Genomic DNA, 72,089 nt, shown 5'->3' with positions numbered 1-72,089 from the left:
GAAGAGAATAAATAATGAGCTGGCAGAGAGAGCAACATTCTATACGTCTCCGAATTAAAAAAAATCTAAAATTGTTCTTTCCAAATATCCGCTCAGAAGTGCAATAGACTGGACTCTATTGTACCAACAAAACAACGCCCATCCATGGTGAGGTTCCTCTTTAAGAATGTACTGCCTGAGAATATTTGGTCAGAAAGGTCTTTTCACTCTCTGATACATCTCTCATGAGTGACAGGAAATCTATTTTCTTCAACGTTACTGTATTTCCAAACGCTTTTGTCGAGCACCTAGAATATCTGCTTCAGTCTGAATCAGAACGGCCCGATGACACAGCGGTACCTTGACACAGTGGCGAGCCTCATCACCGGCGTCTGTACAGCCTACAGGGGGAATTGAAGTTTCTCCTCCCACTTGATCTTCATTGGTGAGAGCAGCTCAAAGGAATGTGTGAAGGGTGTGTTAGTCTTTGTTGTCCAGCTGGGACAGGTGGAAGCGGCGAGGGACAGGACCTGTCACTGGATCCATTAGCAGGCTAACATTACGCAGAGGACTTTAGGCCTGGAAGGCCATTATGGCCCTCTTCCCCTGTCAGCTCTGCTTTTCGACCAACTTCCTGACAGTCCACACTCATTCACAACAAATAAACCCTGACACCAGGGCAGGCTCTCCTCCTCTGTCCTGTGTGCCCACACACACACACACACACACACACGCACACACACGCTATCCCCAGCCCACAGTTTCTATCCATCCCACTGATGGACTGTGAATTTGTTCTTAGTTGGACACATATTAGGACAGATGGATGACCTTGGCCCTATACACAACAACAACTGCCTCTTGGACAGTGTGTGGGCATGTGTGTGTGTGTGTGTGTGTGTGTTGTCAGAGGCAATCACAACACATTGTAATGACACTCCAGCTGTGTGGACACAAGATTGGATGCCAAACACAAACATGTACACACACTGTACGGTCGGTAATAACCCTTAAAACCACCTCTTCAACTGTTACAGGAGAGTTTTGGCAGCACGTGGAACATTTGCATCAGTGCTGCGTAATGATGGGATTGTGATTTACGATTAAACACATTTAGAAAAGAGAGAGATGTGGATACAAAACAATGCTCTGATCGTCTCACTCTGTGTTCCAATGCCCCCATTATGAGGACAACACGACAAGTGGACAAAAAGGACGAGCACTGCATTTTATTGAATGATTGAAATGAATTGAAATTCACAGTTTGCAGATTCATCCAGATTCACCCTGGTTCTGGCCCTTGGGTCACGTGTTTCTAACGCCCTGATCTAGTGTGTGCACACTGAGAATGGATGCAGTTCACAGGTGTGTAGTTGAAATCAAAAGGAAGGCAGAGATCCTGGACATGGTCCTGGCAAGGGTAGCTGAAGTAAGGGGTGGGTAGGAAGCGAAGAAGGGCCCCACACACACACACTGGCCAAATTGCAAGATGGTCTTCAGTTTGGTCAGTGCTGACCTAAAGGCACTCTTTTTAATTAAGTAAAGGTATAGGAAGCAGTGCAAAGTGCTAAAAGGTTTTAACCCTTGTGTTGCCTTAGGGTCATTTTGACTCGAATTAATATTACACCCTCCCCCCGCCTTAGGATTAATTTGACCCCATTCAATGTTTAATGTCGGTGTTCTTTCGGTAGTCAACAAACAAACATAAAGTGCCTCACACCTAAACTTGGAAAACAATATTAATTCTAATAATTTTCTGGAGGTTTTAATTGCTGGCGTCAAATTGAACCCAAAGGGTAAAATATGTTAGTAAATATAAAGGTAACAGGAGGGTGAAACATTGAATCGGGTCAAAATGACCCAAAGGCGGGGGGAGGGTGTAATATTGATTCGGGTCAAAATGACCCTAAGGCAACACAAGGGTTAAGAAGCTGAATAAAGACCGGAGGGTTATGTTATTAATAAATATTCACTCCGCCAATCACTTCACAGTTTGTTTTACTCCGGAAAAGTGTTGCCAACCACAGGAAGCTTCTTCAGGACATCATGTTGTTGTGTGGACATACTAATTTGTACGAGGATGCTAGAAACCATTTGTATGGGATTTATTAAAGGTAAACACATTAGACGGCCGAGCGCCGCACTCCGATGCCGCGCTTCTACAACCAGACTCTTCAGACTGATCAACATCTGTGTCCTGCTGCCTTCCACCGGCTGCAGGGATTTAATGAAGCGCTTATACAGTGTAAAGCATCTGTTGACAACAGATAGTGGAAGAATCGCTCATGTTCATTTAGGGAGGAACGTGAACTGATTTACCGACAGCTGTGGTCGTCGTCGCTGGAAACTTTTTGGGAAAAAGGGGAAGCACTTAACACAAAACACTTGACAGGTGATTGGATGAACCATCTGTGAATCAAACATACTGAAATCAAAACCAATTATGATAGAACTGATGCTATTATAGCTTCTAACCTCTTCATGAGACAATATTATTGTCGTCCACGTCTTCTCACACACGTTTGCCACGATGGAGTTTTAGGTGATCCCCTGACTCTTGACCGATATCGTAAGACTTCAATAGCATGAACTCTAGAAATACGACCGTTGTTGTATTGAGTGCCTTAACTGCATACGGGGCGACTGGCTGAGCGGTAGAGCAGGGTTGTCCTTCAAACAGAGGATCGGCGAGTCCATGTCAATGTCTCCTTGGGCAATATGAATGGGTTGGTTAGTGTACTGATGGTGTTGCACCTTGCAGGGTAGCTCCTCCCATCAGTGTATGAATGGGTGGATGATGGCATGTAGTGTTAAAGAGCATTCAGTGGTTGGAAGACTAGCAAAGCACGATACAAGTACATATACACTACCGTTCAAAAGTTTGGGGTCACTTAGAAATGTCTTTATTTTTCAAAGAAAAGCACTGTTTTTTCAATAAAGATAACATTAATCAAAAATACACACTATACATTGTTAATGTGGTAAATGACTATTCTAGGTGGAAACGTCTGGTTTCTAATGAAATATCTCCATAGGTGTATAGAGGCCCATTTCCATCAACGATCACTCCAGTTTTCTAATGGTACATTGTGTTTGCTAATCGCCTTAGAAGACTAATATCTGATTAGAAAACCCTTGTGCAATTATGTTAGCACAGCTGAAAACAGTTATGCTGGTGATATAAGCTATACAACTGGCCTTCCTTTGAGCTTGAAGTTTGAAGAACAAAATTAATACTTCAAATATTAATCATTATTTCTAACCTTGTCAATGTCTTGACTATATTTTCTATTCAATTTTCAATTCATTTGATAAATAAGTGAGTTTTCATGGAAGACACAAAATTGTCTGGATGACCCCAAACTTTTGAACGGTAGTGTATATTTTCCCAATCCGGCACTGAGAGCATTCAGCGGTCATGTTCTCAGGGTACTGTATTGAATCATTCCTACACTTGACTACCTGTCTGTTTTGGGAATCTACCAGTGAAATACTGTGGGATTGTTTAATAAAGTATACAGAGCACAGTCCATTTCCGTTCTGCTTCTTCCTGAAGGCAAAGAACTCATACGTTGTACAGTTCCCCTTCCACAGGCACTGTGCTGCTGTCATAGCGAGCCGTCACATCAGTGACGGGTCGCTTTTAAAACTACCGGCCCTTGGCCAATCTGTCATAGCCTCTAAATATGGCAGAGCATACATAAAGACTATCACAAATTGGCCGGAGTGAGCCTCAGGAGCTTACGGCCTCGGCTAAACCTTTTAATTGAAGTGGCTGTGGGACAGACACCGTCTCTATAGAGTTATGGGTGCGTAACTGCTCGAATGGAAGTGCACAGAAGGGTGTAAGACGACAACTCTGCTTCTGCTTCCTGATTTGAACCGTGGGTTGTCATGGATTCTTGTCCATTAATCAACTTGGTTATATTTTCCATCCAAAGTGGGATGAATGCCATCCCTCCTCATTAGATTAGGTTTCCCCCAGAAAATCTTCCAGTTATCTACGTAGCCCATTTGATCCATCATTGCACCCTGAACTCCTCGTTAAACGGACTCCGTTTGAACTACATCACCTTACACTTTTCTTTGTGGCACTCATAATTACAGTTAATGTAAAAAGCTGTTTTTACCTATGGTGGGAGGATAGTCCCCACCATTTACATACAGCGGGGAAGTAGTCCTTTCTGAGCACATTGAGTGGTAAGTTTGAAACAACCAATGCTGTCGTTTTTTGATAGAGGTGCTTCTCTTCCCATCAACTTCCAATTCCAATACAGAGGCCGGCTAAATCATTGTTTCCCATACGGCCGAGTTGAAGGAGGCTGAGAGAAAAGCAGCAGCCTCATGATAAGTTTAAACCTTGAAGGACATGCACAGAATCAACCCCACTTAAATCACACTGCTGGTGAGAAATATAATTTCCTGCTTCACAAAGTTTCTGTGAGATGTGTGTGGAATAATAAAACATTTTGAGTGTGTGTGTGTGTGTAGTCAGATGCAGGGAGAAAAAACACATAGAGACATAAAGAAGAAAGAAAAAAATATCCACCCACTTTTCATGATCGGCCACACTCGTGCTTTTGCAAAAGTCCCTTTTCAGTCCTTTCAGTCAAGAAGCAACTCAATGAACTAGGGAGATAGTCAATACGTCACAACAGATTGTTTTGGTTCATTTGTTTGCCCATTGTTTCCAGTCAAGGTAAAATATGAGTGATATTCAATGCCCTTGTAAATGAAATAAAAAGCTAACCTTCAGAGAATGAAAAAAACAACTAATGCTCAATATAAAAGACGGACAGCACTTTTCAGTGTATAAAATAAAAAATCACACTTTGTTGGTGTTAAAATCGAAATGTGGTTCATACACGACGTCCTCCATAAGACTGGCAGTGTAACCTCAGATGCAGCTGGTTGCGTCGCACTACATCACTTTCAAGTCTCCTCTAGACTTTAAATGTCCACTGGTTGTTTTTCAGAGAAGTGTCTTCAAGCAGTTTGTTTACCTCTCATCGCCTACAAAGGACATTTATTTCGGTCCCCATTAGCACCGTGCCACGGTTAAACAGCAATTACAGGATGCTTCTTCCAACGGTCCCCATACTAAGGAAGTAAAGACAAATACCTGGAGCGGTTGACCACATCGAGCCAGAAGGTAGTCATGCAGTGTTTCCTGGAATGACAACCACCTGCTGACTGATGGTGTTGCTGATGGTGTCCAGCTGCTCATCCAAACTACACCAGACTGTCCCACCCCCCCTAAAAAAACCACATGGGTCTTTTTTACAAACAATGTCAGGCACATGGCGGAGGTCAACTTCACGTGAAACTGCAAAGAAACAGTTCGAACCGTTTTATTGTGAAAAGAAAGTTTTACATACGATGGTCGTCAGCCGATATTCAGTCAAATATCTGCATATTGATTATTGTAGTGTGATATTCAAACCTGTGTTGATATCTGATGTGTTCAAATGTAATCTTGTAAAATGTAGTTTTGGTGAAATGGTCACAGCAACATAAATAGATACCAGAGAGAATCTAATATGTTAGTTCATTCCTAGTCCTATTAGAAATGGACTGAAGTGAGTTAAACCGAGTGAAAACAACTGTTGTTGACAAACTGCATAGTTTGCAAATGAGATTAGATAATGAATCGCAATATAACACCATTTTTGTTATCGAAATATTCAGTATATAAAAATAATATTGTATCGGGATTGAAGTATTGTGATAATATCGTATTTTGCGGCCTCCGGTGATTCCAATATATATATATATATATAGGTTTTTATTGCTCTAATAAATCTCCATTTCGCAAATATAGTGGATGATAAACATTGCATTTTGGGGATTAATGAAAAAAAATTAAACCTCATCTTTCATCACCTTATTTCTTCCAAATGACAAGTTTGAAAGCAATGCACATGTGGTTCATAAATGTCACCCAACAAGGATCGTACAGTACAGCGGATAGCTTCCTCAGTGAGATGCAGTGGAACTTGAAAACGACAGAAGACCGAGCTGGTAAAGCTGTAAAACAACAGGTTTTGCAGTGATAAGTCAGATAAGGGCCTCCGCTCTGGAAAAGTCGTCTCCAGCTCAATGCGTCTCTCTCTCTTTGGTAAAGAGGATCAATGGGTGCTGTTAAAAGTTGGTGCCTGAGTGATAACATAATTACACAGCACCTTTCACACCTTGAGCAATTATCAAGAATTATTATTCTCTCATGCTTTTCAAAAGTCGTTGGTTGATCTGCGAGAGGTGCACATGCGTAGTCATGGTTACCACCTGCAGCCTGGATAAAAAAAACAGGCAGGACTTGCATCGTCAAATAGTCTGTTCACACAATGTAAATGTAACCAGTGTTTTATGCATGTATATGTATGTGTGTGTGTTAAATACATTTGATGGAGAAAAAAAAACATTAGGGTGCCACGCCATCATTCCAACAGCCCATTATGTCGAAGTAGTTCAAAGAAAAATCCTATTAGATGGAAAGCCCATTTGTCCGACAGCCCATTTCCCCCAAAACAAACTCCTGTTGTTCTGAAAATACTCACTCTCCTTGCAGCAAACACAAACACGGTGCAGAATAACGGTATTGGTGATGTTTTGTTTGCCACAAAAGGCGAAGGCATGACCGGCCCGACTCCGCCTGGAGGACAACACTTTGAACCCCACCATCCGTACCCAGCTGTCTGAAACCTACATGATGCATTTATCTCCATTATACTAGGTCAAATGCAGTCGTCTCCAACAGGTTATTTTGATGTGCACATGTACATAAAGGAAGTCTCATGTTTTAAATTAATACATAAAGAACAAGAACGGGCACTCGGTAGAGTGCATACCTTCGCATATCACAAGATTGGGCATTGAATTATGAACATTTTGGCATTAGTTGCATGCCAATTGGATAAAAATTGACCGCGCTATGGTAAGAAGAAGATTTTGACCTTTTCATGATCTTGACCTTTGACCCGATTGATGCCAAAATCTAATCAAATGGTCCCGGATAATAACCAATCATCCCACCAAATTTCATGCGATTCGGTTTAATACTTTTTGTGTTATGCGAATAACACGCATACAAATAAATAAATAAATAAAAAGATAAATACACGGCGATCAAAACATAACCTTCCGCATTTTCGATGCGAAGGTAAAGATATGATCATTAATAGGGAATGATATGAAGAATATTAAGATGTATGTATTGTAAATCATAAGAGGAAGACACTGTTTTTATTTTAACTGTATGTAATGACAAATGTAACAATTATCTGTGTGATGCATCTGTAATGATAATTTATTGTGTATAAATGATAGATAAAATGGATGGCCGGTCGAAATCCGAGACGTTACCTTTATTCTGAAGGCAACATAATACATTTTATTCTGAAGGAACTTTCTTTCCAATGACCGGACATATGACGTTTGACCCCTCCATCTTGAAATTGGCCAAAAGCCAACCACAAAATTGGATTGTTTAAACGGACAAATTACTAACTTTTTGAGATGTTAGAGGAGTGACTGATTACTAAATAAAGGGACATTTGTGATCAGACAACGAACACACAGACCTGTGTTTGACTGTGGACTCGAGTCTCATTCCGGCCCCATGAACGTGAATGATCATTTTGTATCAACTTTTGCCATAAAATATTATGAAACATTAATTATTATTTTTTTAATATCGAATCCTGAATTTCCTTGAGCCCAAGATGTTCTGGTAGACAAATCTTTTCAACATGTATATTTCTAATGATTATTGGTGACTCTCCAGTCATAGCACAGCTTACTCTTGTTTATCAACTTGTCACGATATATTAGACTCAAGTGTCCTAGATGGTTTCAAATGTATTAATAAGTATGAATGTGTTTGGAGTTTTGGATCCTTTTTTCAAACCTTTATTTCGGACCTAGAACCTCTTTTGGAGATTGCAATAGTTAGTTGTTAGAGCTCTCTCACCCCATACTGACCTTTGACCTTCTTTCAGCTTTTAACTTGTTTTTGAGATTGCATAACATCTATCTAGATTAAGGCCTCGTGCCAGTACAATTTCAGGACTCCTGGTCATGATTATAGAGGATAATTGATAACTATCCTAGTCCGATCAACATTTCCCGACCATTCTGCATGTTGTCAGTAGACTTTTTAGCCTCTTTGTGTTTCATCTATACGTCACAGTGACAATGACCGCCTCTTCTTTACTGTGAAATGATTTCCTTTAGGTTGAGGCAACAAAACCACTGAGGATTAGGAAAAACATCCCACAGAAAAAAGCAAAACCACCATAAACCCTCTGGCTCATGGTGTCCACCACGTGTCACAGTCATGCGTTTACATGGCCGTCTGTTCCAGACTCAATAGCATGCAAATGACACACAAAAGCGAGCCGTCCGTTCCTATCGAACGCAAAAGAGACGTGCACATTGTCGTGTCGTCTCGTGCCATTTTGTGAGAGCAGGCGAAGGCTTTCAGCACACTTGAACATTTCAACTATTGAGGTTTCTGGAATAATGTTGGTTTTTGGAACAGTCGCAGCTTTAAAATTAAGCATTGACTGTTTGTGTTTGTGGAAAAAGCTCAGACAAATAAACAAATAATTGCCAAAATTCACAAACCAGTCACGGTAAATTGACTTTAGTTTAGTTTTCTAAGATCCCCTTTGGCTGAGGCTCCACTCATCTGGGTTGAAGCAGGTACTGCTCACTAAGAAAGGAAAAAGGAAGTTGCAGAGACAGACTGAGCAAAGGAGGAACGTTAGAGAGGAAAGGAGAGTAGAGAAAAGGATGAAGGAGGAGCATCAGAGAGAAAAAGAGAGACAAACTAAAGTCAGAGACAGACAAAAAGAACCTCTCCATCCACTCCGTTTTTATTTCATTGCCAACAAATTGAGCTGTGCTGCCGGCACAGAAAGACTGATGGCTTCCTTATCTCTGCTTTACACACCTAAATAAACCAGAGAAAAGCCCTGTGGGGGGTGGGGGGGGAACCACCAAATTCATTCTTTTTAGTTATGATTTATTAGATCCATTTGACCCGTGTGGTGACTGTGGAGGAAAAGAACACTTAATGTATGGATTTGCCTGCCTCCCAACTGAAAACACACACGGAGAAACAAACAGAGGCAGCGGTGCAGGTCGGCTGAAACTGCTGGGACGATTTTATTTTTCCCGTTGGTTTTTTTATTATCTTTTGGATGGAAGGTGCGCTGTTGATGGGCAATCTGTTGCACCGCTGCTGCAGCTTCAGGGGGGTATCACATTTTAGGACACACTCATAGAATTCAGTGCATGTTTATGTATGTGTGTATTTTGTGCATTTCTTTCAGCATTTCACATCTTACACTTGAAATGCATTACGGTGCTAAATCCCCAATTCACAACCTGAAATAGAGTTTAATTTGATGCAAACAGCTACACCAAATCATTTAATTTTGTAATTAAATGGCTGTTTGGCTGATGAATGTACTGTGTACAGAGATTAAAGTAAACTAAATGTCAATGAAAGGTCAAAGAAAATGTATGTGTTAATCTTTAGAAGCAAGGATGGAAAACAAACTAACATAACATTATTCATAACAGCTCAAACCTTCTTGAGTACTCGGCAGAAATAACTGATTTACATGTGAGTTCTATTAAATGTCGACTTCAGGGATTTAGAATTGGACCCTCCATAAAGTTCAAAGAGTCCAAAAAAACACATTAAAATAAGGAATTGTCCAAATTTAAGCAGAATAGATTATTTTCAGCTAAAGTTCAGGGAGGATGGGGTTCTGGGCGGAACTGTTGGGAAATCGAGGGGAAACCTCCAAACCTGAAAAGTGAAGCCAATGCTGGAGGGTCTTAAAACCTTGATCCTCTCTACTGACCATCAGGGCGACTCCTCTGGTTGTATAGAAGTCTACGAGAACATGACTCCACTTCTCTCTTGATGTATTCCCTCAGTGAACATTGTAAACATGAGTTTGTGGTCTAAATCTCTAGTTTTAGGTGTTTTTTCAATACAGCATGATTTTAATTTAGTAACTTGTGGTCCATTTAGAGTCAGATAGACCAGGAAGCAGGGTACGCTTTAGGGCGGGGCCTACTGTGATTGACACCATGACCTAGCTACCACAAAGTGGTTTGGAGACGCGCTACGGAGACAGCCGTTCATTTGTTTTGTAAAGTGTATTTTATCCGATGGCCAAAAGTAACATACCAATTGATATCCCAATGAACAAATACTGATGCATACTGCCAATCCAGCTAGCTAGTTGACGCTAGCGTTAGCTGGTAACTTAGCGTTCGCTCCGCTAATGGCACATGGTGCCTGCCGCCTGGCCTTGCTCTTATTCAGTTCCACCCTCACGTCCATAGTTCTGGGTTACAAAAAAACAAGGTGGCGACGGCCAAACCGTCAATCTCAAGGCTTTAACGTCTGTCGTCCACACACCGATTGGTGACATCATGGTGTCTGTATGCCCACTTCTTTGATACATTCTGACCTGGCCAAATGCTCCAATGGGCCAGTAAGCGTTGAGATGAATATCAACTGTACAGGTGGCCATGTAGCAGCTCTGATGATGGACAGTGAGCAAAACACTTTGTGTCTGGCACCAGGGATCGACAGTTTGTATTTCCCCTCTGCATGAATGGACCAGTGCTGTGGGTGACCTGATGTAAATGCTTTGTGTTCATGCATGAAGCCAGGAAAACCACCAGCCACCTTCATTTGCCTGTGCGTGTGTGGGAGTGTGTGTGTGGGAGTGTGTGTGTGTGTGTGTGTGTGTGTACTTGCATGCAATGGCTTGCCCATGCTATATAATGGCACACAAACCTAACCCCACAGGTTTAAATATAGGAATGTCAGCAGCACCTCCACATGGAGCAACTGACAATTGACATTATTTTAATGATTTAGTTTGTAATGTACACTGACAATATATTCTAAGTAATATACTCTAATATACTAACACTACAAACATATGATTTGTAATTGATATACTGTATATAGAAAAGAAAATATAATTAAGTTCTTTTTTTTAAAATCTTTCAAAAAAAAAAAAAAAAAAAAATTCTGATTCATCAAAAATTTACAAATCCAACTGAAATTTTTTTTTTTTTTTATTTTTATTTTTTGCTTACAGCTTGGCAAAAAAAAAAAAAATTAAAATATCTAAAAATATAAATTTTTAAAAAAAAAAAAAAAAAGTAAAAAAAAGATTTATAACTGCTCAGCAAGTTTCAAAGGCCAGCAAAGTTAATGCAGTTTAATTGACAATTCAAGTGATTGTTTAAATACCTACTTCATATTTTTTTCATGATATTCTATTTAGAGATATAGGATTTTTTTTTCTTAAACTGTAAATAATAATCCAGCAATCAATAAAAAAAAAAATAATGCAACAATATTTCAGTTTATTGAAAATAGAATGCATGACATTTTTGTTTTTTTAATTGCATTACAGAAAATAAAGAACTTCATCACAATATTCTAATTTTCTGAGACAGTCCTGTATATCCACGTTATCCTTATTTACAATTGCATGTACTTACATTTCTAGAACCTTTATCGATAGCGTGTGCTCATATCTGTTTAAGCTTCATGGGGATAATTCTTTTTTAAATAAGCTTAAATCCCCAAATCACAAATTCATATAGCTCCTCCTCCGTTCCCAAAGTTTTAGAGCTATTGGCCGTAGAGACGAATAACTGTTTCATGATTTCTGGACAGAAACATCGCTGTTGAGTTTTTTCAATTGTAATTGTTGGCCTTTTGAGCCCCACAAGCCGGGAGCCATGCTGAGAGACATATCTGAGACACATCTGAGACATATCTGAAACATATCTGAGACATATCTGAGAACTAATAATTGCCACTGCACAGAGTTACCTGGCTCTCGTTTTTTCATCCTAGAATGTACACTAGCCTTTCATATGTAATGTTATTGCACATTAGTGTTATGAGTAAAATTATGAGAACAATACGAAAAATCCGGGTAGCTCATGGACATCTTGCATACAAAAGATTTAAAGACTTAAGAATACTAAAGCCTCTAATTGACGATCTGAACATGTCAGAAACAAAATGAATGCAGCTTCCCTTCATTGCTTCCGTAATCTGCATGAAATGGCTTCTTAGGTTTCGTTGAATCTTTCAGTTCAACATGTTGGTGTAGGTTCTGTTTGACGAATAAGAAATTTGATCTTTATTTACGGAGAATAATCCTGTATTTATTCTGCGCTCCAAAGAGCTCCAAGAGGATACTGCTCCATCTGCCATTGATGTGATCCAATCATGTGTGAGAGGAGGCTCCTGGCTGTATGAAATGCACATTTAACTAGAGGGTGTCCTATGAGCTGTTTTTTTCACATGTTAAGTAATATATATATATATATAATACTCATGTAATGTGTGAGATTGAACGTAATGATATTCATTGGATCTTTTTTTACTTCCATGACACATTGTTAATATAGTGTTCTCGTGTTACCTGAAACGTCTGATTCGTGACTACCATGACACTGGATCCTTGTTTCCTGATAGGAAATTGATTCCATAACACCACTCGATGAATTAATAAATTGGCCCTCATATCCATAAGTGCCTCGTGGGATTTGAAGCGAAACACTCGTCTTTTTTTTTAAGATGTCAAAACTCTCCCAAAAAATGGAGCGCCAGCACCTCAATTAGCCTTTCACTGGGAAAAATTATTGTTTTTAAAAGACAAAAAAATCTATTCATGATTTGTGAAATGGAGAATTACAGTGACGTTACGGTTGGATGCATGCTGAGATGTTTCCTCAGGACCCCCCGGTGAACGGAAAGGACTCCATGTCAACAGAAGGAGAATGTAGCGTGGTCCCGTTTGAGTATCTTTGGAGAGACGTGAAAATGGCTGTCCACTAACGTTCACCATCCAACCTGACGGAACTGGAGAGGATCTGCAAGGAAGAATGGCAAAGGATCCCCAAATCCAGGTATGAAAAACTTGTTGCATCATTTCCAAGAAGACTCATGGCTGTACTGGCTCAAAATGGTGCTTCTACTCAATACTGATCAAAGGGTCTGAATACTTATGACCATGTGATATTTCAGTTTTTCTTCTTTAATAAATTTGCTAACATTTCTACATTTCTGGTTTTTTTCTGCCAAGATGGGGTGCTGAGTGTACATTAATGAGAAATAAAATTAACTTTTTTGATTGTAGCAAATGGCTGCAATGAAACAAAGAGTGAAACATTTAAAGGGGTCTGACTACTTTCCGTACCCACTGTATATCTTCTCATCGGATAAAGGATCGTCGTCATTGAACACTTTAAGTTACCAAGGAGACGGTCTGGGAGAAAACACGCACCTGTGAGCCGAACTAGCACTAACCTAGCGGAGCCTGATCTCCGAAGCGGGCTTTCATCCAGTCTGGAGGAGGATTTTAGTTCCCGAGCATCTGGATTTCACATTGTCTGAGAAAAAAAGCTGAGCACAAACAAAAGCCGAACACAACTCTGCCTTCCCTGAACTCTGACGACTGAGTCTAACTCCAGAGCAAATAAAAATATCACTGACCTAAGGGAGGATTATCTCGTGGCTTTTTGATGAGCCCGAAAAAAGAAAAGATTTCTTTTTGCACAGCTTTAGAGGGGGGGGGGGGGGGGTCGGGACGGTGTGAACAGATTGCCTGGCTCGCACACAGCTATGTCGGATGCCTAGGTTTGTGTATTTTCATGCTCCCCGGCCACCCAGAAGGGGAGGGGAGTTTGAAATTGCCCCAATCCCCGGGCTTCTACCCATCGCTCTACATGTTATTACCTCGACCCCTTAAACCAGCCAATTCTAATCCAGAGTTTTCTGAGCTTCTATTCATTGTAATGCCGGTGAACTGACGGGGTGCTTCTTTAAATATTCATGTGCTATGCCCTCCCCATTCCCTCACTTCAAAAATCATTTTGAACCTTTTTCAATCCGTCTCACCTTTAGACCTGCTACTTTCGTGGAGTGTATTCGTGTGGTGCATGCAGACTTTAGTTTTAATAGATACTCATCAAATGTTTGCCCTGGGTCCACAATTAAAGTATAACAAACTATCCAGGGGATGTCTGTCTGTCATTTTGAAGGAAACACACACATTTCTTAATTTGCTGTCGGTTTTAATTTGACACAAGAAGCAAATTCACAGCTACAGTGTAAAAGTAAAGTCAACTCAAATAGTTTGAGGAAACCGATTGCCTTAAACCTTTTAAGATGAATAACTCGAATCCTTTTAGTGGGAAAAAAATGCTTAAATGGAGTACTCCTAACTCAAGTATGTATTGTTAGGTATAGTTAAGTAAACGCATGACTAGTACTAACTCCATTCTATATTTAAACTTATTTGTAATGTTTGTATGAACTCATTAAAATGATGTAACAGCAAATATATGATTTAAGTCTGACTAACTTAAAGTGGAACGGTCTACAAGCACAGTGTATGTGTTAAACAGGAGCCTGTTTGACCTGCTGACCGGTTTGGAAGGAAAATCACAAATCATTTTGTAATTTTGGAAAGGTAGCAAGCACTGATTAAAAACCTGCAGATCTGTGCTGGACCTGAACACACTTCATAGTACCGAGAATGAACTACAAGTTACTGCTGGATTATGAACTTTTAGAAGATTATAGTGTCTGTAACAGTGTTTGGAGTCCTGGTGAGGCATGAACATCTCTGTTCATAATGTAATACACTCATAGTAATACCGTAATTAGGATTTATGCTTTAACTCCCACATAAAACACATTTCAAGGACTGACTTGTTGTCATTACTTGGCATTTCAAAAGCAACTTGTCTCAAAGCAATGCAAACAAAAATAGGGCATGCATTTGTTATTTCTCAGCTATATTATTGCAATTATTGGACTGCTCTAATAAGTCTCTTGCATCTCTCCAGTTGATCCAGAATGCTGCTTGTTAACCTGAACCAGCCCTAACTGTAACCCTGAGCCAGCCCTAACTATAAACCTGAACCAGCCCTAACTGTAACCCTGAGCCAGCTCTAACTATAAACCTGAACCAGCCCTAACCATAAACCTGAACCAGCCCTAACTATAAACCTGAGCCAGCCTAACTATAAACCTGAACCAGCCCTAACTATAAACCTGAGTCAGCCCTCATTCTAAGAGTTATCAAAGAGGAAAGTCTTCACTGGCTCCCTGTAAAATCATACATTTAATTTTAAATCCTTCATCTTAACTCCAACGCCTTAATTAGTGATGAACCATTATATCTGAAGGAGCTTGTAGTACCAACGTAGAACAGAAGACACATCCTTCAGTTATCAAGCTCCTTTTTTATTGAACCAGCTTCCATTTTCAGTCTGATGGGCAGGTTTATCACATTTAGGACTAGACTTAAGACTTTCCACTTTGATAACTCATATAATCAGGTTCAGGTTTGCCTTGGACCAGCCCCTAATAATGCTGCTGTAGGTCTAGACGATTGGGGGTCTTCCGAGGATACACTGAGCTCCACTTGCCTCTTCTCTATCTCCATCTGTGTGAATCCATGTCCCATTCATGCAAATTACTTCTTAAAATCCATTTTTATACGACAGCTTTTAAGTGATGTCGTCCTTTTATGCAGTTCTTTGGTTCCACTAATTTAGTTTGTCTGTTTTTATTCATTTTTTATTTTTTTATTTTATATTTGTATATTACTATTCTATTTGTTTTGCCTTGACTCTCTGTAGAGCACTTTGTAAACTTTGTTTTTAAAGGTGCTATATAAATAAAGTTATTATTCTTATTATTACAGTGTCGTACGTGTACAGATTGTCAAGCCCTCTGAAGATAATTTGTGTTTTGTGATTCTGGTCAATTTTTTTAATTTTCTATACAGAATAATCTGAATTGTATTTGTATAGCATAGAATTGTCTTGAAGGTCTTCAGCCTTATCAGAATGTTTTGTGGTGTAATTAATCAAATGACTATCAAACAGATTCCTCTCATAAAGGCCTCTCCATGTCCCAGCTGAAATCCGTCCCAGTCCATCCCGAGTCATTGTGCATATTTGTTTCTGACATCAGGGATTCTTTCACCCTCGTTTCTTTTCTTTTGTGACATCTGGACAAAGAAAAGGCTGCCTCTGCCTTTCTTACCCCCAAATTGCAGCGCTTGCAAAAAACCTTTTCTCTCAGCCGCCGTCTGTATTCTTAGTACGTCTGCGACTCTTTCTGTCTTTGTTGTCTCGCATTCCCTGGAGGCCCCCCCCCCCTTCCCTGTCCCCTTCCATCCCTCAAGTCATGTTGACGCTCGCTCTCCTTCGTCCTTCTCCATCCTTGTTGCTTTCGGGTGAAGAGGAGAAAGGGTAACGTTTGGATTAGTTCAAACCCTATATCTGAGAAAAGGCCAGCCTGACCTTTTACACAGCTGTTACATTTCATTAGAGTGTGCCTCTGTGGGTGTGAGGGTGTGTGTGGGGGGGGGGGGAGAGGTCTGCGAGAGGACAAGCGCGTGCATAATGAAAGAGGATGCAGGGAAGGAAGAGAGATGAAGATATGGTTTATAGTTTGAAGCATCCCCCTCTCCCTCCGTCGGCACCCTCTTCACTTTCACATCCTCTTTCTTTATTAACCTCGTTTTTTTTCCCATCATTCTTTTGAGTTTTTTCCGCTCCTCTTTCCACGTTGTTATCTTGTCTGGCGGGATATTGATTTGAATTGAGACGTGCAGATTTCACGTCTGATGGCAGTGCACTGCCTTCACTCGTGTTGTCTCTATCTTTTACTCCCAAAACAAGAGCAGGCATAATCTCTTTAAAATGAAATGGGGAAAAAGAGTCCAGAGTTAAAAATCCCTGTGGCTCTGTGCTTTGACACATTCCTTCACGTCTGCTCATACGCTTTCACAAATGATGACGTTTTTTATATTATGTTAATTGACACACTCTGAATTTGTTGCCTGTGAAATCATTCAGTCATATTATTTGTTCTGTCTGCTGCTGCTTTCATCAAGCCATTGATCCATACCCGATATTGGTGTACACGTGTGCATGTCTGCTGGGACATGAAACATCGAGGATGCATAAAGTCGTGTGCGTCTCTCTAGATTGCGATAGACTACGTTCACACCTCACAAACTCTTCCCTGTAATATAAAAAAAAACGAGGAAAAAAATAAAGCTTTGCATCTCTTGTGTTGAGTGTTCCAGTTAAAAATCTCCTCATTTTGATTGTTACGTTGGGATGACATCGTGATAAATAATTAGCCCATTAATCCACCACTGGCTATATATAAGCCCTGACTGGGACAATAGAAAATAGAGCTGGCGTAATACAAGCGAAATAGAATGTTGAGAGAAAGCCACGGACAACATTTGTCTGACAGTTCAAGTGTGTGTGTGTGTGTGTGGGGGTGGAGGGGGGGAGTGGAAGGGCCTGTGGAGCCAAGGTAAAGTAGCTGGATGAGGGAGGGAGGAGTCGAATGAGATGGGGGGGTGGGGGGGAAGAGACAGGAGCTCGTCAAAACGTTCAACATTTTTCTCTTGCATTGAACAGCATTAGAATATGTAGATATATGTGAAAACACATGATGTATTTTTATATAAAGATTATTATTTTTTTATGTTAAAGCTTTAAAGCCAAAATAAAAATAAAAGTGATTGAGTTGGAAATTTGAGTTGTCCTCGTGTCCTTTGGAACGGTTAACAAGAGTAGGACTTGACACATTTTGTTAAATAATTCTCTTTGCATTTGACTATTGTGTATTTGAGTGTAGAAATATTGTAGATAAGAAAATGTCTCTAATATTATATCATAAATCCATTTAATTTGAAACCTTCAAAATAAAAGCACAGGATATATGTATTTTTTATTTTTATCTCATTAAGAAAAGGTGATCATATGTCTTTCAAGCTGTTGGGGGCCACATAAAATGACGTGGCAGGCCGGATTCGGCCCACGGGCCTTGTGTTTGAAACCTGTGCGTTAGAGGCTCGATGCTGTAGGAAAACAATGGCCACCTCAAATGGTAATAATGTATGTAGTCAATATGACTGCTGTGGCGGTCAGACAAAAGAATGTTCACAAGTATTGTGTTTTATTTTAGCACCTTAAGGCAACATCAAAAAAACATTTTACAAGCCGAGGTTTTACAGGCTTGTGGTTTGTAATTACAGTTATTTCTCAGATGTTCTTGCTCGAGCTGAACACATAAATAAACTAGAACGGGCACTCGGTAGAGCGCCTACCTTCGCCGCAGGCACTTTTTTGGTAACTTTTCGTGACCTTGACCTTGACCTTTGACCCGATAGATCCCAGAATCTAATCAAATGGTCCCCGGATAATAACCAATCATCCCAACAAATTTCATGCGATTCGGTTTAATACTTTTTGAGTTATGCGAATAACACACAAACACACACACACATATATACAAATAAATAAATAAATACACAGCGATCAAAACATAACCTTCCGCAGAATGCGAAGGTAATCATACTATTGGCTGTTGGATGCAACATGGACACCGAGAGAAAACATGTGATCTGTGCCACACGAGAGAAAGCCAGAATTGGGACACTGCAGTTTGAATGAAACCACAGAACATCCACGATAATGTGAGATTTTCTCCCGCACGCCGTCAGGTCCTTGAATACTTTGTGTGTGCTCGACAAGCTGTGATCTTCATCATACAGATTTATCCAGCAGTGCTTTTATCGTGTATTGTTTCATTTATCTGGACTTCAGACGCCCGTATGTAAATATGGAGTATCATTGAAGGGGCCGTCGAGATTCCGGTGGGCGTAGGTAGGACGCTGTAAACGGACCCACCGGCCCGCGGAGACTTCCGACCACAATCTGAATGGGAGAACAATCCGACTCCGTTGGGACGGGAAGACACCATTTATGAGTGAGAAACACAGTGATTTCTCCAGACAGAACAAAGCATAAAAAAAGGCTTTCTTTGTGTGTGAATATGGAAATAGGGCAGTGCAGTGCAAGGGTCCTCCGAGACACTTTAATTATGAATAGAAAATGAGAGAGACAGAGCAGAGAGGAGGATTTATTTTCCTCTGATGTCTGCGACAATGAAACAAGGACATGTTTTTGTAGGATATAAAAAAGAGATATGCTTTGGGATGTCTGATGGATATACAATGAAGCGTATAGGTCATCATGGCAGAGGCTCCCAGCGTGCCCACCGCACGAGGAGTGTGAGGATTCGTCCACGGCACATTCGGATTCGGCTTTATTTCAACCGCGACGTTAGTTCCATAAATACAGAGTAGAAATCACTGAAAGATGTGACGCGGTGCAGAAGACTTATGGGGTCAGATCAGTCTTAATGATTGCAAATGCAAACACACAGACTCACAAATGCGCACAGAACAATTCACAAATATATTAAATTTTACAAATGCACGCAGAAAGATTCACAAATACATTCCAATGCACATGTAAATAAATTTAAAAAATCACAAATATATTTCTGCATTTCTATGTGGATGAGTCTATTTGTTTGTGGATTTATGTGGGTTTATTTGTGGATTGCACTGCATGTGTTTGTGGATCGCTACACACTGATATGGATGTATAAGACTCTTCTGACGTGGATCAATCTGTAAATGCGTTTTTTCAACATGAACCACTCTGAAGCCAATCACATGTCGTCTCGCCTTTGAGGGGCGGGCCTTGACTTTGTGGGAAAAGTGAACTTTTCCGCCATCCACCATGGAAGAAATAACCAGTCGTTCTGCTTTATACTTGTTGAGAACATCCCACGCACGTCGGAACACGTAACCCCCTCGTGTTTGGGTTCATAAAATCACGCGTAGGCTCACACAGCTCGGGGATTTTCACCAAGTCGGTATGAAAGACTGCCGCTTCCAACGCTACTAGAGTAGCAGCAGTCAAGTCCACAAATGAATGCAGTGCGATCCACAAATAACTACAAATAAATCCACAAACAAATAGACAAATCCACATAGAAATCCCTGAATATATTTGTGATTTTTCTTTACATTTATATAAATGGTAATTTATTCACGTGTGCGTTGGAATACATTTGTGAATCTTTCTGCGTGCATTTGTCAAATTTAATATATGTGTGAATTATCTCCGCGTCTTTACTCCATGGAAACAGTTAGCATTTCCTTCATCGACCATGGAAGAAATAACCACTATTCTGCTTTATACTTGTTGTGGACATCCCACAAAACATCGTACCCGTAGGCATCGGGCGTATTTTTTGCCAAAGTTGAAATATTTCAACTGAGGCAAAACTTTGGCCCCGTGACAAATTGCATCATTTGCAACTATTCGCGTCCGTGCATTGACTTTGCATGGGATCTACTAAAATTCGCAGCACTTTTGATGTGAACGCAGCATTAGAGAGTCTCTGCTGTGCCTCATGTACATGTCTCTGGTTAGGCCGTGATAAGACCACGTGTCCACTCTGTACTGCAGTAAATAAGACTCATCGGCTATGTATTGTTACACCTGCATGTGTGTGTGTAAATGGATACACAGTGACAGGGGGGTCTGACCCCAGCACGATTATGCTGTAATATCATCAGAGCATCTTTGGAGTCATGTGGACCTTTCATCATCGGATACGTTCATGTGTACAGAAGAGGAGGACTAAAGGGGAAGAGGAATACCCAACACAAGTACCTTATGGAAAGATCATAGCTGATTGGGACTTCCCCACAGTGTCACATGACGGGGACACTCCTTGCTTTGGTGAACCGTAACTATTGATTGACGAGGTCTAAACTGTGATTGGTTCAGATGACTAACACATGACTAACCTTCTGTTTCGACTGTGCAGTCTGAAGTAGAGGTATATTAAGGGCGTCATGATTTATGTTGTGTGGTTACAACGGTTCAGAGGTCACTCATGGTAATGCATTGAGGCATATTTTCGTATATTACGTTTCAAAGATGATGTTTTGTATGTAAAATCTAAATCTTTCCTCGCTGTCAAATAAATCATCCCTGTTGGCGTGGTGTGTTTCTGCCAACCACGGAGACGCCGACTGTAGACGATGCGTTTCATGAACATGTTTCATATCACCCTTAAAACACGCTTCCAGAATAACTTTGGGAAACGATGGGGTGTGCTTCAGGAGAACAAAATTCTTTGGTTAGGAAAATATCGTGGTTTTATGGGCAAATGATAACGGAGCAATCAAATGTAATTTCTGTCACAAAAAAACATTATTCATTAATAACAACCGCCCTGAGCAAACTTCCTTGCATAACGATAAAGTTATGAACATAACAAAAAGGCTGATGGTTTGAGGTAACCATGCCAACAATCTATCCTGTCCATGGAGCTGAATAGATATCGTGAATTGGAGTAGACGTGTAAAGAAGCATAATATATGCACGATTTCAGTACCTCAGGAAAAGTAATTAGTCAGTTTGTACGTCGACATAATTGGAGTTGAAAATGTTCTCTTCTTCGTGTGTGAAAAGATTATTTTAATGAAATTACATTAAATTGAAGAAACATCTTCAAAAAGTCTGTTTGTAAAAATGGAAAATAAATATTATAAATCTAATAATAGGCCCACTGAAATCTGATTCCAAATCTACAGTGTGTATACTTACAGTACTTTGTGTGTATCGAAGCCTGATCTGGCTTTCTATATGAGCCATAGAGCTGCAGTGTTTACCAGCATTCATATCTGATTCAATATTACAAACAATAATGATAACATCGAAAAAACACAAATAAAAAAGTGTCCTATTGCCTCAAGTATACACATATCAATTTATTAGATTTACTGGCTTTTCCAAGCAGTGGCGGCTGGTGAAATTTTTTTGGGGGGGGGGCGCAGTTTAAATAGCACTCAACAATGAGAAGAAAAGAGGGTTTGAGTAGAATATAGTAAAAAACAAAGCTTTATTTCAAGAACACAGCGTGCTCAACACTGTCCAATAACAACTATCAACACACTGTAACTTTGGGCATGAGAGGTTCAGAGCAGCTTTAAGGAACATGGGATTGGGTTTCAGAGGTTTGCAAAATAAAAGAGTTTCACCGTCACATGAAAGAGGTTCAGAGCAGAATAGAGTCAGAAAGAGATCACATGTTACATTGGGTGACAGAGCAGACCCACTACTGTAAAGACAAGTAGCCTCCTCTCTTTAAAGTTGGCAAACTTCTCAATAACTCTCTGGTTAAAGTCAATCATGTCTGTAACCAGCCTGTTTCATTATTCTTGAGGAATGTGTCTGTTTTTCAGAACTTCTTCGTTGTGTTTCGATGCCAGTTCGGTCTCCTACTGCTCTGCATGAAGCTAACTCGCTAACAGCTGTTAGCGAGTTAGCTCCATGCTCTTAGCTAGATAACTGCGGCAAGATTCGTACTTTACACTTGTCTGAAGCTCTGTAGATCCCTCACCCCGTTGTAGTCCAGAGAGTTTCAGTCCCAGGACTTTGGAACAACAGACAGGGGAAACAAAAAACGAATTACTCATGGAGCATTCAGCTAATCAGCTCCGGTTAGCATATCGGCTAGAGGAGAATCTCCGGGTGTACGTCCTCCCGCGGTCAGCGATTTGCTGCTGAATTTTTAATTCCGTATGTTCGGGTCCCAACTCTTTCAGCCTCTTCTTATCAATATCTGACCGTCGATTGAAAGGTCTTTCGCGTAGAGATACCACAGAGTTTTCAGTCACCGACGCCATGCTAACAACAAGCTTCTGCTAGCTATGTTGCTTGCGTACCTGCGTGGAGGTGGAGCTCCCTGGCAGGGTTGCCAGGTCTGTGAGATAAAACCAGCCCAATATCAGAACTCAAAATATGCCCGTGCCAAACCATATACACTGCTTTTAAAGTCCAACAGCATTGCTATCATTGCCAAATGTATTGTAATATCTACAAAGTAACAACATATGTTTAGTTTGCCAGCATTAAAAGCAGTTTTCCTCAAGTTATTTCACCTAGGTCCTAAAATGGCCTTGTGTAATTAGATACAGTATATTATCATAAATAAAATGTGTACGTGCTGATCTGGAGTCAGTTTGGTAGGATTTGGGTATGAATAAATTATTTCATTTAAAATATGGATTTTATTTAAAGATATTCATGTAATTTGCATGCAAAATAGGTCTACCCGAACCAAGGACACAAAATTCAACCCGCAACACTTCAAAGTGGCCCGATTCCGCAGGAAAACCGCGGACCTGGCAACACTGCTCTATGGGCTGAGGGAACATACGGGTCTCTGATCTGCGAATAATCCAATGCGTGCGCACATTTGTGCGCCAAGATTCAGTTTCATCCACCAATGTGAAGCCGGTCATTGCCAAAACGACTGAAATGTTGTATCGATGCCGTACACACACGTTAGACCAGCGCCTCGAAAAGGGAGGGCTTCTCTCCGTGATAATGGCGATATATTATATTTTTCACATTAACTTAAGTGGTTGTTGACAGGCTTACGGTCTCCCACACATATTTAGCGTCAACACGGTATATTTACTATTTAAATGATTTGGCATATAATGTTTTTTGACAGGAATTTTTTTTCTTTTTCTTCTTCTTCTTTTTTTTTCATGTCCAAATTTTAAGAGGGGCGGCGCCCTAGCGCCCCCTATGGACGAACCGCCACTGGTGACATCCCTTGCCATTTTTATCATCATATAATTTCAAATGATAAAATTGATTGCTTATTTAATGTGTACAATCTACTCAGCAGAGCACAACATATGGGTTAATCTCTGCTGAAAATAGTCTCAAACAACAACAACAAATGAATTGTTTTGCACTACATTTTGGGAATGACTTGATCTTTACAAAACTATATATCGTTTTTGAAGAGGTTTGTCTTCAATAAGAAGGCTTTCTTTCTAAGATGAAAAGTTCCAACAGGAACTGTGGGTGTTGAGGAACACGTCGGGCCACTTCAATCAATCCAACTCGGCAAGAGGAGGAGGATAGGGGTTTGGGTGGTGGGGGGGTTCCCCCCCTCCGAGCAGGTGGTCTAGTAGGCCGGTGTGAGCCCCTTTGTGTTCTCCTTGTGTTTGAATAGTCCTTTATTAGAACAACCTGGATACGGCTGAGGAGAACAGATGTGTAAACAAACATTAAAGTCTTCTGTTGCTCTGATTGGGGTTGGACATGAAATATTCACCAATAGGTGTGCTTGTGTGCGTGGGTGCGTGGCCTGGCACTCGGCTCTCAGCCAAGACACTCGGCACCTTTGTTTCCTTCCACGAGAGCCTTCGCCACTTCCCTGTGTGAGGGGGAGAAAAGGCACTCGACGAGCCAGATGGACCGCCCCCACCCGTATGAAATATTCAGCCAGGACCTGCAATCTTTATGACCGTCTAAAAATCGGAAAGAAGAAGCAAAGAGCAAACACCTGCTGCACCCCCCACCACCACCACCACCACCACCAAAAAAACCCATGTCTTTTCCTGAAGCCCTCGTACTCTTTCGTTAATTTGGTGAAGCGAGTGGATGTGACATTTGCCGGCTATATACAGCACAGATGTGGATCTACAGCTGTCACATCAGGGCCTCGTTGTCATGGTCTGCGTAATACCCACCCTCCCTGTGGGTACTGGCTTTGGGTTTGGTCCCGGGCAGACAGCAGGTGGAAGGGGAAGTGTCTTTTGTACGAGGAGGTTTTACTGAAAAGTTTGAACGTGCAAATATCAATATTTATGTGTGTTTCTTTGTTTCAAGAACCGTGAAGTTTGGATGAAGACAGATTTGTTTTATGAGTCAAAGATTGTTTACAGAGGGGGATTTGGATGTCTCTCTGTGTCACGACATAAATCAGAAGGTTCAAAGTCTAAAAATGAAGCAGTGTATTAAAACAAGAATATGCAACAAAATAATATAACTATATATAGTATATATAATTAACTATTACTATATTTAATTTGTATATAGTTACATTATAACTATATATATATAACTATGTATAAATGATTATGTTTAAATAGTTAGTATATATACATATGTACATATATATACTGTATATATATATATGTAGTTATCGTGTATGTTGATATGCTCAAACTATTTTTCCAATGCACTTTCAGTTCAGGAATGTAAAAAAATTATAAGCGCACACAAGAGAAAAAAATACGAAAAATGTTCCAGATGAATAAAAGATGAAGATGAATAGTTTAGTAAAGACTTGCAGAGAATCTGATGATCTGACGGCGTAGGCTGCGCGTTGCTAGCGACGTGAGAAGCTGCTCGTATCAACTTCTGTACAGTTAATAAGGTGAATAACATCCAGCTTCATGCTCAGTTGACATCAACTGGTTTGGGTTAGACGGAGGCGGCGGGTCCAGCCGACGTGTTCTTTATTCATATCGCCACTGAATGATAAATTGTGAGAAATATAAAGCGATATGATTTGACAGGTAATGAGTACAGTGGTCACCATGCCATGATACATGAACTACAGCCTTTAATGAAGAGCTTCTGCAACTGAGCGATAACACAGCCGTCAGTAATTTTATCAGCTGCATCACGACCACCATCTGTCACGCATTTCTTGTTGTGTATATTTATTCAGTCAATCATTTCAATACAATACAATATTATTATATATAATATACAAAACAGAATGACTGAAAAGGTATAGGTAGAAGCAAAAAATGCTTATATATTCCTATCCTAAATTATTATAGTAAAATAAAAATAATGAAGAAAATACAAAATTATATATATACAGGACTGTCTCAGAAAATTAGAATATTGTGATGAAGTTCTTTATTTTCTGTAATGCAATTAAAAAAACAAAAATGTCATGCATTCTGGATTCATTACAAATCAACTGAAATATTGCAAGCCTTTTATTCTGATTTATTGCTGATTATGGTTTACAGCTTAAGAAAACTCAAATATCCTATCTCTAAATATTAGAATATCATGAAAAAGTATACTAGTAGGGTATTAAACAAATCACTTGAATTGTCTAATTAACTCGAAACACCTGCAAGGGTTTCCTGAGCCTTGACAAACACTCAGCTGTTATAAATCTTTTTTTTACTTGGTCTGAGGAAATATTAAAATTTTATGAGATAGGATTTTAGAGTTTTTTTAAGCTGTAAGCCATAATCAGCAATATTAAAAGAATAAAAGGCTTGCAATATTTCAGTTGATTTGTAATGAATCCAGAATGCATGACATTTTTGTTTTTTTAATTGCATTACAGAAAATAAATAACTTTATCACAATATTCTAATTTTCTGAGACAGTCCTGTATATACACATATATATATATATATATCATTTTTCATTTGAAATAAAGAAATATAATAAAAAAATAAAAAATAATATATATCTATTATTTCTTTATTGTTTTTCTTTATGTTACATTAACTTTCTGATTCATTTTACACAACAACACATTTCTTCACCTTCAAAAAAATTTATATTAGGCCATGAGTTGCTTGAATACCTATTTGTTATTATTGCTGAGAGATGTGCATTCGTATTGCCTCGGATACCCTTACACTTTTTATATTCAATATTCAATCAAGAGAGTTGTAATGACGCCTGGACTGAAAGAACCGATGATCAATGGACATGTAGTTTTTAATATTCGCTCAAAATTAAATGTTTGCTGTATTTAGGATGGACACGATAGCTGAATAGCATGATAGCCTGTAGTAACTTCTGTATACTAGCTGTATTCATGTATTCACCAGTGACTGTGTTCATGTCTATGGTTAACCAGGTGATGAAGCGCATTGTGTTGTCTGTTTATTTCAACTCACGTCACTGAACTCATTCCAGACGAGTCATACAAGCGGTGCAGCCGACCTCACAGCAACATTTCCTTGAACCATGAATTCTCCCTTCTTTGGTGCTCCCACCTCTCAGCTCCTTTTCAGCTCTCAGTTACACATCGACGCCATCTTCACCTTCGTCTGAGTGAATACATGTTCCGGCGTGTTGTGATTCAAGTGCCGCGCACACTTGTGTGTGTGTGTGTGTGTGTGTGTGCGTGTGTTCGGCCTTAATAACACCACCTCGTTCCTCAGAGACTTATCTGTTCAGAATCAGAGGGGACTGAGATCTCTCTGTTCCCTCGGGGAGCTCCCCCCCTCCCCCAAAGACTCGTCCTTTTCCCCCTGAGATTGCGATGATGAACAACAACACATAACACCTAGAAAGTAGGCCAAAGGCATGTCTACCCAGCCCTCCTTACAGGCAACTTTTTGTTGAGGAGGAAGGGGAGCGTACAGTTTACATCGAGAAGAGTTGTGTTCTTGACAAAAAACACGTTGTTGTTGTCGTTGACGAGACTTTGCTTTTGCTTTTGCTTTCGACCTTCATCAACAGGGATGACGGCGAGACAGAGAGAGGGAAACCGTGGGCTTCGAGACACGTGACGACATCAAGTTTTAATAAGGTTAGAAGTGAGGCAAATGCATGCAGAATGAAAAGCTTCTCCTAAAGGAAAAAAAAAGGAAAACACATTATGATGACTGTGATGAATGTACCCGGAGTTATAGATGCATGAATTCGGCTTGAATGCAGAAATTAATTGTACTGCACAGGTTTACAAGGACGAGGGAAAAGTCGAGGCACGCGGACGGGGCTGGGGGGGCATAAGCATTATGAATTAACGATAAGTCCGACACTGAGCGCCATGTACTGTATATATTCATCAATCTGTACATATACATTTCATTTAGCTGACGCTTTTATCCAAAGCATGTGCATTATGAATTAACGTTAAGTCCGACACTGAGGCCAGGCGGCAGGGTGAAGTGACCGGGGGCTGTTCAATGGGGCAATTATTTTATATAATTGGAAAGGTATTAATGTAACCGTGCATTAAATAGGCTAAATTATAACAAACAACATTCGTTTATCAGAACACAACATGTACTTTATATATTTATCAATCTGTACATATACATTTCATTTCATTTAGCTGACGCTTTTATCCAAAGCGACTCACAATCTATATATGCACCGTGGACACAGCTCCGGGGAGCAACTCAAGGTTAAGTACAACAACTAGAGATAGTCGAGGATCGAACCACCGATTCTCAGATTGAAGGACGGACCTGCTAACCGCGCACAGTCCCCCTAAAGATATCAGGGGGGCGTGGGTTTCAGGTGGTTCAAACAATGCCAGAGTCTGTGTGTTTGTGTGCGTGTGTGTGTGTGTGTTTGCTTGTGACCTTCTAATGCAGAGCCCCGGGGCAGGGCAGCCATCCTCTGACCTTAACAGAGTTTAGAGAGGGTCAGTCCGCTGGCTATGGACCATCAGTCTGGAGAGAGGCTGGTGGGGGTAGGAGGGGTGGGGGGGGGGGGGTATGTCTGCTCTATCATTGATCCAAATGGCCCGTTCTGTCCAAATATGAATACAGAAATATAACCAAACACTGAGTCTCATCACACAACTGGTGTGGTAAAGGTCAGACTCCGTATTTGGTTAAAGGCCAGTTCAACGCTCTGAACTCGCGGGGAAACAACGCCGCCGTCCGTCCGCCCCAGCTTGAGCCCACACAATGCTCTCATCGACAAAGGCATTGGGGCATTTGTCAGGAGAAAAAAGTAAAAATCTGCCGGGTGGCGAGAAGTGTAACATGCTTGAAGGTCTCAGCGCATAGTTAGATGCCAGAGTCCGATCGGTTCCCAGTATCTGAACCTCCCTTCCCAGTGAGGGCATCAGGGAATGTGCATCTCACCATTGTGTTTGCCAAACAGACAAATTAACAATCGTGCCATGGAAGGGGGACGAAGGTGTGTGTGTGGGGGGACGGACACTACGAGCTCTTCGAGCAGAGGCCATCTGAACGTGTGCTTTGTTCTACTGGGAGGAGATCGGCAAGGCCTTCCAAAACCAGTAGAGATTGCTGGTGGAGTCTCAGTCCAGTCTGCGATAAAAGAATTGAGATTTATTGATATAAGTACATGGACACGCATCTTCTTTTCTTTTTCTTCTTCCCTGTGTGGCTCAGTGTGAATACGACGCGAGGGGAGAGTCAATGAGTCACTTCCTCATTCACGTGAGGTGCAGAGCCGAAAAGGACACCGTGTAATATTCCGAGGGATTTAATGGCATAAATTAAATGTAATATTCATAACTCTGTTTTAACCATTGAAACTATATGAATCCTAACTGCGGCCACCTGTTCGCTCCACATTGATACCGCTTTGGATGTGGCAGCATCGAACATTATTACATCTCCATGTGAGAATTATTCATTCCTGAAATGAAATGCTTGAGAATTACTTATTTAACTTTTGAGTGAAAAATCACTGAATTTAGAACCAGGTCACCATAAAACTGTGCATATACAGTACATATTTTCACCTACCAACATATTACTCAAAAATAGTATCCAACAGTAGATTCCCATCTGTGAAGAGGTGAACGTAGAACACACAAGTGCAGTGCAGATAGAAAAAAAAAGTTTAAAAAAACATAAAATTACCAAAATAAAACTCTTATATGATTATAGGAGATGGTGTTTATAGCTATTTCGAAAGTGGTACCAGGTATTTGTAAGATACATTTTGGGATGTGTAAAAGGCAAATAGTTATGTGAGTTGTGTGATTTGGAGGCGCTGTTGAGGACTGATAAAATCCAGGTTTGCATGTGTTTAGCTTTAACGGTGCAGAACAATGTTAGTCCAGCTGTTTGCATCTATGGGTCTCGTGTCTGCTGCTAACACTAGCCTTAGTTAGCTGCTCAACTTTTTAAGTAACAGACACGTCATGTGACCCGTCGGCTTCACGGTGTCGACCAATGTAGTGTCTGGTCGGGCCACGACCCAAACCCTCTAAAAAAAAAAAGGATCAAAATCAATACTCAATAGAGAGAAATGTGTGTTCTGGTTGTTTTGTGCAACACACGTGTCGGCCATCACGTCCTCTTTAAAGTGCCCCCCCTTCACTCCCCTCCCCCTGTGTGTGAAGAAGCATCGTTAGCCATCGCGGGGCCCAGCTGCTTGACTCCTCCCGCCGCCGTCTCCTCCTCTGGTTCCCCAGCTCGCCGCTCTGCGCGATCAACTGGTGAGTGTGTAACTAGCAGGAGGTCCGGGGCGTCTCCGTGGACACCCCCCCCCCCTCCCTCCCTCCAGGGGGTTGTGGGTGGGGGGGAGCTCTGCCTGGCGCCGGACACGCCAGACTGAAGAGCATGGCAGGTGGCAAAACACTGATTTTTAATTGATACATTAAACAGTCAAACAGATTGCACAACCTCGGGCCATGAACAAAACAGCATGCGCCGCTCCGAGCCCCCAGGCAAGCAGAGAAGCTCTCTCTCTGTTGTCTCCTTGTCCTTATTCTTACACTTACTCTCTATTCCGCGGGGGATGAACTTTTGTTGTGTTGTCTGGTTCAGCGGAAAAACTGTGCACACACACACACACACACACACACACACACACATCCACACAGACCTGCACGGTGTGCGGAGGAGCTGACGCTTCACTCAGGCACAGCTGCAGCATCCAAAGTCCCCATTTTATGGAAATTGACTCGTCTTTAATTTGGCTTCCTGGTGTCAGCCAGCGAAGATTCAAGTTGCATAATGTTCCTTCAGCTGTGTGTGTGTGTGTGTGCGTGTGTGCGTGTGATCAATACGATCTGAAGCTCCCACTCCAAGAGATGCGCTTTAAATAGGAGAGTGCTTGTTGTTCGGCAGGACTTATCAAAATCATTCATGCTAGCCTCGCATGACATCACTGGAGGCCAAGGTAAAAGCACATTGGATAAAAAAGCCACATGAATAAATCTATTTCTCCGTCGAGCTCAGCCAGTCTGTCAAAGCCAGCCCGTCAATTATATGAAAATCAGAGTGTACACCGATAGCGAGCGTGCATCCGCTACTTTATTTTGTATTGGAATTTTGGTCAAATTGGAATTTTGGTCAAATTGGCTCTCCAGATATTTAAAGTCAAAGTCATCTTTATTGGCACTTTCATTGTGCAAACAAACAGAAGATCGAAAGTACGTTTCTCTCTTGTCCAACATGAAGTGATTTTAGTAATCATAATATTAATAAAGTAAGAAAGTGCAAAAAAGCTAACAACAACAACAAAGAACATTTAGACAACATATCATTTATAAATGAAGAACTATAAGAAAACTTTACGTCTGTATTATTCTATGACTATTTAATTTAATATGTATTTATATATCTTCCGTGTTTCTCATTCCTTTGTAAAATCCTGTACGTGAGATGTTCTCCGTCGAGATATATATTTTGTGTTGAAGATGGAGTTTAGTTGTTCAACCTCCGTGCTCGGTCCTTAATGTTAATGCGGCGCAGATGTGAGTACCTATTCTTAGACTTAGCCATGCTACATAAGGCAAAGTGACTCGCGTCTTATAGAAATAGTCGTCAAATTAATTTGTTTCTCTGTGTTTTCACACTTTAGTCAACATTGAGAAGATTAGATAGGGCAAAATCTAATTAACTGTCTTTGTCATGTTGACATTTCATTTGCATCCAGCCAACTAAAATACATCTCTTCATTTCACACTTTTCCCTCTCCCTATTTCCTCCTCGGTAATGCCAGAACAACGGAGAACAATATACCAGAGTCATTTCCTGAGCGTTATATTAATGCACAGATCATGTGAACAGCAGCGTGTCTGGGTGTGTTAACGACCTCTAAACCACCTTGTGGCTGCTCTCAGGGTTCAGTGTGTGTTTCAGGCTTCATCTCCCAACGGGGAAGGATGTGTGACCCAGAAGCACCCGGGAAGAACCGCTCAGTGGTTTAATGGTGACATGATGGAACGTGGGGTTTTCTTTATTGGGAAAGAAATCTAGTTTTTCGGTCAAATAAAGTGTTTAAGTTCTCGTTAAAGACAAAAAATTGATGAATTTTCTCTCATAACAATATATAAAACATTGTGGAGAACTAAGACAATTAGGACTGATAATGCATGCCCTTTCAAAATAAAAATAAACTTTTCATAAGAATATAATTATGATTATTAATGCATGATTTAGCACAGCAAACAGACGAGGCACTCAGAGCTAATCAAATCCTGTTTTTTTCAAACGCATATGCGCTGTGTCTTCACAAGAGTAATAATGATATGTGGGAAGTTGTGTCAGTGAGAGCCATTGAGTGTTGTTGGATTACCACGTGGGCTCATTTCTTTAGTATTTGTTCTTGAGCTAAACGGTAACCACATAACCTTTCCTTTCTCTGATGGGGGCCGGAGTCAGTTCGTAACATAAAAAGTGTGACGATCGCAGGGGTGCCTAAATCATACCTGCAAACTCATGAGGGGTGAAAAAGGTGACAATGGGGGGGAACTTTCTTTTTTTGTCACCACACCACATCCACGTTTTTTTATGAAGCCTCAAATCTTTTAGAACAACAACTACGGTCATTTTATTGTTCTGACCATAAATCTAAATAATGATAATAAACAGTTTTGGGACCACTGCCCTAGATCCATATCACTCCTAAATGCCTAATCCCAACGCCGAGGTCTGAACCCTTCAACAGGCCTTTGAATATCTTTCCCAAAGTGAGGGTCAGTGAAGTCCTCCCTGTGAAGGTCAAAACTCAAAACTCCAACAGTCGGATTTAAGGAGAAATTATTTAGTCAAATGAGGAAACTATTGTGTATTTCTTTATTATTCCCATTATAACTCTCACTGTAATTATAGTCCATCCTTTCAGACCCCATGTGTGTGTGTTGCTGTGGGACACCAGCAGCAACAAAAAAAATTGACTCTGACACTCCCAGAGAAACCCATCAGCGAGCGAAGCCAGGCCCACGGTGGTAACAGCAGCAGCCATGGAGAGTGTTCTCAATCTTACTGGCTGTATATCAGCTGCTGCCATCTGTGCCAGCCACATATCACATTCAGCTCCTCTTTCTGAGCCCAGAAATCGAGCAGGCAGATTCTCCTAAAGCCTTGGCATTACACAGGGAGTGGAACAAATGGGATTTCTCTCGTCTTTGATCTTTTATTTTCAGTCTGATGCCATCTGCATGTGCGGGCTCTTGCATGGCCCACTGCTGGAGACAAGGGAGCCCCATTAATATTAAAATGATAGTAATTATCCAAAGAGGCCGCGTGAATGCATATTGTCACATGCCCCATTGTGAAGGCGGCAAACTGCTATTCACATGCTATTATACATATGGAAGTCACTAAAAGGGGATTCTACGCACATAGATATGCATAGATGTATATCTACAGCACATGGCAGACCCCCTCAAACAAAGTGTGACACAGTCAAAGCTGTGATTAAGTGTTGTGTTTTTATTGCTTTTAGTTGTTACATTCAGGAAGTGTTCAGCTTAATGACGCAGCCCATTACAGTCAAAACCAAAGTGTGTGAATGATGAAAGAGGCCTAATCCTCAGGAAAGGTGGGTGCTGCTTCCCCCCACCACTGAGGAGCAGATGAAAATATGCTTTCAACTTCCTTCATCATTTTCTGAACACAGAATATCAAATAAGAGAGTGCATTCCCAGTTGCGTGTACCGGTGAAACACGGGATAATAAGGCTTATTTGATTTATTTCTAAGAGTGAGATGGATAGCAATGTCAAGTGTGTTGAGTGGAGTTGGAGTCAATGCTGAAGTGTCTTAAACCTGCATTCTCTCGTGTGGCCATTAGGGGGCGACTTCTCTTGGCATAGAAGTCTATGGGAAACTGTCACTTCTTCTCAATTGGTTTATTGCAGTGAAACATTGTACATTTTTCTTCATTACAGCATGACGTTCATTATTAAATTATGGTCTGTCCAACATGTTATACCTATCAGCCTCTCATGCTCGTGAATGCAGGACAGGCAAGAGTGACATCTCCATCAGCACCCCTTAAATCTTAAAGATTAAATCTTACCCAGATGCAACAGATACGTTTTTTTTCCTGATTGGCTATTGTGTAGCCCATTTCTTTTTTTTGATTGGCTGATAAGCAGAACTCCAGGGGAGCGCTTGATTCCTCCACGGTGAGGGCAGCGCGGCCAGCTCATGTTTGCGCGCTGCGGCACATTAAAACATTAAATAACCAAGAGTTTTTTTCAGCGTGAGAAATTCGATGTGTGGCGGGAGTGCGTGACTTAAGACCGAAATGCGTGAGTGTCACGCTCAATGCGTGACACTTGAGAGCCCTGTGAATGTATGTTTGTTTTAATCCAGGTTCCCTGCATTTTAGATTTAAAATAAATGGTTAAAGAAATATTAAGTAGCAAAGGAGATGGTCTTTTGAGAGGGCTCCCCAAAAATGCAGCTGCTGGAATTCTTTCGGGGTCAAAATGGTCAGAGCACATCGAGGTGGTCATTAAGTCACTACACTGGCTCTCACTTCCTTTTTTAACACAATGTTAATGTTAAGTGCTTTACAGTAATCAATTCAATGCCGAACAGGAAGAAACAATATTTAAAAAATACATACAAAACACAACCCACGCACAGTTAACACAAAGATCGATGGTTGAACTTGAAAATGTGTAGAATTCATAGAAATAAACAGACTCAGCAGATGTTGGACGTTGGACCTAAGTGAATGTTCGTTGTGGAAGGAATTAGTAGCTCATAAATGTCGGCCATGGAGTGCCTTATAAGGGATTAAAATAATATTTAAATCAATCGTGAACTTTACTGGCAGCCAGTGTTGTACAGCTAAAATAAGAGAGACGTCAGATCTACCGCCTGTCCTAGGTCAAAGCCTAAATGTGGTATTTTGTACAAGCTGAACATACCGGGACAGTCTGGATAAGGCAACTTGAAAAGGACATTGCAGAAGTCAAGAGAATCCCCCCAAAAAATCAAAATCGAGATTTTGCAACGTTTCTTAGTCTAAAAAAAACAGGATTTAACCAATTTACTGACATGGTGTTGGAATTCCAATTGAGGATCAAATATAACTACAAGATTTCAGGAGGTATGTTTGATTTTAAATATTGGCCCTGAAAAAAACTCAGTTTTGTTAGAATTTAGCTGGAAGTGACAGTCAGTCCTTCATAGCTGCTAAATAACACACAAATCACTCTCAGGCTTTTCCTGAGATACCACAAACCGGTTCTATAAACTCGTCAAGATCCTTAATTTATGTCTTCCTCGTTTTTCTAGTTGTAATTTTTAGGTTTCCTGTTTTATTATGTCACTCATCTCTCCCCTCTGGTTTCAGATAACTTCACTTCCTGCGTTGACGCTTTTCCCGCCAATGTGATCAGTTTCACCTGTTCCCAATTACCCGTCCTCCTCCCCAGAGTATTGAGGCTGTGTGTTCCCCTTTGTCTGACCCAATTCGTTTTGATACCTCCTTTGTAGCCTTCCAGCTGTTTCATCCTGTGATCTTGGTAACCTAGTTTTTCTTCTGTGCTTTTCCTCAACTGCATTTGCCCTCATCCCAGTTTCTGGATTGTTTTTCCAGTTCTTATGCCGACCTTAACCAAACCTTTACGAGTAAAGACTATGTGTTTGGAACTGTCCTTAACTCTTTGGTGGTTTCAACCTTAACTAGATGGAGTGTTCCCAGCAGTTTTTGTACTTTTTGGAGGGTGATTAAGTTAATCATAAATCATCATAACTACTATAAGCCCCTGCTCTTGTCAATCTTAAAAGTAGCAGTAATAGATGTTCAATAATGTCTCAAAAGCAAACTGTTTATGGCTGTTCATGGATGCTTTTAGTTAAAGTTCGGACGAGAAACGTTCCTTTCATTGTAGCAGATTGGGACACGAATACCGGTCTCCTGGGTGAAAGTCTTGTGTTTGTTTTTGGCATATGCCCCTTAACCCTCCTGTTACCTTTCGGGTCAATTTGACCCCATTCAATGTTTAATGTCGGTGTTCCTTGTGGTCAATTTGGCCCCAGGCTGTTTTTCACTGTGTCAAACATATAAGAAATATCAACTTTTTTATATATTTAAAGGGCTATTTAGGTAGTCAACAAACAAACATAAAGTACCTCACACTTAAACTTGGGAAACAATATTAATTCTAATAATTTTCTGGAGGTTTTAATTGCTGTGGTAAAATATGTTAGTAAATGTAAAGGTAACAGGAGGGTTAAATGTTACCCCTTATCTTATGTTATCTCCTGTTATTTTAGATAATGCCCGTTATTGCTAAAATGTAATCTTGTATTAGTCGGTTAGTGGCTAATGCAATGTAACTTTTATAATTTAGTTTCATGTTACCACTTTAAGACAACATTATCTTCTCATCTCAGTGTCAAACAGAAAGCAAAATGTTCCTTAATTTCAACTCAGCTGGCAGCCAGATGTGGGATCGGTGTGTCTCTGGGGAGGTTTATTGAGTTTCATTCCCCTGTGTCCACCTGTTTGTGTGAATGAACACCCATCAGGAACTTCACTTCAGCCTTTTGGATGACCTAATTGGCCCAAATCATCTATTCTCTGCGAGCTTTCGTTCTCTGGGCACTGAGAGAGAATCCCCGCTGTTCAGGAGCTCGCCTCCTCCTGCCATGCAAATGAATCGGAGCAGGAGAGAAAGCCCCGGCAGAATGAACCATCCCAACGGCCCACCGCCACCCCCCAGCTCCCCGCCGCCGTACACCTCATTAACCCGCAGAGGGCACAGGAAATGAAACCTCTGACAGGACGTTAGGGAGCAACTAACGACCCAATCAGCAAGGTTGCCACCGGCCAAATTAGCATTAGGTAAACGCTACAGTGTGTGTGTGCGTGCAGTGCCGCCGCTCCCATAACGCACACGACGCGCTGGCAGGGGTGCTCACACTTTTTCAGCATGCGAGCTACTTATTATGTGACCAAGTCAAGGCGATCGACCGACGGGGGGGGGGGGGTGCTAGTAAGTGTGCTCACCTAGTTGTTGACGGCGGGTGCTAGAGTGACTTTTTCTTTGCTCCGTCCGTCCCGATGCGCGCAAACCGGTGTCGGGAGCTCCGCGGCGCACGAGACGGCGGGCAGAGGACTGTTAACGCAACACGTAGAGACAGAAATGACATGCTGCTGCTGTAATGTGGCGCTCGAGAGAAAGTGACAGGGGGGCGGGCCAATTTTTTTTTATGTCATGCGATCTACCAATAATACGCCGCGATCGACTGGCAGGTCGCCGCGATCGACCGGTCGATCGCGATCGACGTATTGAGCACCCCTGGCGTAGGGCACCGAGTCCTGAGGGGGCACCAAAGAATAGCCAACTAAAAAAATCAGCATAGTTATAATAATTATAATGCCGATATTATTTCAGTATAGAAATAGTAGGCACCTTTTGGGCATGTATATCACAAAACAGGCAGAACAAGAGATATATTTAATTGCTCAAAAAAAGTTACAATGAAGGAGTTATGCTTAGGGCACCAGCATGGCTAGCAGCGGCAATGTGTGTGTGTGTGTGTTTGGGGGGGGGGGGGGGGGTCCTGATGGGTGCCCACAGGGAAAGTTGTCCATTCACTAATGCTCAAACTTCTATGAGTGTCTCTCCTTAGTCAAGAGAGCAACTGAAGTCGATGGTCTGCCAAACTAAATTTTCCATCAGAGGTTTGATGCACACACACACCTACACACACACACACATTGTCAATCATCTGCAGAACATGTTGATCTGGTTGTTTGTGTCAAGCCTCCCTTCATACATCTGCATGTTAATTAAAGCCTCATAGCTAAATGTTTGAAGATGGTTAATCCATGTGAATGGGAATACGATCCTACTGAACCCCAGGTGGCCCACTACTCTGCACTGTGTGGGCCTGCTGGTGCACAACCTCCTCCGAGAACACCCACACACACACACACACACACAGTTCAAAAGTCTTCAAAATGCATAATGAGATTTTACTGTGTAAACACAATAACGTGATAAGACTAAAATGTTACATCATAACATTTCAGTGCTGTGTGCCCCCCTAGACCAAGACAAGATTTGCTCAGTGTATATGTTATTTCAAAGAATGAATTTGTCTCCCGTGTCCCTGTGTGAAGTTTTTCTCTGTTGCTGTTTTCAGTATTTATTCTCCGGTCTCTCTGGTGCAGTGGAGGTATGAAAAAGTGGGCAGTAGAAACATGCTGATGTTGCATTTACACGGCCAGAAATAAAACAAGATGAAATAAGGCAGGTCCAGAAAAAGATGCTGCTTCATTGCATCATGTCACCTGTCCTCACAACAACTGCCCATGTCAATTCAACATAACAAAGCACCCTTTAAATCAAAGGATCGCCTGTTCAACCCTTTGTTTCCTCTGCCCTATGTTCCCTCTGCCCTATGTTCCCTGAACTTTATGTTCCCTCTGTCACATGTTCCCTCAACTATATGTTCACTAAACTATATGTTCCTTCTGTCACATGTTCCCTCTGCCCCATGTTACCTCAACTGTATGTTCCCTCTGCCCAATGGTCCCTCTGCCCCATGTTCCCTTTGCCCAATGGTCCCTCTGCCCCATGTTCCCTGAACTATATGTTCCCTCTGCCCCTTGTTCCCTCAACTATGTTCCCTCTGCTTCATGTTCCCTCAACTATATGTTCCCTCTGCCCCATGTTCCCTCAACTATATGTTAACTAAACTATATGTTCCTTCTGTCATATGTTCCCTCTGCCCCATGTTACCTCAGCTACAGTACATGTTCCCTCAACTATATTTTCCCTCTGCCCCATGTTCACTCAACTATATGTTCCCTCAGCCCTATGTTCCCTCTGCCCCATGTTTCCTCTGCCCAATGTTCCCTCAGCTCTATGTTCCCTCAACTACATGTTCCCTATGCCCAATGTTCCCTCAGCTCTATGTTCCCTCATCTATATGTTCCCTATTCCCTATGTTCCCTCAGCCCTATGTTCCCTTAACTAAGGTATCTTAGTCCTTGTTCCACTCAACTCTTTGTTCCTATGTGCTATGATTGGCTTACTATAATATTCGTACCCTCATCCTTAATATCTAAATGACACATTACATTATATTACTTATCCAAAGCGACTTACAGTAACACACACCTACACGCACACACAAAAACACAGACACACATACACAAACACACCACAAAACAAACAGTGCAGTTCTGAAACTACCACTAAATCATCGTGGCATATGCATTATATCAGGCAAACATTTTGGCTCAAAGGTTAAAATGTGTTTAGGTTCGAACTGTTTGTAATCTTTAGACATCTACAGACTAAGAATGTGGCCAATGGCCACCTAATGATATAGCCAGTCTTTATTTAAAAATGAGAGAAGGTTATTCGAGTGTCCCTTTATCGGGCTCTAGTGTATGGTTTTAATAGTAAAACAGTGTTTTGTGGAGCCAAATAGTATACAGTATTTATTGCATTGCATTGTATAGGTCAGATTAAACTATATGCTTGTGATTGTTTACTGTATATAGAGCCGAGGGAAATGAGATTGGTTCCCAAATAATTGGATCCAGCTCTCAGCCGTGTGTTTACTCTGCCCTTGTGTATTTTTATGATGTAGTACACATCAAATGCTATGATGATAGTATTTATATTGTGATGTGAGCTTAATGAACAAGTGTAATGCTAGTATTTTGTTCTCCTTGATTTATAATGTGGGATTTCTGCAATGGTAATCTCCTTTTCCAAATAGTGTCATATATTTTGTTTGTTATTTTTCGACAGGAACATAAAGCTTAGAAAGAAAATAAAGGAAGGGAAGGACCTACCAAACAACAGTGTGCGAAGGTGTGGTCTTCTTTTGGTGAAGAAAGTTAGCAGACATTAAGCCATGGACGTCGCATGACAACATTCACAGCTAGGATTAGCCTATACCAGGACTACCAACTATAGCAATATTAATAGTTCAGGAAGGAACGCATATTCTAATTCTTTGACCGTTAGGTAGTCACCTATTTTTCTTCTTCTTGTTTACCCTTAGGAGTGATCCCAATAGTTCTAAGCTTCGTTCATTATGTGATTAAATACATACAGAAATATTGTGTGCTAAGTATACTCTCTTACTCACACAAACACACACACACAAACACACACACAGACACACACACTGAGCTATGCAGATTGCAGTTGTTTCTCTAAGTGTTTCAGTCCAAAAGACAAAATTAATACTGCAAACAAATGTTTTAATTATTCTGATTTAATCCATATCGGTTGACCATAAATCTCTAATAACACAAAATATATACTGCACAAAACATGCACTTAGATTACACTGTTTAAAATACTGTTACATGTTTTCTGTGCACTTTATTTTCTATTTTCTATTCAATTATTGGACTGTGTTGATTGTTGTTGATTGTTTAATGTTGGTGTCCAATGTTGCACCTTCCGCCATGACACATTTCTTGTATATGAAAACATATTTGGTAATAAAAAGGTTCTGATTCTGATTCTGAAAAGAGAGGCACACATTAACAGAGCAGTCTAACAGCACCATACATTACATTTATAAAAGCACAATTTTCAGTCATGTTTTTCTCAGACAACAGACATTCAAAGCTTATATTCCAAAATTACATTCAGTTCTGCCCTATTCACAATGCTGTTGATTGTGTTGAATCTGAATGGATGGTTTTTATAGACCTCAACGATTAAATAATGGAGGGTATTTATTGTCACTTCTTGAGGGGCAAAATACCAGTTTGGGGGCGTTCCTATTGGCTCTCAAGATGGTGAGTGTTTACCGGTGGGTGGGCGCTATATGTCTGTAACCGCCGCATGAGAGCAGTGCAGAGCGGCGGCAGTGGGGGGCGCTCACGTGCACTTGAAGGGAATCAATGGTACGCGGCCGGCCGACTACGTGAACTAAGAGAGAAGCTCTTAGGGAGAGAGGTGTTAAGAATATAAAAATACATGCATTATACCCTATGTCCTTTTATAGCATTAAGGCCCTGAACAGAAAGGAACAGCACATACACATGCACACCCACATGCTTTGGAACATTGCATCATAAGGAGCACGGACAGTTACGTACAAACAACATACACACACACTGATTGTATGACGTTGGCGAGAAGATCAGAGCCAAGAGGGTTGGACTAAACCCTGAGATCCAATCAGAAGGTGTTCAAAGTTTAAATCAGGAACACCTCCATCTGTTTTAACCAACCACTGCTGCTGTCGTGAGCCAAGAGGGTGGGACCACCCTGAGCTCCACCGACGAGACGGCAAAAGTTTAAACCCAGTGACGTCTCCATCTATATTATCCAATCACGCTTGCTCTTAAAGATTATTAAACGTCACGTTCCCTTTGGGAACTTCAGCTTGTTATCGAACGATGCTTTTAGCTGACTCCATCAAGGCCCGTGCTGCATGTTAAATATTTTGTTGTCTCCGGACTTTTTGTTCTTCCACACTTGAATAAATCCACTTTGTTTTGAATTTCAATTTGCCGTCATGGTCATCTTTTCCCAAGCTTCGACAGAGGCTTTAGACATCAAAGTAGATGGTACATGATGATAGATGATCGTTTTTTAATAATATATCGATGTTCGTGTCATACGTCAGTGTCATACTTTGCTCCCTTTAAATAGGTGTTTTGTTACTTGTTCAGAATCTCCATCAATTGGAATGGACAATTTAACAAATAGGTGAGTATTATCATGATTATTTTTGGATCGCTCATAATTGTCATGTGACCGTTACTAATATTTTCTTAGTGTTTGGAGAAAAAGAGAAAAATAATAATGGAGATCATTAGAAGAAATTTACGACTTTATTAATCCCCATGGAACATGTAATGTTTTTTCTCCTTGTAATATCGCACACACACACATCGGCCTAAAATACTCCCTCGAACACACAGCAGTGGCCAGGAGGGGGAGCGGGACCTCTGCAGCTGCCAGTTTTAAACTATGAAGCCCTACGTAACCCCTCCCACATGTCAATTTCCATTCCTTACATGCAGAGTTTTCAAATTAATTTCTGTCTTCACAGGAAGTTCTGTGAAAAAAGCTCTAAAGCACTTAGTTCTAGGTTTAAAAAATAGGCACTGTTGATGTTAACCTGACTTGACTTCCGAGTCACGTGACTGAAGACCGTTGTGACTAACTGGTGAATGCATTTGCATTCATCCCTCTTGTCTTCTGATCATTATTCACTTATTAAATGTCGATATTCACCCTTTCACACACACATTCTTACACCAAAGGTACAGCCTTCAAGAGTAACCGGGGGTTCGGTATCTTGCCCGAGGTAACGTCGAAGTGCATAAATGAAGGGGGCCAGGAATCGAACCGGGTTGGTCTCTCTCAGGTTGGAACCGGCGAACCTCCGGTCCCTGAGCCACGTCCCCAGAGCCTTTAACTGGCACCTTTTAGTGGAATCCATTTCCTACTTTAAATGAGGAGCACAACGTTTCTGATCCATTTAGCCACTGACCTCATTCACTATCACAGTCTCCATTACCGTGAGCTCAATTAATCCTGCATGTTTCCAGCTTCTGTGTTTTCCCCTGATGCCACTGCATTTCAATGAGACCGCCCATTCTGCAAAGGCAATGACATTTACACCTTTGATTAGTTAAGTATTAGTTTTAAATGAGCTGGTCCCTTTGGGAATTCAAGGCAACCGCACATCACACATAACAAGATAAATGTGGTTAATGGAGGTACAAAAAAAGAACTCGTGTTCAACTGTGCGTGACTGAAGCGAGCATGAAAGCAGCATTCAACAATTTATATAACATCTTTTACAATATGAAGGTCTTATCTTCTCTTCTCTTCTGCTTTCAGATAAAGGAAATAAGGCAACACAGACATAAATGCATATATGAGGATTAGAGACTTGTATAGATATGCATGTATGTATCCACGAGCATGGCCAGCGCTCTTTGTCGTATTACACGCAACGTTTCAATTCTATTGTCTCCACGTCTCATAGAATCCTCACCAAAATGGTTAGATTATCATCATGAAGTGTGTGTGTGTGTGTGTGTGTGTACAGAGAAGTGGGCCAGTTGTAATGGATCAAATTGACTGGAGACAGAACAAAAGCAGATGGAACAAAAAGAGGCCATCCTCACAGATGTTCTGTGAAGTGGTGAGCCAATGAAACTTTTCAGTAAATAAAAAGGCAGAACACAACAAAGGAAAAGGCTATATCCTGGAGTGTGCTTCATCCGTGTGCTTTCTAAAGACATATCCATTGGGATCAATACATAATCCTGCAGTAGGTTTTTGTTTGGCAGTAGAGACACAAAGAAAGGCTGCATCAGCGCTATTATAATGACTTAATCGAGAGAATCTAATGAGAGCTCTGCTTGTCTTGATGCATTGTACCTTAAAGTGTAAGCAGCTTATACAAGGTCATGTCATCGTACCAATCAAAGGCCAGCGGTACCTTTAAAGTATTGAATGAAATAACCCAGTACCAAGTAGAATCACTGTATTCTGTATTGACCGGCAGTCAATCATCTTTGTGCCTGAATCTTCGGCCAATCACAAGCGAGTATTCTTTTCTTTAACATGACCTGTGATTGGTCCATGACCACAGCAGCTACAACATGTACAGCTGGCTCTGAAGATGTAGAATATTCTAAATAGAAAGTCTATGGTTTGCACACACATGTATACACGAGTATGAGGTATTGTAGAGCTCTGGCTTCCCACTGGTGCTCCAGGCGGTTGTTCTTCCCTTCATTTCTCATTCCACATATTCCGGACTTGAGTGATGACAGGAGGTCAGTTTCAATGTTGATAGGCTTGTGTTTTAAATGCTATCAAGCAGGAGCTGCAGAAGTTTATTCGCTTGGGACTATTTTCATCGGTGGATTAGTCCTCATTTGCTGCTCAACAGGGAGATGGTGAGAGGTGACAATTCTATTCATATTCCGATCATGAGCCATAATGCCAAAAGTCCCAATGATATCAAGCTTGTTTCAGGAAAAATGTGTTATACAGTCAATACTAAAGTGCAACAGTGATGTCTCTGATTGGTGGAGCTTGCTGTTTCCATGGGAATGTTAACTAGACCTGTGCATAGCCTGTGAGTGTCACGGATGTGGCGAGGCATGAGGTCAGGTGCAGAGGAAAAGGAACAAAAACTCCCTTTTACTGAGAAAACACATGGTGTTACCGTGAGGGTACAGATTCTGCTTCATGTTCTATGCTCATGGATTTCAACCCGGGCCAACATGGTGGCTTGTTGGAAACGTTGTCTAATACTCCAAAAGTAGTTCATCAAAAAGAAATCTGAAAACACTTGAGGTATAGTTGCTGCATCTGTCTCCTCCATGCTAGTTTTTTTTTGTTTTGAAGTGTTTTGGGAGTTTTAAGAGCAATACGCAATTGTTAATGGGATGATTAGTTCCCTCACTCTTAAAATCCTTTGTATGCTTACAAATATCTTTTCCCTTTTGTTTTTGCTCTCCATCTGAGTCAATAATCCAAATGTAGCAACAGATTTGTCCGACACACAAAGGGCAGAAGCATGCATGCATATTAATTCTACTAACTTTTACAAGCTCTATTTTACTGGGAAAGCTGTGATGGTGGACAACCCATCACTTTACAACCAAACAAGAGAAAAATAAACATATTAACGTTCATTTTTGGGTGAAATCCACAATTATTATTAATTAATTAACCACCTCTGTGCTCTGCTTCACTTTATTAACATCAGTCTTAACATGGGTTATGTTTAGATGATGTGTGATGGTTTGCCAGATGTTTTCGGCTACAAATGCAAACTCCAGAAGGATTATCACTATTATTGTGCTATTATTTCCATCTTCATCTACATATAACTCCTAACATACATACAAATGCTGAGACATTCACAAACGTTACCTTTCTTATGAAAACAACATACAAAAATAAACTATGTAGCTGCAGAGATATTCATTTTGGATTGCCATTTTCAAGCAGCCAGAGGAAGAAGTCGAGAATAAATATGACTTTTTTGTTCATGTCCGTTACAGCCATGAGTCGTCTCTAAACTCTTGACATGGGCGCCAACATGACAAGCAGGAAGCTCTGCCAATCACGTGCTGCTCACGCCGGACAATTGATATCAATTACAATTCAAAGAGTTCTCTTTACAGAAAAGGTCCATATGCAACGAACATCTCAATAAGGTCCAATTGCATTCTGATGTAGTGCCATATATTGAAGCAGCCTAGCAGCTGTATTTAAGTCTGTGTAGTCGAAAACTGAAGGTCAAATGAAATAGAGAAAGTTTAATTGAACAATATCTAATATTTATTGTTTTCAAATTATCTCATTTCAAGGAAAATAAGGGCTGCAGTTAAAGGGGAAATACAGCTTTTGAAAAAACGTGCATCTTAAATAAAGTGGTTCAATTTAGAAAATGAATCGAACTACATTGTTCTGAATATTCCTGAACTGCATTGCTCGCTCCGTGTAGCATATCACTCCGAAGGATATGACTGGGGATTTTAAAAGTATTATGTGTTAGCTTTCTCCTCGTTAGCTCAATGTGTGTATAGCTTACACACATAGAGCTAACACTTACGGTAAATTCCTTAAAATATACAAAGTTATTACAATTATTACAGTTATTAAAACATCAACTTAACCCGTGCCTATTTGGGGGACCTTTTCTGTCTCTATTCGCATTCAAAATCAACCTTATATCCCGTACCTTTTAAATTAACTTTTCGCACAGTGCGACTTCCTTTTCAACTCGGTGAGTTGCCTTCAAAATAAAAGCATCTTATCATAAAAACAGGAAACAAGATACATTTTGCTGAAGGCATACAAAAACACGCAACAAAAACAACACAAATTGATTGTCAAGCAGTTTCTAAAGCCAGAACACAAATTGGGTTACGTACATACACTCTGTCTATTCTTGGTTTCAGAATTTTGTTTCACCGTCAGCATTTCTCCTTTTGGAGCACACCATGTGAAGTAACTTCTTTGGCTCGCGTACTTCTCCGGCTACTCGGCCTCTCACCCGTTTCTCCGCTGTGGAAGCATTTATCACTCGAGTCGCGATGCTTACCTACCCTACACAGATACCGTCTGTTTCTGTTGTGTGCCCTGCACATTGCAACACAAGGAAGTAGTGGACAGGGTCTCGGATGGGACGATCCACCCACATTTTGGTCCAGATCCCATCAGCAGTACCAGAGCTCCTGTCACCACGAGTGGAGTGGTGACTGGAGGTAGACCTGGGCAGGAAGCTCCATTTACCAGAATTAACAACTGCCTGTTCCAAACATTCCCATCCCTGGACAAAGGAAGATCAATGGTCTACAATCTGCCAGCCCTGCCCGACTTGTTCGCCTCTAGGACTGTGAGGCAGGCAAGAAAGGTTGGAGCTTACCGCTCTCACCCTGAACACAAACAGTTCGAGTCCCTTTCCTCTGGCAGGGGCTTGTGTTCCATGAGGAACAAGACCTCACGCCCCAAGAACAGTCTCTTTCCAGCTGCAGTTTGGTTTGTCAATAAATCCAGAGACCCCAAAAGACTCTGACACTTACATCCTCAAGAGACATTGTCACTGTTACACAATCTTGTGAATCTTCTTTTCTTCTTCTTTTAAAACATGAATGATTCTATCCCATCCCATGAGAAATATGAGATGAATCATTGGTCATCCATTGCATTTCAACAGGAATCCCCTGTTCAGCAGCTGCCTCTGTCACATTTGCCATTGCCCTGTTGAGACTCCGCCCACTCCTCCTCTCTGCCTCCATCTGCCTGATGGATCATGGAGGTCTCCATCGTGGAATATGCCTACTACGAACTATACATACACTGTCATATTCATTGAATGTATTTTAACTCTAAATCTGTCCTTCTGTACACATTACATCTATTGCACCTGTCCATCTTCGAGAGGGATCCTCCTCTGTTGCTCTCCTGAAGGTTTCTTCCCTTTTTTCCCCCTGAAGGGTTATTTGGGAGTTTTTCCTCATCCGATGTGAGGTTTTGGGGCAGGGATGTCTATGTGTACAGATTGTAAAGCACTCTGAGACAAATTTGTAATTTATGAAAATGGGCTATACAAATAAACTGAATTTGTCCAACTTAAAGCTTTCCACAAAACTCTGATGTCTTGCTGGAAAATCCTTTCTTTTAACTAGCGTTGCACTGATTTCTGTCATTGTCATGGACAATGAACCTTCACTAGCTCCCACTCCGGGCCAACCAGAGCATGGCTTCGGCCAGCTCTGACCCGGGTCACACAGCTATCTAGCTCTGCTACATTGATGTTCTTCACGTTCAGGATTTGGAGCTTGTGATGCCTGGCAATGTGGTGGTTAACTTTTATTCCTAATACGCTGTTTACATGGCTAATGAAAATTAATATTACGCTAATATTGCAATTAACATGCAGCCATGCATAATATAATTAACATAACGACCCCATTCTCATCCCCAGGGACTTCCACGTGGAACGGCAGGAGCTATTTTGCTTCTTTTTGTCATATGTTCATTTTTTAAAAGTTCTTCACTGGTGCAGGACTTGCTGGACCGTGTGAACTCGGCCTCCCTCTTTTATTCCGTCCAACACCTTCTTGAAAACAACGGTGTTGTGATATTTATTAATATCCAAAAAACCTGTTGATACCCATTTACTTCATAATGTTTTTAAAGTATAGGTATGTTTCTCCTTCAGTCCAGAAATGTAGTCTTTATCTTTTAAGCATTCATTTCTAGTTCGATGCATATTTTGAAGGTGCTGCATAAGAATGCTCCTAAAAACCCAAATAATACCGGTACATCCCACATCTTTAATCGTGCCAAAAATGCTCCATTCAGAATAGGGCGGAATTCTTTATCCAAACAGAATATTATGTTGACATGAGCAAAATCAAATTCTGAATATTGGCATATTCAGAATAATATTGTAATATGAGTGTGCATGTAAACATAGTAATTTCTTGGGCAACTAAGGTGACATAGTTTGCAACCTTTCATGGAACCTAAAATAATTAGTGAGCTTATTTTTCTATATTTGGCGCTACTAAGTCACTATTCACATATTTAAAGTACCCTTTGGTGACATCCATGTGAATTCCATTGCATGAGTTCATACCCACAAACATATAATTAAGGGAAAATGTACCATTAGGTCCCTGAGGTAACACACACAGTGCTTTGAAGATTGCTCTGATGTGTCTTGTTCTCTGTGGCACAGCTTTTGGTTTGATATGAGTGCCAGATCGCTATTTCATAGGGGAGAAGCATATTTGTGAGAGTGGGTACTCTGGAGATAACATTGACTCAATTCTTCTCTGGCTCCTTTCTAAGTAAGTAACCACAGCAATGACATATTTACTTTGAGTAAAACCAGAGAACGGCCGAACCAACACATTAGCTATGGATGGTGCTCTTCGTTCATACGTCACTAAAAGGAAGTGAGGGAGTACAAAGGTGTTTTATTTGGCGTGTACATGTTCATGCTGATTTCTGTTGTTGGCACAGCTATAAATCATTCTCAGGGAGGTTATTTTCATCTGCAATAGACTAAATTTGGACTTGAGAAAGCACCCGAAGAGTGTTGCTGCTATCTCTAGCAAGTACTTTAACATTCTAGCTCTTGGGTTATAGTCTTGAAGTCACAGGGAGTCAACACGTACTATTCAACACCCAGAGATCTCCACAAAGACAGGACCCACCCCCCACCCCGAGAGGAGGACTTGATTGGTTTTTGACGTCTTTACGACCCTGCATGTGAAAGCTGTGGGGAACATTTCACAGATGGAGCCGTAAGAACGATAGACTGAGCGAACACCAGAAACAGACATTAACTGTCTTTGAGCTCCAGACCTAAACCTCGCACTGCATCCTCTGAAGGGGAGGTTAAAGGTCATTGTGCAGGCAATAGTAGACGACGGAGGACATCCTACAAATATCAATTATCAATAACAACCATCAATGACATATCAATAGAATTTTATCATACATTCATATCAACCAAACTGTTGATGAAGTCGGAAAAGTGAAGTTTGATTAATATGTCAATATTTAAAGTTCTATTCCACATTTTTATTAAACAGTGAAAGAGTTCAATCTGAGCACTGACCATAACAACCAGCTGTTACCACAACAACAAAAACAATCACGGGAACTTTGTTTTTTTACCTCAACAATACCGATCAACAATCCATCTTGTGAATCAATCTATGGGGCAAAAAATAATATACTGAACCTAACAGCAACAGCAACCCAGAGGGGAGTGTGTATGTTGGTGTGTTTGTGGGTGGAGGAAGTGGGAGAGACAGAGCAAAATGGACGTAGTCACGTGAGTGATTACGCCACACAAGGCTCCACAATGATTATTTAAAGGGGATGAGACACATGTATGTATGTTTTTTAATTTTAGAAGAGAGACTGTCGTGGATGTAATTGTCGTGAGCTCCCTCAGTGGTTCATGGACTGATGTTTTGGAGCCTTGAGTTTTGCCGTCACTATCTTGCATTCAGAATTGGGTTCAGTCTTCAGAACCGGAGGTCGCCCCCAGGTTTAGACTGACGCAACAAAAAAACTTTCAATCATCACTTCAAACTCACTAGAAATGTGGATGTGCCTGTAGACTCTGCTCTCTTCTGTGTTCAGGATGTTTCTGGGTGTCAGCAAAGAGCATGTGGGCCCTACTTGGGGGTGAAACCTGCAGCCAATCAGCAGGTTCTCATTCGCTCATGGTCAGTAGCACTCTTTATATTCTGATACAAAGCGGTGAAGAAAGGGTGGATACAATAACGTGTGTTTTACTGTGTTTCCCACACAGTCTGTGTATAATTGTGCTTTAAAACGTAATCCCTGACAAAAAAAATTAAATACAAATATTACTGTATTTTAGTGTTCTGATTTACGGCTTTGTATTAAGATGGTCCCTCTGGTCTCTCTCTCTCTCTGCCTCTCTCTATCTCTCTCTCTCTTTTTCTCCTGTGGTTAAAATAGCCCTTGGTAGCCAAGATTGGATTACCAACGGGACAAAAAGGGCAAAGGCTGTGGAGCCCCAGGCCCCCATTGGCCCTGAAGACCACATGTCACTGTGGCTCACTTTCTGAGTCAGTTTGTGGTTCCTTGACTAATTGACCTTTGGTTAAGCCCCGCCCCCTGCTGCTAGTCTGTCAAGCTGCCAGAGCTATGCAACCACGGAGCCCACACTCACTTAACTGCTCTGCCTGATGAAATATTATCAGATTTTTGGAAAAGCAAAAAAGCGATTTGAGAGAGAAGCAGACTGAAATATGTATTGAGAGGATAAATCCAGGAGGAAACTAGTTAAAAAGATAAAGATAGTACTTCTATACTTATAAATGACAGTAGAAGGGAATGTTAGCTCAGGTTTTTAGATAGAAAGGTAAAGTTTTAAAAACGGATAACTCCTTCCGAACTCTCCGGGTAACTAGCTCCAAATCCACTAAAGCCGCTTATGTGGCACACAACATAATAAATAAATAGATAAAGTAGACAACTCTGACTGCTGACTTAAAGACCTGTGTTGGTTCGGCCCATCCAATTCCTTCAGACTGGGTCACCTGAATTCATTCGAGGCCGCCCTGCACGTCATGAATGCGTGGGTTGTCTACACATTCCAGTGCATTACAGTACTTTCATAGGTATAAGTACAAACTTAGTGTACGTGATCATCAATGCACAGCAGCAGGGAGGTAATCCAGTCTGCAGTCCGACAACCAGCTGAGCGGGCTGTAACATCAGTGAGTTCTGTGAGCTCGTTTTCTAATATGAAGCAGATGAGAGCTGGTGACAGTGATATTGAAGGTTCTGTATCAGGGTTATGTGTTTATTAACCCTAATTATAACTTTTTTATTCCGTGACTATACTCACATCCAAATATATAAAATATGATGATATAGATTACACTAAAGTTACCGTAACTTGAACAATAGAGATCTATTGTTACTTTCTGCATCACTGCAAATGCAACTGAACACATTAAAAACGTTTAGCATGATTTATAAGTAGTAAATAGATGAGCCAACATATGAGCTGAAGATGCAATCAATCTGTTATTTCTTTAAACTGTCAAGAAAATTCAATTCACAAAGACTTTTTGCATTTAAAAAAAAGTGATTGATCGTAGAGCATCACAGGGTAAGAAACTAGAGGAAACCCCATTGAAGTGTGGAGAAACATAATGGATGCAATCAAAAGGACTCACTGAATGGTGAGAGCGGTGATGAATATTGACGAGTTAAACGTTATGAACGTGAGGCCCGTATGTTACCTACCACCATAAACACAGCCACTGAGAGCACCGTAGTTTTAGCTGCCATCTTTGCCTCCACAATGGGCTGGAACATGGTCCTTCAGTAGAAGTCCACACACTCAGAGTATATGACAACGACCCCTGGAGCTACCCTGGAAGCTTGTGGGCTTTGTGGCTTTTCCTTTGTTAGATGGTCATACAGGTTCCAAACTAGCCGCTAAATGTATTATTAAAGTACATTTATTACTTTTTCTTAATTCTTTAGACATATTTAGAAAATCCCATACCTAAAGTGCACATCTGCCTTTCCACTGCAGGTCAAAGTTGACCGGAGACTCGTTTTGTAATCTGTGATGGATGTTGGCCACGGACTGTTTTGGTCACAGCGTTACCGCTCAGTCTTCAGACTGATTGAATGCTTCATTTCTTGACCCGCTGGATGCAGTCATCACTTTATTGTTGTTTTTAAGAGATTCCAATTTTTCAACTGACACAACTGATAAAACCAGAGCTACTGACATAAAAAAAAAAAAACGTTATAATAAACCATCATTTTAACAAGTATGAGTGATACATCATTAAGCACAGAAACAAAGCAGTGATGACGAGTCTTTAAAGACCATGACAGGAGGTAATGAATGCATCGATTGAGTCGAAGTTAGCATTCATCGATCTGCTCGTCGTCTGTCTGTTCACACATCAGCCGTGAATCAACATTCCATCAGATTGATCTCCGTACAGCTGTGCGTGCATCAGTCTAAACATCATCACAGCACACCGGCCTTCCGGTCGTCCCCGCTGATAGCAGGCAAGTGTGTGACAGAACATAAGAAGTGAGATATTGAGCAGAGTCTTTTGGGTTTTGATCAAGTGAACTGGATCAATATTGTGAACCGACATGGAAAGTAATTGATACGACAGATGGAATGAGTAAAAAGATGTCCACGCTCGGATTTGACATTTCATTCCTTGAGCCGTGGGAAAATGACGACAAATGCGCAGTGCGAGCGAGAAAGCCTTTGTTCAACCATGTGTTAATATGATACATTGATTTGACATTTACACAGGTACTTGGCAAAGAACTCACATCACAAGATTGACTTTGAATGGCACGGGACAATGTATGTTTTACATTGGAAGTCGGGGCTAATAGAACTGCTGGAGAAGGCGATGCAGAGAAGATGAGGTGTCAAGAGCTGGAATAGTATGCAATGCCTCTTTTACACCAGCCACATGTTAAGGACAAATTGCCTTCCTCCATTGTAAAAAAAGCCCAAGTAAACATTTTATTTCATAAATAAAAGAATATTGTAACATTTAGAATAGACCAATATAAAATATTTAAATAGATGTATAACATGAGGCGTATCTGAATATTATGAAACATGTCAAGTTTCTCTTGTTATCTACAGAAATAATGGCTGAATGTAAAAATAAACTTATTATGTTTTTTTTAACATACTAGGAATGTCACCTTAGAGATAAGGTAAGGAGCCCGAGCATCGGAAAGGAACTTGGAGTTAAGCCGCTTTTCCTTTTTCAAGCTGAGGTGGTTCGGGCATCTAATTCAGATGCCTCCTTAACGCCTCCCATGAGAGGTTTTCCAGGCACGTCCAACTTGGAGAAGACCCAGGACACGCTGGAGGGATTATATCTCGCAGCTGGCCTGGGAACACCTCAGGATCCCCCAGAGTGAGCTGGAAAGTGTTGCGGGTGAGAGGGAAGTCTGGGTCAGCCTGCTGGATCCACTCCCTCCGCATCCCGACCCCGGATTAAGCGGATGCAAATTAATAGATGGATGGAGGAATGTTACCCATTACTCCAGGTCACTCTAGATGGCTTCACGGAAACTCTTTCAAGGCGCGCCGGAGCATTCTTGTGATTCTGAAAGATTATTTGAGGTTCGGGAGGATATCAAGTTTTAATGGTCCTTAGCCTTTAGCCTCCCTCTACTCCAGATGTGAATTCTGTCAATGGTCCTCAGCCTTTAGCCTCCCTCTACTCTAGATGTGAATGTGGTCAATGGTCTTCAGCCTTTAGCCTCCCTCTACTCTAGATGTGAATATGGTCAATAGTCCTCAGCCATTAGCCTCCCTCTACTCCAGATGTGAATGTGGTCAATGGTCCCCAACCTTTAACCCCCCTCTACTCCAGATGTAAATGTGGTCAATAGTCCCCAACCTTTAACCTCCCTCTACTCCAGATGTGATGGCATCTGCATTGCGTGAGATACCTGAAGCTCTCGTGTCATATCAGTCATCAGCATTGCTCAACATGAGCAGTCATCTTCCAGATGAATGTGATGTCATCACACAGTTATCTCCCACACAAACTTCTTTATTGCAACCTTTCTCTAGCAGTGGCACTGCTTGCTCTGGTTCTATATACATATGCATATAACTGGTGATGGAGTTTGTGCTTCACTGCTGTTCACTCTCTTGTCTTTTCATTAATTCACGTCTTTATGGTCAGATTAATCATTCACATTTTCATATTTTATTCTATTTTGTTTAAGTACACACTGACAGCCTCCTCAGAATGTGTCTATATTACTATTACGAGTATTACTCTATATCAAATTACTTAAATCCATCGTATTTGTCCGATTACTACTCACGTGTATTTTGCAATTGTTCCATTTTCATCATATTCTACTCAATGCCTTTATTCATAGTTTTCTGATATGTGGTGTCCTCTTAATCCTATCAGGTAAGTGGTGTCAGTGGTGTTATGTCATCCCATCTGGTAAGTACTGCCCTATCGATTCTATTTTCACGAGTGGCTCATATTCATCGTCGATCAAAGTGGTGTCAGATCCTCTCCGCTCACTGCAGACTTCTCGGGTTGAATCTATTCTCTGCTGAATGTCAGGTCGACGGGGTCTTATGAGTGAGAAATGATTTGTGAAAAGTGGCAGGAGACGTACTGCTTAGACAAATCTATAAAACACTCTGCTTGTTATTCCAGTCACTAGCAGACATGCTGTTTAGCTTAAACTGTTCCTCTTCAGGGCCCCTGCTGACTACATTGCTGGCGAAAGCCTATACATTGCAAGCAGAACATTGCTGTCTCAAAGTTATAGCCGAGCTGCGTTAAGCAAAATAAATGGTAGCTGTCCATGTCAATACTGACCTAGGCACACTTATCATCCACGGTGAATCGTTGATTCTAATCTCTTAACCTCAGATTTGTGTCATGCTCCTAATTATACCTCACGTCTTCGCAGCTTAGGTCGTCTTCATCGATCATTCAGGAGTAAGCATCCTTTAGGGGGGGCATTCCGATTGGGGGTTTATCTTACTGCTGCCCATGGCAGACGCCTCTCGATAACAAATCTCCCTGAAGATTCTAAACGCCTCTGTCAAGACTTTATCATCACATATCATCTGTTAATAAACAACATTTATGTTTTCTTTATCCTACTCGCCTGATTTAACTGTACGGTGGGTCTCTTTTCATATAGATCAACCAGTTATATTATGTCAAGGTTTAAGTGTAACATAATAGAGGATGTGGATGCTTTCCGTGACCCCCGAATACATATATATATATATATATATATATATATATATAAATCCAAACCTGGTAGTGCTGTACCAGGTAAGTCGTAGTAGCTCCACCGATGATCCTCCTCTCTGACCATGTTGAGAGTCAGACTGTGTCTTCACTTCCACGATGGCGACGGCTGGAGACTCCAACAGCTCTTCAGAGACCAATGAGTGACATTTAGCCGATGCTAAAAAGTATAATTACTCTGGAGCTGCAACATCACCATCCACAAGTGTACCTGTTCCAGTCAAGAGCCTCTCTTCTGTTGTCTTCAACCACAATCCATTTCTCTGTGAAGTGTACATCATTTATTTTCGACTTTATTTTCCCAGAGGGTACGTTTGTGCCTGGCACAGTGCTACAGTCAGTTGCTTGAAATAAACAACATCACAGCAACAACATGAAGCTATCATATGGCATACGGTAAGAGACATTCCACTTTAACAACGCATTAGATTAGAGCGCTAAGTGCCAACATACGTCAGGGCTTCAGCAGCTTGAAGAAGCCCTGGTACAAGCGACAGCTTCAAGCGCTTGGTTCTGCATTTTGGCACACGCGTCTTCTTCTTGATGGCCGAGGTTTGTATCCAGAGACGAGTGGATGTTGAGAGACTGCAATGATTGGTTTCTTGTTTCATGACTCCAGGCTCTATAAGGGCTCATAATAAGTATGACTTACAATGGCTCTCTAGGGAGCCTGGAACTAAATAGCCTACTTTATCCAGTCATTTCAATGTTCCACACCAAAAGTACATGTATTTCTTTGACATTTTGAAGGGAGTGTATTCACACCACACCACACCACAGGGTGTCGAGCCGCTCTTTAAGTAGCTACCTAGACAGGTTGGTCTCCTCCAGTATTCGTAAATCTACCTACGAAAACATAATGCAATGTAATTCCTTAAGAATGTGTGGAAAGTCAAATAAGTAAGAGAAAAGTAACAGACAGGGAGCAAAAATTGGAGATGCCTGTTCAGGAGAGAAAGGGGAATGGTCTTGTCGAATTGTAGTGGATTTTATATGTACTTGCACATGTAAATGATAGCCTATGTTTTAAATTAATACACAAGAAAGATGTGATAATTAATAAGGGATATTAAGAAGAATGTTATGAAGAATGTATTCAGGTAAACATAGGAGAAAGTATGATTAGTGTATTATGATTGTAACTGTAATGTTGATTGTAAGATGTTTTATGGTTATCCTAATTATAGTATGACTCATCAATATATTGATTTTAGGACGTAGGTTTGCCTTGAGTGATCGTAAAAACAGCTGTTTCCAGGCGGAAGAAGCTTTAATTTTGAAGCCATCATATTTTGAAGAGTCTTCCGAAAACCGGAAGTGAGAAACAGCTGCTGTTCTTTTTCGGAAAGCCTTGCCTTCCTCGTAGCGGTTAGCGCATAGCATGCTGTGTCATCGAAAGTTGTCTGCATGATAACCTTCACTGATGGGAGTTTAGCTCAACGAATGATTCTGAATACAATTCTTTGTGAGACCCGATATTGCGCCACACAGAAACTGTTGGCTGGTCTCACTGAATTGACTGTGGCCTTGGAGTCACGTGATGATTCCCCTTTGTTAAATACTGTTTATTTTATATCTCGCTTCTAGACTTCTTCGTCCAAGAACCAGGGAGCTCGAGATTCGTGTGAACTTTAACAGTCTCCTTCTCCGCCCCGTCTCTCTCACTATGTCTACACGGGTTTTCTAAAAGCAGCATGACATGACCACTGCTTTCCCAATACAGCTTGTTAGGCACCTTTCCTGTGCATAGCTGTCAGTAAAATGTCTCGTTGAAGAATGTGTGTTTCCCCGTCTGTACGTTTAGCCCAGTCGTAGACTGATGGCCTGTCACTCATACTGGGAGAGGCTACAGGCCTCATGTACCAGAACAGGATCCGCTGGTAAAGACAGCTAATGTATGTGACATGTTGTATTTTTATTACTGGAGCACTAATTTTATATGACAGCATATATTCATCAAGATTGGGAAAGGAAGCGTGGGGATTGAAGTGCTGCGGCCCTTGAGATGATCACCGGCCGACCAACCAGCCAGACCTGCTGGACCAAACACCACCAAACTGGCCCAGGGAGGAGAGAGACACGCTAACCCAGCTCGGACCTGAGGCTACTCCACAACGCAGCATGCTCCTGGCTGTCTGATGTCCCGCTCGCAGGAAAATAGGACAGATGAAAGCAGCGGGCGGTTGGTGATTGTGAAGCCCACATCTTCACAGAGAGCTGGTTCCATCCTGGTCCAGGATCAAGCAGCACAGAGATCAGGACTCTGGGGGGTAGACTCTGTGTTTACATCATGATGCTGCTGCTCAAACATATGGAAAGTTGATGGACAATGTTTTCCCTCATATTGAGTTTTTCACCTGTCAGGCCTTGGGATGGGCATCGAGAACCGGTTCTGTTTTAGAACCGGTTCCCAGTGAACCGATTGTTTGGGATCGTCAGCCAAATTCTTTAACGGTTCTGCTAACGGTCCTCTGTGGCGTTGCGCATGCGCACACTTTTTTAGTTTCTTCTTCAGACTGCAGCAAACATGGCAACGAGGCAGAGGCGTTCTAAAGTTTGGCTCTATTTCACACGACAAAATGACAACTACGCCACTTGTAACGTGTGTAAAAAGTATATTTCGTCGAAGGGAGGAAATACAACAAATATGAATAAGCATTTGAACACACAGCATGGAATTAAATTACAGGAATGTCATGTGTTCTCTGCATGCAGCAGCTCAGCTAACGTCGGCGCTTCATCTCTTTCTGTCCAAGGTAAACTCCTCAAAAGTGATCACAACCACTCACTGTGAAGCAATTTGCCTTTATTGTGTGGAGTCGATCAAGTTATCTTCTGTCCCTTCGTTTGAAGCATACATTTGAGCTCCGGCATTGGTCCCATTATTGATCACTTCACGTTTGGATTGAAAGTCCAGTTTTGAGAAATGTTTGATCGTAACGGTGTTAATGATCGGAGGGCGTGTGTTATCAGCAAACGTTCGCGTAATCGTGTTAACCCATTATTAAACTGAGCATATCGATTTTTAATCCATTATTAAATTTAGCATATAGCTACGCTAGCTTAGCTACAGAATCTTCCATTTTCAGCCCCCTACATTGAGGCAGAGGTCGTGTTTGCCTCCCCTCTTAATGTGGCTTTATGTCAGCTCAGCAAATTCAGCGATTTTGTTAGTGCCATTTGTTTCATTGTGTAAACCAGCTTTCCCTATATAAATAATCTCCATTGCCATCCAATTTAGCTGATGAGGTTCAGAGTCAGACCGGTTCAGAGGCTGGTCGTCTGTCTGGGTCTCAGGCTACAGCACGTCTTGTACACCTCCTCATATCTTTGTGTTCATCCTCCACCCCATCTGAGAGAGTGTTCTCCACGGCTGGAGACACAATAAGTCCTGAGAGATCGCGTATCCTCCCGGAGAAAGCAGACATGCTTATTTTCTGCACAAGAATTGTTGATACAATTGATGGTTGCACACTTGGTTTTTGCCACTGCTAGTTTCATTTTTGGCAGCTCAGTTCATATACCCTTTTAAAAAAAGGAAGGAGCACTATAATTTCGAGGAACATGTTTAAATTAAACAGAATACATTTAATTTAAGTTATGTAAGTTTTATTTTAAGTTCAAGAGGAATATGTATAAATGTTTTTGGTTATTTAAAAAAATGTGTATGTATACAAACTGTATATGGTGTGTGCAGCATTATAGAAAATTATATAAAAGAAAATTAATGTAAATAAACCCGTTTGTGCTCTTTTTTTCACCCCTTGCCCAATAAGAATCGATAAAAGAATCGATAAGGAATCGAATCGATAAGCAGGAATCGATAAGGCATCGGAATCGTTAAAATCGTATCAATTCTCATCCCTAGTCAGGCCAGAAAGTAAAGACAAAATGATGCTCAGACAAGGCGACCGTTTGATGAGGGGAGTATGTAAAGGTTACCCAACTCTGTGCTTTTCTTTCTGCGCTCTACATTCTCCAAGTGTCTTGTGGCTGGTCCCACATTGATTTTACTGTGGAGGAGAGTCGATCTCTCCGTCTGGGAGGGTCTCTGGAGTTTCTTACTCTGTTCAAGGCCTGTCACTACAGTCCGAGTTCCAGAGAGCTGTGGCTATAGAAGACGTGTTTGGTCCTATAGTCTGACTTTCCCCCAAAGAGTCTGAAAGCACGCTTTGATATTCACTACTGCTATGTCTTCAATGTTGACACGCTGGGTGTCATTGTTGGACGATGTGGCCTTCAGCTCTACCCCTCAACAAGTATGTGCACACTTTAAAGAGTTCCAAAAACTTTCCAAAACATCTTAAATTCAATGGCTAACAATCACTGTCTTAAGTTGAAAGTGTCTAGAATGAATGAAATGACTGCGATATGTAAAGTCCTCGACAGACCTTCATATTTGATGAAGTTTCAGGGGGTTGGCGGTTCAATCCCCGCCCTAGTCGATGTGTCCTTGAGCAAGACACTTAACCCTGAGTTGCTCCCGGTAGCTGTGTCTACGGTGTATGCACGTCACATGATTGTAAGTCGCTTTGGATAAAAGCATCAGCTAAATGACATGTAATGTAATGATCATGCGTCCATTGTCAATGTTCGACGTCAAACAGGAAGCAGCGTGTTCTTGATTCATTATGCAGACACGTTCGTCAAAACTGACACATCTGTTCCTCCTTTGTTGGAACAAAGACATCATCGAAGCAGACAACTAGTACATGTGGCCAGAGGCACACGGTGTGCACAGGCTCTGAAGCGAGATGCCGTCTGCATGCTGGCGTGCTCCAGATCTCTCATACGCAGAACGGATGAGAGGAAGCAACATTCGCTTTTTCTTCTTTTTTTCTTCTTCTTCAGTTTACGGCACTTGAAAAGAATTGTAAGCTCGAGCGTTCTCCGGCCGCTCCGAGCGCTTTAAGTTGAAAATCTCAGAGCTTTTCAGAAAATCGCGGATGTTTACTGTAGTAAATGGAGGTCTGTGTGAGTTTAAGTCAAAGCTCTCTCCTTTTTCATCTCATGGTGTCGGAGTCCGGGTTGAACCGTGCTCCGTTTTATAATGCTGATGGATAATTCAAGCCTCCTTCACTCTTGCTGCGTCCTTCCATACGCTCGCAAACACACACATGCAGGCACACGCACACATACACACACACTCACTTGATTTATATGAACTTTCTGCTTTTTGCTTTCAATTTTCGACACAGTGTCGCTTCAATATATAACCAATTTGTTGGTGCAGCCTCCCATGCACAATTACCCTTTTAAGTGAATTTAAATCATCAGCATACATATGAAAAAGGCTTAATATGAATCTGTTACTTGACCTACATTTGGCTTTCTGTCCTCCAGCACTTGGAAGATTGAAATGTTTCTCTTTGGATATTAACTGCGATTTCACAATAATTTATGATTCAAAGATGAAAGGGCTTGATGTGTTCAAAAGATATAATCGTATTTGAGAAGTGCAGCAACATTTTTCTGTGTTTTAATCTTTGAATCTTTTTTCAATTGCTAATAAGCAGCGCTCAATACTGAACCATTGTTTTTCAAAACTCTTCATACTGTCTGCATTACCAACATGCATCTTTGCCAAAACCGTTAATATCACCTTTAAAACTCCCTCAAATCACCAAAACACGTCATAAATGTCTTGCTTATTTGACCAAAAAACTGGCAACAATTCACATTCAGAAAGGAAACATTCTGACTTATATTTTAAGTTTTAATACATTTTCACATAAATCAGTGTTTACTCAAAGAATAAGAATAACACCTGTCCACTTTATGTGCTAAAGTACATGCGACAATAATAAATCAGAAATGCAGCCATTTTCTTCAATATTCTTTATTATTTTCGATATCCTTGAAAATAGTAATTTATAAACAAACATAAACAAACTCTCAGTGGTCCCCAACCACCGGAACGTGGCCCCTTCTGTACTGGCCGTATTAAAAGATAATATCAGGAGTTAAAAGATAATATCAGAAGATAATATCAAGAATAACAGTTTTGCGAAATGGTGAGTTGTGTTTTTGATGTACTTTATATTTGTTTTTATACAGGTCGTATCATTTTATTTGGTCATATTGATCCCCCACACCTTGAATGCCGGTCCGTGAAAATATTGTCGGACGTGAAACCGGTCCGTGGCTCAAATTATGTCGGGGACCGCCGATCTACATCATGGCCGATAATTGTGGACCTTATCTCATCGGAGACCACCGCCGTTGGTCTTCCTCTCCTTTGTCCTCCACACATTCTCCCTCTCTCTGTCACTCTACTTCCCCTCTAACTTATCTTCTTCATCCATGTTTTCAACCAAAATCATTGTGGATTCCTTTTGATGCTTTTTTAAATTTTTAAACAAAATCTGTGAAATCATCCTGGATGGCCTGATTTCAGCGGAAATTGCAATGTACTGTTTGTAATGATACATATACAATGTGACTGTAAATTCTAAGATTTGTTTTATATTTTAATATGGCTAAAGCCAAAATGCTTGAATTTAGATTACAACTACGAAATAGATTTTGAAGGGAAAAAAAGTATATTGGGTTCACTTTTTCAAAACTCTTAACACAGTCAGCACGATATAATTCAATGTGACCTAAACAGGCAGACCTGTTTGCTGCAGTATTTAAGTCATTATATGATAGCGACCAGGAAATGTACTTAGGATGATCACTTGCAGCCGGTCAAAGGTCAAGAAGTAATTGACAGCTGCAAGTCGTCCTGTTGATAGACGTGCCGCCGACATCATTACGCCCTCAGGCATTTCAGCTGAATAGAGTCCAAAGTTCAGCAGAGATCCCCGCGCCAAGGCGTCCACTAATTGGCGGATCGATCCCCGGTTCCTCCAGTCTGCATATCCAAGTGTCATTGGGCAATATACTGAACCCCAGATTGCTGTGTGAATGTGTTACTTTGCAAGCTTGTTTTGCAGCCTCTGCGGTCAGTGTATGGATGTGTGTATGAATGGCTTCATGTTGACATGCAGTAAGTGCTTACAAGACTAATAAGTAGAAACCCCTCATGATTAAAACCACTTTCATGTGAAATTCAGGGCGATTAAAAAGTTTGAGGGAGCACGCAGGCAAACATCCAGTAAAAAACGAATAAACAGCCAGTCTCGGCACCCACCGGTTGGGGAGCATCCTGGAAGTGCTATCTAACTGCTGGTATTGAGGTTCACATTGTAGCCTGTGATTGGTAATATTTTCCATTATGGACCAGCTTACTTGCATAACCCTGGTTTTCTGAGTAACATGAGGGAGTTTCTCACAATAGGAAACACCTATGGGGTGACCTCATGGGAAACTCATTTAAAGCTCCTCATCTGATGGATCCAATAGGTCCAGGAGATTTAACAGATGGGAAGGTCCTAGGATATAGCCAGTGGTTTTTGCATGCACCCATCATGACGCAGCAGACTAAGGGATGCTGGCCCACAGCCTATCCTTAAAACCAATGTGACAGGTAGGAATAGCTGCCAAGTACACTTTGGTGGTGGATAAATACTTCAATTTGGCCACCATGTCCACAGAAGCCATCGTTTCTCAGAAATTCACAATTTTCTTTCATAAAGAGACCTCTTTGAAGGGGCCCTAGCATTTTGGATTATCTCAATCACGCTCAGAAGGAGGCCCAGAATAAACCATCTACAAGCCAGGCCCATAGAGCCAGCCTCTTTGGATGGGGAGGAAATATTTCTCTGCGTGCCTGAGACAGCAGGTCCCTGCATAACATGAGAAGCCGGTGCTTTAATGGCCAGTAAGGAGCTATGAGGATCACCCGCAGACCCTCCCTTTGAGAAGCCACCCAGGGTTGCATTCCCTTCATGTGCAAATGACCAATCAGAGCCACTACTACAGCTGGGGTCATCAGCACTAACAACCTTTAGCAAAGCCTGAGATATAAATTGAGCTGAGTCTATGAATAGGCCTTAAAAGGAAATGGTCTAACAAGGGAGAAGAACACTCCTTTCTTGATTATAATTGTGGCTTGTTCCCTGGAAGGCGAATCTGAGACACTTCCTGTGTGGTAGGTATATTGGGATGTGAAAATAAGTGTCCTCGAGGTCCATTGAAGTGAACCAATTGCCTGGGCGCAGTAAATGCAGAAGAGACACATGCATTAACATCCTGAATTTGTATTTCTTGAGTTATTTGTTTAGATCTACAAAGTCTAATATTGCACACATACCGCAACCCCCCTTACTTGGGAACCCCTGTTGAGGGTTTGTTATTTGCAACCCAACAGCCAAACAGTAATGAAGAGCTGTCATCATTATAGGCTGCTGGGGGACGTTTTAGGAAACACTGAGCTCCTATCTCCTCTTCTCTCTCTCCTTATGGATCCATTTACATCTCTCCATTGCACATTACTCACTCTACTTCCTCCCTGGAGTCTTTGTGACTTCACATCTCATAGGGTCCAGTGGGCCTTGCTGTTTCTGAAGCTACTCCTGGGTCCTAAAGGTTTTTTACTATTAGTTTTTTTTTCAGAGTTTTTCCAAATCCTATGTGAGGTCCTGGGACAGGGATGTCGTATGTGTATAGAATATATAACCCTCTGATGATGATTTTGTAATTTGTGATTTGGGGCTATACAAAATAAACTGAATTGAATTTGGTCGCCGCCCAATTTTGAACAATCGGGGCCGGGGCAGACAATCACAATGGCGGGAAAACACAGAAAGGCAGGAAGTGAAGGGACCTCAAATTTGTGATGTTGGGCTGTACAAAATAAACTTAATTGAATTGAAACATCATGCTTGTCGGTTATGAAGAGTTCCGACCCACGACCAGAGTCCATTTTGTTGAATAAGCCACCCGAGTTAGGGCCGAACAAATTTGCCTTGAGCAATCTAAAGTTGATCCCCCCCAGCTTATTACATGCTTGGGGGATGTTTTAGTTCAAGACACTTCACACATATCTTGTTTTCCCGCAATGGCAGTCTCACACCTGTGTTTTCTAATCTGCTTTAATCGGGACATAAACGGCAGCAATGCTCACTACCAGGGGACAGTTAGCTTGAGATATAAAGGTTGGAAATTCGTCTCGATCAGAAGACGTTTTTGAATGACTGCCAGCATAGCCTCAAGCCAATATATAGGGGGAGGGCCTCCACCTTCCTTAACCCTACATGCTTTGCTCCAGCCACTCCGGGCTGGCAGGATGCAATAGGAACGTCTAATGAGGTAACGCCGTCAGTGTTCTCCAATGGGAAACACGGAACGAATGCTTTACAAGAGAACAGAGTAGTTACTAAAGAAAGAGTGAAGAAAGAATTCGAGAATGAGGAAAAAGCTGTTAGTATTTCTGTTTTACATTTTCAAACAGCAAGTATGCTAACACTGACCTATGTGTGGCCATACTAATGCAGCATGATGCCAGCTGTCAGTCATCTCTAGAGAGCTCTTTTACAGTCGTGGGACTAAAGCAACCAGAGATGAGATGCAGATGTGATGCAGAGTGTGTGGATTAAACTCTAAAATCTTTTTTTTTTTCAGTGCAGTGCTTCTCAATTGCATCCCTGTTTCCCTCACTTGCTTTGTTTCCTTGCTTCTTAGTAAGGAAACCATGCGAGGAGAACAGAAAGGAGGGAAATATATTGTAAAAGAAAAGGGACGTCTATTCCTCTAAAACGTCACGTGCAGCGAGGTCTGTTTCTGATTACAGCTGGAACAGCTGTCAGTCGGCTTTATAATAGCTGGAAAAACTTTTTATGAAGTTTATGTCTGTACACATGATCACCGTAGTTTTACCAATAAAGACACAGTTATCATCACTGTACTAATATACTAACAAAGACATAGATATACCAAAAAAGGCAGTTATCATCACTGTACTAATAAACTAACAAATACACAGATATACCAAAAAAGGCAGTTATCATCACTGTACTCATACAGTGTCCCATTAGAGGTGTTTTCTCTCTGATTCCTGTTTCATTGTGTTTTTATATCGTGTTCTGTGTCCTGCTTTTTAACGCAGGACCGATTTTTTACAGCAGAATGCGTTTGTCTTATTTATTCATTATGTGCGTCTGTTGTTTTAAAATTCTCATTGTGAAGTCATTATTAGATAACCCAGAATATGATTATGGTTTCTCTTAAACAGTGGAATTGATTTACAGTAATAGGCTCAATGTTTCGGGGGAATTTAAAATGGTATAACTCCTCAAACCCGACAGTCTTACGTGACTGTATGGACATGATAATGAATTATATATAAAGTGCTTGTCGGCAGACAGACTCTCCAGCTCTCTCTGACGTTAAATGTATTCATAATAAAAGTAATTTGGGGGAAATAAGGGATCAAAATAACAAATGATTCTAATGAATGAAGAATGTTGTTTCTGTTCCTTGTGTTGTTCGGACCCACAATTAACACAGATTTAAGCCAGATGGTGAATCAGAAAACCAATCTAATATAAAACCAGAGTTTAATCTTTGATCTGTCTTCACTCTGCTATGAAACTCCAGTGATGAGAAATCTGTGTTTGCCACGTGTCGTCCCTGTTTCCTCGTTAACTTTAACTCGTTAACATTATTCCTGTTTTATGTGTGTAGCTCACCTCTCCTCTCGTTTCAGGTCCCTTCACTTCCAGCCTTCCTGTGTTTTCCGGGCCACTGTGATTGTCTGCCCGCCCCTGATTGTTCAATTTAATTCAATTCATTTTATTTTGTATAGCCCAAAATCACAAATTATCCTCAGAGCTTTACAATCTGTACACATACAACATCCCTGTCTCAGGACCTCACATCGGATCAGAAAAAACACCCAAAAAACAGAAAAAACTCTTTCACAGGGGAAAAAAAGGAAATAAACCTCCAGGAGAGCAACAGAGGAGGATCCCTCTCCCAGGATAGACAGAAGCAATATATGTCATGTGTACAGAATTAACAACATTAAAGAGTTACAACACATTCATTGAATATGGCAGAAATGTATGAATAATTAGTAGTAGGCATGGACCACGATCCAGATTTCCACAATCCATGAAACAGCAAGACAAAGAGAGGTAGAGGAGGGGCGGGGCACATCATGGCCATTGTGGGAGGCAGGTGGCATCACGACCAATGAGGTCGGCCTTGGGGCACAGAGAAGGAGGCAGGGCCATTGGGAAGGAGGCCAGGTCTAGGCCAGAGGCTGGAAGCAGGAAGCAGGGTTAAGGATCCCCGACACCTGCCCCTGTGCCAGTTAGTATTTGTACCTCCCTGTCTCGTGGTCCAGCGATTTCCTTGTGGTTCATTTTCCTTTATTTTGGTGACCGCTGCCTGAGTGTTGATGGAGCAGCTAAAATGTCAGCGTGGCGTCTCCCTGATTAATTGTCTCGTGAACCGAGCTGACAAGGCATGAATTCAGGCGGCATCATGGCGCACTGGTCAAGGCGTCCGATTGCTCCGTTTATTGCAATCTAATCACAAGCATTTTTAGTCCAAATGTCAATCGGAGCGAGCTTAGTGGCAGCAGTGTGTGTTTCTCGGTTTGTCCCTCATCACCGGCCCGCCTGATGTAAATTGTGCTGAGGGCATGAAAAGCCCTTTCACTGTTTAATCACCATTACTTGGCATAAAGGAACCAGGTGCAAACACAGGGCCAACAGATTGGCGACCCTCTGATAAGAGTAATCCAATTTATTATACGCTCCATTTCACCAGGCTGTCTGTGGGAGAGTAAGGAAACCAAGGACTGAGGACTTGGGGACTCCTGGGAAAGCAACATGTGCCTTGTCTTCTACATTTACTGGTTAAAGCTGGAGTTGTGGTTATTTAAAGCATCTATCTAAAAGACACTTACGCTGCCGTGTCCCTCATTATGAGGCAAAGACCAGGTGTACTTAGCACCCTATAGTGTAGGGGTCGGGAACCTATGTCTCGCCAGCCATATATGGCTCTTCCGGTGAAGGCATATGGCTCCCAGACAATTTTGAGTTGGAAAAGAAAAAACTCCGCCCGCCCCCCTGTAATTTTCTCTATCGCGCCAGATTACAGCAGAAGTAATTTAAGGTCCCTTTTCTTAAAGACGTCTTTGTTCTTTTATTAAACTAAACAGCCGTCTGTTATTGATCGTATCTAACTAACAGCATGCCACTCTGTCTCTACGTGTCGCATGAACACTTCTCGGCTCTCCGTCTCGCGCTCTGCAGAGCTCCGATGCCGGCATGTACTGTATATAATATATTTAGAGATATTTGGCTTTTATGGCTCTCCCAGTCAAAAAGGTTCCTGACCCCTGCTTTAGTGGAATCCGGAAAGAATCTTACAGAACTCCCCATATGTTTGTTTGTTTGTTTGTTTTATGGTTTTTGTTTTTCTTTCATCACAAACAATGGAATCGGTCCAATTGTGTGACGTATTCAACCAATGATATTGTCTTTATGTTGTCATACAAATTTGAGCCCACGCCGGTGAATGATGATGATGATGATGATGAACACAATTGCCACGAGTTAATTGTTTGCAACAAATCCACACGTGAAAGAAGTCCGGTATATTGGTGGCAGTAATGCAGGTGGGACACGTCACTTCCCCTTTTTCAGATGATTTATGAACACGCCCCTTATTGTCACCACGTCAAATACCTACGTCAGCCCTTCATTGTCAAATCCATTCCGCACGCTTTTTGAGAAAATGCCCATATCGATGAAACTCCTGACCATGTTTTCACTGCTACCTGCCTCCCACCTCATCTTCTCACATAACAGTCACACACACACACACTCTCACACGGTCACGCGCGCACACACACCAACCGCTTCTCTTTTGATTTTCCACAGGCAGCGAACAGCAAAAAGCATCAACCCATTAAATCATTGCCGGTGATTTAATTGTGTTCAATATTTCATGAGAGTTGGGGATTTTTAATTATAGCACATTGACACTTTGTCAGGTGACAATTAAGAATAAAATGGAACACAGTGCTGTCAGGCTCTGCATTGCTTTCAATTATGTATTCTCCTTTTGGATCGACTTTTCATCACACATGTAGATATGATATACTCGTCCTCCTCCTCTTTTGTGTCTCCTCTTCACTTCAATCTTTTTTTTTTCAAGATGGCGGCGCGCACGGACGCAGCGGCCCCTCTCTGTCCTGACCATTTGGTGTTTTGTTCTGTTTCTAAATGTTTGTGCAAAAGTTCGTCCAAAAATTGTTCGTCTTCGCCTCGTCTGTCTACGTCGGAACCCAAATATAGTCGCCAGGTTCTGTTAACCATCGGCAGGACCAAACTACACGGCACTCTGGACGCTGAACAAGCGGAAACACTCATGAGCACGGATTACTCGCCGCCCACGACCACACCGACCACACCGGACTCGACTGCCACTCCTCCCCCAGAAAGGAGGCGCCGCAAGCGTTGTGAGAGGAAGCAGAAGAGGGGCAAGCGCGGAGGAACCCGAGCTAGGCTAGCGGCTAGGCCAACTCGTCCAGCCATACCATCCATTATCATGGCTAATGTGCGATCCTTGGACAATAAAATGGACCACATTAGACTGCTGCAGACGGAGCAGCGAGACGTGAGGAACTGCTGTGTGCTTATCTTCACGGAAACATGGCTAAACGACAACATCCCCGACTCTGCTGTGAGACTGGAGCAGCTAACATGCTACCGAGCGGACAGAGCCCTCGCTGATGGAGGGAAAACTCGCGGCGGCGGGTATGTGTTTACATCCGGACGCATGGTGCCGGACGCTGCCGTGGTATGTAGACACTGCTCACCACTGGCGGAGTTTATGATCGTAAGGTGCCGTCCTTTTATCTGCCGAGGAATTCACGGCGATTCTGCTAGTCGCTGTTTACATCCCCGACCTCCAACAACAGTGATAGAAATGCGGCACTCGTGAACTGTATCAGGCCATCAGCGAACAACAGACGGCTCACCCAGACGGCTTCACAATCTTTGCTGGAGATTTCAACCATGCAAACCTTAAGACTGTCCTTCCCAAACTACACCAGCATGTTGATTTCCTACAAGAGGAGACAACATTTTGGATCTGGTCTACACAACCCACAAAGGAGCGTACAAGGCCACCCCCACATAGGTCTCTCTGACCACATCACTGTCATGCTAATGCCAGCATACAGACCCAGAGTGAAAGCCTCCAGACCGGTTCTGAAGCAGGTACGGGTGTGGCCAGAGGGGGCCTCCTGCGCCTCCAAGACTGCTTTGACTCAACAGACTGGGGAATGTTTAAACAGGCAGCCACATACAACGACCACACAGACATTGGGGAGTACACAGACACTGTTACTTCTTACATTAGCAAGTGCATTGATGATGTGACCCATGTAAAGACCATCACCACTCGGGCTAACCAGAAGCCGTGGCTAACAGGGGAAGTCCATCGGCTGCTGAGGACTAGAAATAGGGTCTTCAGAGCTGGGGACGAAACGGACCTGAAAACAGCGAGAGCCAACCTGTCCCACGGCATCAGGAAAGCAAAAAATTCCTACACAAAAAAGATAACCCGGCACTTTAAAGACAGCAGAGACACACGCAGCCTGTGGCGGGGCATTCAGACCATCACAGACCACCACGCCACAGAACTGCGACAGCAACATCTCTCTGCTAAACAACCTCAACAGCTTCTTTGCCCGGTTTGAAGCACAGAACAGCACTCGTCCACACAAGACTCCGCCCCCTCCCCATGATCAGGTTCTGTGCCTGTCTGCTGCCAGCGTGAAGAGGACTCTCTCGTCCATCAACACCCACAAGGCAACAGGTCCAGACAACATCCCTGGTCGTGTGCTGAAGGACTGCGCAGAGGAGCTTAAGGACGTCTTCACGGATGTCTTTAATACTTCTCTGAGACAAGCTGTTGTTCCATCATGCTTCAAGGTAACCACCATCATACCTGTGCCAAAGAAATCCACTCCGTCCTGCTTCAACGACTATCGTCCAGTGGCACTGACCCCCATAATCATGAAGTGCTTTGAACGACTAGTCATGTCGCATATCAAATCCATTCTCCCCCCCACTCTGGACCCTTTCCAGTTTGCATACTGGGCCAAACGGTCCACGGAGGATGCAATCTGCTCTGCTCTCCACCCAGCCCTCACCCACCTGGACAATAAAGACTCCTATGTAAGAATGCTGTTCATAGACTTTAGCTCAGCATTCAACACAATCATCCCACAACAACTAATCTGCAAACTTGACCAGCTGGGGCTCAACACCTCGCTGTGTAACTGGCTGCTGGACTTCCTGAGTGAGAGGCCACAAGCAGCACGGGTCGGCAACAACACCTCGAGCAGCATCACACTCAGCACAGGGGCCCCTCAGGGCTGTGTGCTCAGTCCCCTGCTCTTCACCTTGCTGACTCACGACTGCAAAACCAGCTACAGCACCAATCACATGGTCAAGTTTGCAGACGACACAACATTGATAGGTCTCATCACCAAGGATGACGAGACCCTCTACAGGAGGGAGGTCAACCTTCTGACCACGTGGTGCGGAGCCAACAACCTCCTGCTCAACAACAGCAAGACCAAAGAGATCGTTGTTGACTTCCGGAAAGGCCACACCCATCACCCACCACTGACCATCAACGGTGCGGACATTGAGCAGGTCAGCAGCACCAAATTCCTGGGGTGGAAATCAGTGAGGACCTCTCGTGGACAGCCAACACTACATCGCTGGCAAAGAAAGCACAGAGGCGCCTACTTCCTCCGGAAACTGAGGAAAGCAGGAGCCCCCATCCATCATGTGCACCTTCTACCGCGGCACCATCGAGAGCATCCTGACCAACTGCATCACTGTGTGGGCGGAAGCTGCACAGACCACAGCAGGAACGCCCTGCAGCGCATAGTGAAGGCAGCTGGAAGGATCATGGGTGCCTCACTCCCCCCCCTCCCATCCCTGCAGGACATATACAACACCCGCCTCACCCGCAAAGCGACCTCGATTGTGAGTGACCCCTGCCACCCCTCACACGGTCTCTTCAGCCTCCTGCCCTCTGGGAGGAGGTACCGGAGCCTCCGGGCTCACACCACCAGGCTGTCCAACAGCTTCATCCACCAGGCTGTCAGGAAGCTGAACTCTCCCCATCCTCCCACTCCGTCCTCTTTCAGGCTCACATGTCTGAATGCTGCTAGCACAATTTATGTTGTCTATATGTTTACATGTTTCTTACTATTTTTGCACTTTATGTTGTCTATGCACTTTATGTTGTCTATATGTTCACAAGTTTTTTACTATTTTTGCACTCTATGTTGTCTATATGTTGCACAATTCACTTTATGTTGGACAGAAGAGAAACGCAATTTCGATCTTCTGTATGTTTGCACATATGGAAAATTGACAAATAAAACTGACTTTGACTTTGACTTTGACTCAATGACCCTTCCAACTCATTTACAAACCCACTGGACTTTAATAGCTCTCAATGTGTTCAGAAAGATATTCATGGTCAAAACGTTCTGCACATTCAAAACATTTCCCACATATCTGTGTTCTCTGAAGAAGAAAAGTCAACAGCTAATCTTTCAATAAGAAATAACCTTAAAGAAAATGTCATAATAATTTAAGAAAAGTCTGCTGCGCATGATGTTAATGCTCTGTGCGTTGCTGATATGGTCGTATCCCCCTCAGACCGTTACTGTGCTGCCGGGCTGTGATTATGAAGCCTATTTTCTATCTTTATTCAAGACTGTGTTGTTTTTTTCTTCATTTGAGAGCATGACTTATTGATTTTACTTCAGGTTTCATTATGTCCTCACAACCAAACAGCCCCTGCTTGCTCTTGGAGGTCCACTGTGCGCTTGCACTCAGATTTAAACTTGCTTCCACATATTCTCTGAGCTTCAGCTTCAGCCCTTCTCTCCATCCCCAAATGGTATTTAACGATGGCCGTCTGAGGTGTGGGGAATCTCCCACTCGTGTCGGTCTGGGGGAGCGGAGACCTGCACGGTTAGATCCTTGTAGGCTTAATATTAATGTCAAGGAGCTCTCAGGCGAGGCCACCCAGTGGAGTCGAGGCAGGGAGGAGGACGCCAGAGTCACCGGCCCCCTGATGGGGAAGGAGTGGCCATGGGACACCTGCATGAAGATCCGTGAATGAAGGGGGTGGGGCCTCCGAATCCGTACAAGAGGTTTAGTGCATCGTCTTGGGAATGAGTCCTCTCTACCGGCCAAGCATCCTCAGTCATCCTCAGTGTGTGTGTGTGTGTGTGTGTGTGTGTGTTCTGTCCTCTAAAATACCGGTAAGGACATGTGCAACTAACCCGAGGCCCATCTTCATAGTGGAGAGTGCACAGGGACACTTTGTTGTGCACTCTTCAATTTGATCATATAATATTAAAGAAATTTATTTCACAAAAAGTGCATACAAAAAGACCGTCAAGTTTGAATGAACAATAAGTGGTTCTTTTAAAATAATTACAGAATGTAGTCATTTAATCTGTATCTTTTTAATATCCTCAAATGTGTGGTCTGTGGCTAACATTTCCTGTGGATGAAATTACAAAATGTAGCTATATCTTTCCCTCGTGCTAGTGTGGCCAGATTAAAGTATCAAATAACCTGTTAAAATGCAACA

This window comes from Pseudoliparis swirei, chromosome 19, assembly GCF_029220125.1.
Source record: "Pseudoliparis swirei isolate HS2019 ecotype Mariana Trench chromosome 19, NWPU_hadal_v1, whole genome shotgun sequence".
In the NCBI taxonomy this organism is placed as follows: Eukaryota; Metazoa; Chordata; class Actinopteri; order Perciformes; family Liparidae; genus Pseudoliparis; species Pseudoliparis swirei.
Note: the sequence above shows the minus strand (reverse complement) of the source record.